Source organism: Lycium ferocissimum, chromosome 7 (genome assembly GCF_029784015.1).
Source record: "Lycium ferocissimum isolate CSIRO_LF1 chromosome 7, AGI_CSIRO_Lferr_CH_V1, whole genome shotgun sequence".
Classification (NCBI taxonomy): domain Eukaryota; kingdom Viridiplantae; phylum Streptophyta; class Magnoliopsida; order Solanales; family Solanaceae; genus Lycium; species Lycium ferocissimum.
The window spans coordinates 15,299,970-15,371,118 of record NC_081348.1 but is presented as its reverse complement, the minus strand read 5'-3'; the positions used below and the strand labels follow the sequence as shown (position 1 = coordinate 15,371,118).

Genomic DNA, 71,149 nt, shown 5'->3' with positions numbered 1-71,149 from the left:
TTTGTGGACGCCGCGTTTCATGCCACGCAGTGTATACGTATTTAGCAGAGGATATTAGTGAAGATGTTCCACTGGATTGGCGAGCTCCATTTCCTTCCGGAGTGTTGCCGATTCGAGTATATATGTTATGGTATCTTGATTTATGTTAGAGACTTTGCGTACGAGTCACATATATAACATGTCAATCTTGTGTAAGCGTCTGTAAGCCGATGTATCATTATGCATTATGTTACAAATTTCATATGATTACAGATTTTACTTGATTTGGGAAAGACGAAAAGTTTTATTTTGAAAAGCTTTCATTATGCACTCATTTCATGATTTAAGAGTCCAGTAAGATTTATGAGTATAACGAGAACCAGCGGGTTCGCTCGGCCCTAAGTAAAGGTCGGGTGCCCATCATATCCTATTAAAAGTTGGGGTGTGACACTTTATTTACAACAATGGAGGATTCTAGCAGTGCAAGCTCCAAGTCTAGTGAAAAGTCTCCTGTAAATGCAAAAAATAAGATGTTGTCAGAGGAAAAAGAGAACACATCCCCAAATGCTAAGTTACATGATATAGTATCACACAAAGTTTCAAAAAAGGAGATTCAAAAGGCATCAGAGGAATTTCCTGCACAAGGAGAGGAGAAAGATACTGAACATAACATCAATATTATTCACAAGATGACAAGGGCAACAGATTTATCACCAAAAAAGCTTGGCAAAAGTGGTAAGAAGGCTAAGAGTCAAGAGGTGATTCAATCCAAGAGGACTTCAACAAGGAAGGGGGAAGGCTCAAAACATAAATGATGATGATGAAGGCCTTAATATGGAATATTAGATCAGTAAATACTCAAAAGGCTTTTCAAAGATTAGTCATACTACAAAGATAATATAAATGTTGTATTGTGGCTTTGATGAAACCATTTCAGAATTGCAGACATATACAGAAGTACAAGAGAAGATTGGGGATGAAGGAGGCTTTTGCTAATTGTAATGGAAAGATATGGGTGTTTATAGATGCAGCAGTTCAATGGGAAATAATAATGAATACTGATCAGCAAATAACTCTGAAATTAAACCATCCGGACTTTGATACAGACATTATTACAACTTTTTTCTATGCCAAGTGTGATGCTGGTGAAAGATTGAAGTTATGGGATAATTTATATCATTTAGCAAGTTCTATAGACCAGCTCTGGTTGGTAGGTGGAGATTTTAATGTCATTCTTTCTGAAGAGGAAAAGTTAGGGGGTCTGCCAGTTACTCTGAATGAATGTGAAGATTTTGCATTCTGCATTAATTCATGTGATTTGTTTGATATGGGGTTTAAAGGGAGTCCATACACTTGGTGGAATGGAAGGACAACTGGAGATTGTATATTTAAGAGGCTTGATAGAGTGGTGGTGAATCAACAATTCCAGAATATGTTTGCAAATATAGAGGTGGAACATTTATCCAGAATTGAATCAGATCATACCCCTTTGATGGTATCTTATGGGGATGGAAATGCTGTTACCAGCAAGCCTTTCAGATTTCTTAATTTTTAGGTTAAACATGAATCTTTTAAGGAGATGGTTTCCCAGAATTAGAGCTCTGAAGTAAATGGTTCTCCATATTTGAAGTTTAAGCTTAAGCTAAAAAAGCTTAAAGGGGTGTTATCATTTTGGAGCAGAGAAACTTTTGGGGATATTTTTCAACAACTAGCAATAAGAGAGGAGGTAGTGAAGGTGAAAGAAGCTCTATTTGAAGAGGACCCAAGTATAGTGAATAGAATTGTTCTTCAGAAGGCTCAAGCTGAGATGAAACAATATCTGAATATAGAGGAACAATATTGGAAACAGAAGGCAGGATTTTCATGGTACACTGAAGGAGACAGAAATACTGCTTTTTTCCATAACTATGTCAATGGAAAAAGGAGGAACTTAATGATCAAAGGAATTTCTGATGATAGTGGGAATTGGCTAGATAATATGGAACAAATATCTAAAGAAGCTGTAAGATTTTTTCAGAATCAATTTACTCAGGAGGCTGGACATTCTGATTTTGACTTGCTAAAGCATATTCATTCTATGTTTTCCCATTACCAAAACATGGAGCTTTGTGCTTATGCTTCCAAAGAGGAAGTCAAACAAGCAGTTTTTGCACTTAGTGGGGATAGTGCTAGTGGGCCAGATGGTTTTACAGGGTTGTTTTATCAGCAGTGTTGGGAGATTATTGGTGATGATGTGTTACTATCTTTTTTTGATGGTACAGAGCTCCCAAAGTCTGTCACTCACACTAATCTGGTGCTCATTCCTAAAAAACATCATGTTCAATCATTCTCAGATTTAAGACCTATTAGTCTTTCAAATTTCATTAATAAGGTTATCTCAAGGGTAATTCATGGGAGAATGGAAAAAGTGATACCTAGTTTGATCTCTTCTAATCAATCTGGGTTTGTGAAGGGCCGAAGTATATTTGAAAATATTCTTCTTACTCAAGAGATTGTCTCAGATATTAGAATAAGGGGGAAGCCAGCTAATGTCGTTATAAAGTTGGATATGGCTAAGGCCTATGATAGAGTGTCTTGAAAATATTTGTTGCATGTTCTTAGGAGCATGGGATTTGCAGAACATTTCATTAATCTCATCTAGGGATTAATTTCCAATAACTGGTACTCAATATTGTTAAATGGGCAAGCAATTGGTTTCTTTAAGTCATCTAGAGGGGTTAAGCAGGAGATCCTTTGTCTCCAATATTGTTCTTAATTGCAGCTGAGGTTTTGTCTAGAGCTCTTAATTCATTATTTGAGGATCCAGGGTATGTTGGGTATGGTATGCCAAAATGGTCCAGGCCTCTAAACCATTTGGCATATGCTGATGATTCAATCATCTTACTTCAGCCTATTCAGAATCTCTTAAGAAAGTCACGGCAGAATTATGAGGTAACTTCTGGTCAGCTAATAAACAAAGATATGAGCTCTTATTACATGTATGCTAAAGTGGGCAATGAAATCATTCAATCAGTGGGAGAGATTACAGGTTTCTCCAGGGGCCAATTTCTTTAACTTACCTTGGATGTCCTATTTTCCATGCTAGGAAAAGAAAGGAGTACTACTCAGGTTTAATTAAGAAAGTTAAAGGTAGATTGCACTCATGGAAAGGTAAAATCCTCTCTTTTGGTGGTAAAGCAGTCCTGATTAGAAGTGTACTCCAGACCATGCCAGTACATTTATTATCAGTACTGGCACCTCCTAAATGTGTTTTAAATGAACTATATAAGATTTTTGCCAGATATTTTTGGAGTAACAAAGCTGAAGGAAGAAGTAGACATTGGATTGCATGGAAGGATGTGTGTCTTCCAATCCAAGAAGGGGGTCTAGGTTTTAAATCTCTTTTTGATGTGTCTAATGCTCTGTTTGCTAAGCTTTGGTGGAGGTTTAGAACTTCAAATTCATTGTGGGCTAATTATATGTGGAATAAATATTGTAAGAAAGAGATGCCTATCTTGGTACAGTGGAAATGAGGGACTCAAGTTTGGAAAAAGATGCTTGAAATTAGAGATGAGGTTGAACATGAAATACGGTGGCAAGTTAAAGCAGGTACCACAAATGTGTGGCATCAAAATTGGACAAAATTAGGAGTTTTATATCATGCGGTGCCAGCCAATTTCTGCATCAATGAGAATATTGTGGAGGTTGCTGAATTAATAGAGGATGGGAAATGGAAAAACCAGTTATTGCAGCAAATCTTTCCAAATGAGATAATTGAGCATATTAGAGAAGAGATTCATATTGAACAGTTACAAGGGACATGGGACAAGCCATGGTGGATGCCAAATAGTACAGGCAAGTTTACTCTTAACAGTTCTTGGGATATGCTGAGACATAGAGGTGAAGTACTTGAAGATTATAAGTTTCTGTGGCTCAAGGGAGTTCCTTTTAAGATTTCTTTTTTCATTTGGAGACTATGGAATCATATAATTCCTACTGATGATAATTTAAGAAGGATTAGGATCCCTGTTGTTTCTAGATGTTATTGTTGTGACATTCCTAATATTGAAACAATGCAACATTTGTTTTTGAGTAGCAGATTTGCACAAGGGGTCTGGAAAGTTTTCCTACAGGCAACAGGCATATAGATAAATATGGTTCAAATTCGATAAGTTATCAAACTGTGTTGGAAGTCTAAGTGTGGAGAGAAGTTAAAACCAATTGTTCAAGCAATTCCAGCTATGGTCACTTGGGAATTATGGAAGAGGAGAAATATTATTAAGCACGGGGGCAGAGTCAGTTTTAAAAGGGTGGTACATGAAGTGAACAATCATTTATTTTATCTTACAAAGATGAGATATCCTTTGTTAAATAATGTCCCTTTTCTGTGGCCTGAATTAGTTACTTTCCTTGAAAATTATAATCCTAGGATTATGACCAAGGTGGTGTATTGGAAATTACCTCCTGATAGGTGGTTTAAGTGTAACATTGATGGGGCTTCAAGAGGTAACCCTGGTGATAGTTCCTATGGTTTTTGTATTAGAGATTGGGAAGGAAATCTTATATATGCTCAGAGTGAGGAAATTGGAGTAACTACTAATGTTGTAGCAGAAGCAAGGGCTATTATGGAGGGGTTGAAGTTCTGTATTGATAAGGAGTTACATCCTTTAATTTTGGAAACTGATTCTCTACTACTTAAAAATGTGATTGAAGGGGTATGGGTGTTGCCTTGGTGTATTGTTTCACAGGTTGAGGGAGTAAGGAGAATGATGGAGGGATTTAATGTGGTGATCCAACATGTGTACAGAGAAGGCAATACCCTTGCAGATTTTATAACTAACATGGCTTTTGATTTTGCAGGTACCTTAAAGTTTCAGTTATTTTCTAAACTACCTAGTGCAGGAAGGAAAATACTCAATTTGGACAAGTTTCAAATGCCTAATCTGAGAATTAGGGAGGCAAGGAATTGAGATTTTAAGAAGTGCTATTATATAAATATGACTTTGGCATTGGCATTTCTCCAATGTGTGGTATTGGCTAGGCTCATTCTGTTGAAGAAATATCAATACCAGAGAAACATTTTAATTGCATTTCCAGATTTGGTCTACTGGGAACAATTTGTGTTGAGGACCTTTGCGCATATCATCCTAAAGACTCAAGATAGTTAGAAATCAATAATGTTTTTTTGTGCTATTTAGTCACTTTGAATTTGGAGGCATACTCCTATTGATTTGTTATCCAAGCCTCTGGTGAGAGCTTTGAGGGGCATATATTGGCATCAATCAAAAATTTCGAATGCTACTTACACAAAAAACCACGATATCTAATGATATAGAGGATTTAGAGGCTAGATGGTTAGCTAAGAAATCAGACGAGCTTGGAAAATCAACATCAACAATTACTACTCAAATATGTAGCTGGTTTGGAAAGGCATTCATTGAATTACCTTAGAAGATTATCATATATAAAGGGCAAGTTTTATAAAGCATAAAGACAGATCCATCAAGAGAAACAAGTTTTTACCTGAGCTAAGAAATGTGTGCTATTTTCCGGAGCAGTATCTCGACTGCCATCGTCATCGGAGACTGACCGGTCGGAGATAATCATGGTCGTCAGAGCTGCATCTCACAGAGGGATTTTCTTAGTTTGGGGAGTGAATGTTCTAGATCTGTTTTAGTGTGAACTTGTATTTCCTTTTTGATCTTTTATTGTTTTTGGTTTTTGTACAGCTTTATTTATTAGTAATAAAATAGCCACCGATTCAGGTGGTCAATTATTTTTTTAAAAAAAAGGGTTAATGCTTCGTATCATACATGTATAGAATTTGCACTTAATAATTATTTTAATTTTATTCATTCAAATCTGACTCATGAAAGTTGTTTGGTTTTAGGTCTGAATCTTAGTGGTCGGAATAGATATGAATAATGAAGATATGTAACAAAATTGTAATATCATTAAGTGATATTTATTTAAAAATCTCTACAAAGTTCACCAATTATATCTATTACTGCTACCGTCATCGCCTATCAACAACATAACCAATGTGATCTCACAAGTGGGGTTTGGGGAGGATAGAGTGTACGCATACCTTACCCCTATCTTGGGAGGTAGAGAGGTTGTTCCCCATAGAATTTGCACTTAATAATTATTTTTAATTTTATTCATTCAAATCGACTCTCATAAAAAAAGCAATAACAAAGCACCAATTATATCTATTACCGTCAAAATAGGAAAAAGGAACACTAATTACAACAAAACAGTATGATAAGCAAAGAACAAGAGACAAGAATAATAATAGAAATTGAATGATAAGAAACTATAGAAGAAATACTACTACTAGTAGTAAGAAAGGATAAACGAGACAAAGCTCTACTACCTACTACCCTAATTCGTGTCCTCCACAACCTCCTATCTAAGGTCATGTCCTCGATAAGCTGCAACTGCGTTGTTTCCTGTCCCATCACCTTTCATCAATACTTCTTCGGCCTACCTCTACCACTCCTAAAGCCATCCATAGACAACCCTTCACACCTCCGCACTGGGGCATCCACAAATCTCATCTTCACATGCCCGAATCATCTCAGGCTCGCTTCCTGCATCTTGTCCTCCATCGAGACCACTCCCACCTTATCCCGAATATCTTTATTCCTAATCTTATCTCTCCTAGTATGCCTACACATCCACCGCAAAGATTCCCATTTATGCAACTTTTATCTTCTGAACGTGAGACATGTACTACTAGAAAAAAGATGTTTTTCCCACAGATATTCGGTGGAAAATTTATGCTATAACATGATTTTGCCACCTCATTCCCACCGAACCAGTTCACTGGGAAAATGCATGGTGGGAAACAGGTTCTCACTGAAACGCTGGGAAACTTCATACTTTTTTTGTATGAAAACACTACTATTTAAGTTCTTCCCACCGCTATTCAGTGGAAAATTGCCACTGAACATTTTTTAGTGGGGAAATATAGATTTTTTTAGTAGTGAGAGTTGTTGACTGACCAACACTCCGCCCCATACAACATAGTTGGTCTGACTATCACTCTATAAAACTTGCTTTTAGGTTTTAATGGCCCATCATATTATCAACTATATATCGTCGCCGCCGCCTGCCAAAAGATCAACTACTACCACCTACAACCACCATCCTCAACTACAAAGGCTATTGTTGTCAATTACAATTGGTCGTTACCATTACTAGCCAACATTACAATCATCACCACGTACCAACTTCCGTACCATAACAACTACCATTCACTGCCGACGATCACCACCATCGATACCACTATATATCGTCAACTACTGCCATCATTCACCATCATCCACTACAACTGTTAGTCGTCACCACCAACATCAACCACTACTGCCTGACACTATCACCACTAGTTACTACCCAAAACACCACCATTAGCCAACACAATCCCCAATAGACACCCACAACATTATCTCCAGCCATTATCACCACCAACCATAAAAATATTTTTGTTAATATAGTACATTAGATTAATTTAGTAGTTTATTAAATTTTGTATTTATTACAGTAATTCTTAAATTAAGACATATTTAGATTTTGAAAAAATAAATAGTTTTAATATATAGTATTCATAAACATCTTAATATTCAGACGCCTAAATTTTAATGCACATCCTAATATTCAAATTTAGACATTTTAATCTTAATAAAAACAAATGAAGAAAATACTTTTTAATACGTTAGAAAAGGCTTGACGCATAGACAGACCCTCGAACTTGTTCGTGGAATTCATTTAGACCCTCTAACTGACACTTTTACCATCTGAACCCTCCAAAATGACTTTTATTGTGCCACTTGGACACAAAATTAATAAATAGGCAAACAAAATAGCAAATAATATGGAGACATGTGGATTTACTTAACAAATTAAAAAAATTACAAAAAAAGGAAAAACAACCCTAGCCCCCTCTTCTCCTCCGCTGGTACATCGATGGCACAGCTCCAGCTAAACATGAAAATTCAGCCGTGTCACAAAATTGCTAGGACATGACCAAACAACGTCGCCAAAAAACGCAGGTATCGACCAGGTCTGTGTTTGACTTTAAAAAGTACAAAATAAAAAGGTTGGTCGTCGGCAGCCATATCTAGGTTATCTTGAAAAAATAAAAAAAATAGAGGCTAGTTGTCGGCGGCCAAATCTGTGTTTAACCTAGTCGTCGGTCGCTTGCTCACCAGTAATGGCGTTTGTTGGTAGTGGTTGAGGAGAGAGGGACGATGAAGAGAAGGGGATGAGGCTGATAGTTGGTCGAGGAGGTAGGGACAATGAAGGGAAGGGGATGTGTAATACCCCAACCCCCTAACTAAAGTGCGACTAAGTTCGAAATAGGTCGACAACGATAAAACGATTCGAACATGTGAAAACAAAATCATCTTTACTTAAAAGATTGTTAATCCAGTGTTTTATATACTAACCTGGTTGGTGGTTAGGGGGATTGAAAATAAAGAGTTTCGGTGAGATTCAGCAAGTTTGAGGTGACATACGGACCGTACATGGGAGGTACGGACCATATGTCCACCGTAGGTGAGGTCTATTAGTGCAGAGTTCTGGAAAGAATTTTGGCCAGCTTTTTCGTGGGCATATCTCCCAGTATATAACGAGTTATGGAGTGAATTACCTATCTAAATTAAGGTTTATCGAATCTAGTTTTCAATGTAACAAACCGTTTGTTAATCGAAGCTCTGTACAAGAAGTTATGTACGATTTAAGAAAACGCGGCAAAGCAGAAAGCAAGAAATTTTTTCCCAAAAAACGGCTCGTAAAAATAAAAAAAAAGGCTCGTGATTCCCACTATTATTTTGAGGCGGTGCAACCTTATCTTTTATATATAAAGTAGTGGCCACTGCATTTTAGCTCTTTCATGACCCAAATAGCTCTCCCACCTACCAAAAACCCTCTCTAAGAGTTCTTATATGTTCCAAGAGTAAATCCAAAAGGCAAACCATGTAAATCTTGCGTCGGGAATCCCGTGGTGCTAGTAGAACTTAATTTCTTTTTGTGGTGATTGATTTGGAAGTTCCTTGAAGTTGAAGTAAGCTTGAGCTTGGGATTGTTCTTGTTGTTTAAGGTAAGTTTCTTTCTTTCCATCTTGTAAATGATCTCATCTAGGTCATCGCTAAGTTGTTTGAATGAGAATGTGCGAAACGGTGATTGAAAGTCGTATATGATTTGTTGTATCATGTTAGGTTGTTTTGAAGTTGTTCTTGTGATGATTATATGGCTGAAAATTGTGGGGAAGAACTTCTATATGTGTTGTAGATGTTGATGTGTGCTTTAAGGGAAGAAAAGCTTAGAGAAACATTGTTTTATTAGTCGTAAAATGAGCTTCCCGCTCGACGTGTTGTTATACTAGCTTCCCCTTAGCTTGACGTTAGTATTGTTGTAAATTATGTAGATTAAGGTGTTGTATGGACTGAGTTCGTCGTTGTTATCAATGAATCACCCAAAAGGTTTGTAATGGCTATCCTTTTCTTCTTTTGGATCAACTCGAAATTCAAACCGAAATTTAAATTTTTGAATATTTGGTTTGGATTTTTGGATTATGGATTGAACTTTAGATTTTTTTTTTTTTTAAAAAAAAAAAAATTGGATTTCGAATTGGATATCTGATTTACTAATTATCTCCGAAAATCCAAAATTTTTATACTTCATATTTAGCCCTACCAAATTATATGTGCCCAATAAATTAGTCCAAAAGTCCGACCAATTATAATTTTTTTAACCCATTATAATATTAGGTCAATATAGAATTTTCTATCAAATTAAATATAATATAACTTGCAAAACTGTAGTTTACTTCACTACATTAAGAATAAGGTAACTTCCAATAAAATAGAGAGAATAATGTAGAACTGAACTATGTGACTTAATGCCTTTTGGTTTAGTCGTAACAACTTTTTGTTGAATCCCCATATTTGATTTCACATTATGCTAAGACCTGCAACTTGGTAACTGGGGCACATTAATTTCATTCCTAATAAGGCTGCATTAAAGGTTCAAAAGTCAAAATCCAAAAATTTAAAATATCCAAACCGATTAATCTGAAACCGAACTAAAAATATCCAATCCAATCTGATTCGAGCTTATTTGGATTGGATTTGAATTATAATTTCTTCAATCCGAAAATCGAAAATCCAAACTTCATATCCTAATCCGAAGACCCGAATACCTACCCCTCGTTGTAAAGAAACCACCTCATAAAGAAGTACTCTAGGGGTATCTTAGAATCTGTGTTACGTGTTTAAAGGATAATCGGAAGTAAACCAGTTGTGAGCTTTTTTGAAGCAACAGATAGTTTTATATGTTCACCACTTGATAGTATTCCTACTTGTTCTCCTTCGAAAACAAAGAGTCTTAAGAAACGAGTTGTCGTAGGAACGCTATTCATATACTTGATAGTTGTCCAGCTTGTTCAGTTGATTGCACTCAGGACTTCAAAGTCCCTAGTTGATCGAATAACACCTTATTTGATTCCCGAAAGTAATTTAACTCCTTAGTTGTATTGGTGGCAAGTTTGTATTTTCATTTGAAAATTGAATCAATGTAAGTCCTTCGTAAGTAATGAGGCCATCGGAAAAGAACTGTCTACGCTAGCTATGTATATGTGTATATGAAGAGTAATTACTGTCTACAATACGGGGTCTATATTGGCTTGTATTGGGTAGCAGTCGCTGGCCTATGAGGCTTATTTGCTGGCCTATCGAGGCTTATTTGCTGGCCTACCAGGGCTTATTTGTTTGGCTATAGAGGCTTATTTGCGGGAAGAGTATTAGCTTTACTTTTACTTGTGTAGATATATATGTCAGGCCTAACGCGACGTATTGTATCAGAGAACTAATAACGGATTCATAAGATGCAATTCAGAGAACTAATAACGGATTCATAAAAACTAATAACGGATTCATAAGATGCAATTCATAGGTTAGTGCCAGGTTCCAACATAGTTGTTGCTATATTTTCATCAATTTTTATCAAAAGTTTCCATATTTACATTGTTATGTTATTTGCCTTACATACTCGATACATTTCTTTTGTATTGACGTACATTTGTTGGGGGGGCTGTGTTTCATGCCACAGGTTCAGTTTCAGGTTGATAGACCTTTTTAGTAGGCAGATCCGGCTTATCAGCAGCGGTTTGGCGAGCTCTACTTCTTTCTAGAGAAGTCGAGTGTAGTATCATGTGTGATATAGATGTACAAAGTTTATGGGTAGGTCGGGGCCCTTGTTACAACTAGAAAATTTCATGTCGTTGTACGGTGAATAGACTAATGCAAGTTAAGGTGTATATGATGTCCCTACAAGTAAGAAGGGATACTTAATTATTCTAATTAAGATTCCAAAGACACTTGAGGCGAGGGAAGAAAGTTCGTCGAAGGAAGTAAAGTATAAGTTGTGTTCGGAAGGGTTTTGTAACAACCGAGCTAATGTTGATTTAGCTTAAGGAGAAGCTATAAGGCTCCTTCTATGATTAATGAAGTATTATACAAGTGCCAAGGAGATTCCATAAGGATTTGAGATCAAACGAATCGACGAGAATAATTTTGGAAAAGTGGAATTATACGACCATTTATACAGTCCGTATAACCTTTACAGGAAAGATGGTAGTATACGGTCACTTATACGGACCGTATAAAGTTATACGGTTCGTATACGGACCGTATAAGTGTCCGTATAACTCAATCGGGTCACTTTTTCCAGATTTTTCTATTTCTATATATATATGACCGATGACCATTTAATTCATTCCCCACACTCTCCACAACTCTTGAAAGCTCTAGAACATTCCCCATATCATATCCATACTAATCTAAGAGGAATCAAGGATTAGCTACCAAGAATCAAGAGAATCAAGTGAAGGAAGGCTACTAGGGTCTGTGGGAGTCAAGAATCTCTTTTGTGTTGAAGTTGGGGTTTTCTGAAGTGGAGTACCTTCATCAAAGACCATTCCTACATAATCAAAGGTGAGTTTTACACTTATTTCATGTTATTACGAGTATTGAGTGGTTGAAAGACTTGGATTAGAGAAGAAAGTAGAATATGAGCCTAAAATATGAAAGTAAGGGTATTTTGAGTAGTAAGTTCATTTGAGTCATGATTCTCAGCGTGAGATGAGTATAATCTTGTTATGAATGATGCTAATGTCGTTGAGGGAGAATTATGTGAAAAATGAATATGTTGTTGTATGATAGTCTTGGTTGTGGATGATTTGAAAGAGAATTGTGAGGATTGAATAATGTTTAACTTGAAGAGTTTATTGATTATAATATTATGGGTATTTCTATTACCATTTGGGATTTGTTTATTATATGGAGAAAGTTGTCGAAACAAAGGAAATGCTGTCCAATTTTCGTTAGTCCTTAGTCGTTTTAGCCTAGACTTAAGCGTGTTTCTAATGATCTAACCTTAGTACAGATTCTTTTGAATGTAGAGTTGTGAGCTTGGAAGGAGAGCGCTTAGTCGTTAAGGAGACGTAAAGGTATGTAAGGCTAGTCCCCTTCTTTCAAAGGCATGACTCCTGCATTATGATTTCTTCTCTATATTTCTATGACCTTCTTACATCCCAAAAAAATGAAAGTTAAAGATTCTTAAGAGCTTCTTATGAGATATGTTCTATGATAATGATGATGATAATAATGCTTTCATGAGTTTGATAATCCTATTTTTATGATTTCATTGATGTTACTTCTTGTTGTTGTCTTACCTCATGATATTAGTTCTTCCAAGGTGAGGCATAGCGATGATGATTATTCCATAATGTAATCGGAGGTTCCCGACCTTACGTCACTCCGATAGAGTTATAGCTTTTACTTGAGCTCCCATGCATACTTCATATTATGTATATGTATGATTACACCGTGCCTATATGGGCGATACCGGGTCACGATACGACAGGCGTAGTGGGCAGCTATGATGATGATTACACCATGTCTATATGGCATGGGCAGAAATCACTAGTGGGCGGCTTGAGATGGTTACCCCGGACGCGGGCTAATGATGATCACACCGTACCTACATAGTCGGGCAATTTATATATATGTACGCATGATATAATGTTTCTTGTTAGCATGCATGATTCCGCCTTAAGAGGCATTCAGTTACAGGTTATCTCTTCATCTCATGTTCTCTTACTTCTTTATTATATTAATATACATGCCTTACATACTCAGTACATTATTCGTACTGACGTCCTTTTCTTTTATGGACGTTGTGTTCATGCCCACAGGTAGATAGGGAGACGGTGCAGACGCTTAGGAGCTTATTCAGCAGATTTACAGGAGCAACCTACTACTCCAGAGGTGCCGCATATTGGTATATTCTTTTGTGTACATACTGGGGCATGGCGGGGTCCTGTCCCGTCCTTATGATTTCAGTACTTCAGTTAGAGGCTTAGAGGCTCGTAGATACTTATGTGTGGGTTGTAGGTGCTATGTGACCTCTTCATCATATATTCTATTCATCATTTTTGTAGCCTTATGGGCCTATGTTTATATGTATGCTTTCGGGAGGTATGTAGTGGCTATTCATGATAAGTTTTGTGTTGAGAATGATGTATCCCAGGTTGAGTATGATAGATATCATGGTGAGTGGTGCTTAGTAGTCAGATCCGGGTACCCGTCATGGCCCACTAGTTGGGTCGTGACAGCCCTGTCCCGACCATGTTACGGTTGTCAGACTCATAAAGGCTTTGTAGACATGCAACACTTGTTTTGTTAGTTGTTATTACTTGTATAGTTGAGGCCTAGTGGCCACATACAGACACACACACACACACACACATACTTGTGTTTTCAAGTCGGAGATAAGTATTTCTGCCTTTCACTGGTTCCCCTACTTGTCAAGTATAAGCGTTGCAGGTCGGTTCTCCTGGTCAAGTAAGGCACTAGGTGATGGTCTCGCCTCCCTAGGTTTGAGGCGTGATAGGATGGGGCTGCTGGTTGGCGTCGTTGGTGGTCGTCAGAGCTTTGGTGAGCTTGCCGGAGAAGAAAGGGCAGAAGATAAACAAAGGAATTTTTTTTTTTTTAAAAGAAAAAATTGGCATCTCATGCCTTTGGAGTAGTGTAATGCACGCATTGTGCCACCTCAATAAATTGTGTCTAAGTGTCACATTAAAAGTGATTTTGAAGGGTCAATTGGAATTAGAGGACCTAAATGGATTCCACGAACAAGTTCCAGGGCCATGCGTTAAGTCCATTAGAAAACTACAACACAAATAGTTCGTTTACTACATATCAAGTTCATAAATTTAGAGTACTAGTAGTATTTATCAAAATTTGTTAACAAACTATAATTTAACATTATAGTTGACTCCTAAAACAAGAAGTAGTTTCCCCATTTCATTCTTTCGTTCAATTCACCAAACACCACCTTAACTAGAACTCCAAACTAAAACGTTACCATCACTAAAAACACACACACTTAAAAACTCTGGCCGGAAAAGATCCGATCACCACCACACCATGACGGAATTCCTGGAACTAGAAACACAAGACGCAGTACGTATGCCCTGGAACGTATTACCTGGTACCAAATCCGAAGCCGCACAATGCGTTATCCCTGTTTCCGCTATCTACACACCTTTAAAACCCTTCCCTAATACTCCTACTCTTCCTTACGCTCCACTTCGTTGTCGTAATTGCCGATCGGTTCTTAATCCTTTTTCTATTGTTGATTTCTCTTCTACTAAGATCTGGATCTGTTGTTTCTGTCTTCAGAGGAATCATTTTCCCCCTAGTTATCAGTCTATTTCCGAGACTAATATGCCTGCTGAGTTGTTCCCTCAGTATACTACTATTGAGTATGAGACTCCAATGGAGAAAGCTGCTTTGACGAACCCGGTTTTTCTTTTTATGATTGATACTTGTGTTATTGAGGAAGAGATTGGTTACTTGAGATCATCTTTGCTACAGGTTATGTGCTTTTAATACAGTGTTGTTGAAAGATCTTTTTTTTTTTTTTACTACTTTTACTTGTTTACATTGATCGGGGTACTAGTCCTGTTGCAGTGATTAAGGCTTAGTAGTATTGATACAGTTACATTAAGTCATGTTTAGAGACTCGTATGTCACTATAAATGGTGGAGAATATCTATTGTTAAAGAATCACACCCTGTAATAGGACAAAGGGCAACTAAGTCGGATGTGAGGCAGACGGAACTTTTCGAAATAGTGAATGAGGTAACTCATCCCGTTTTACGTACGTGATACCACTTGTTTATCTGCGGACTAATTGGTACTAAGATCTTGGATGCTGTCTCTAACCTTTATTACTGATGTTACTGGCTAACAAGACATATAAAGTTGATTCATTGTCTAATGGTATAATTGACAAATCTCATTTTGTTGTTAAGAGTTGTAAAGAGGTTCTTGGTTTGGATTGGGGTTACGCTCTCTCTGGTAGCTAAGGTTGTCTTAGTTTGTCTGTTCCTATCACTGGCTGCTATTACCTCCGGCCACTTCCACCGTTGGACATCAACAATGCCTTTACATGGTACTTGAAAGAGAATGTGTACTGATTTCTTTTTAAAAGCTTCTCTAACTGGTTCAATGACTCAACTTTGGTCTCATGCAAAATATTTATTCAGATATATATTGATATGTTGATCTAGGGAGAGGTTATTGCAGTTTTAGACCCAAGGAGAGGTTTCTCCATACTATATTAGTAATAAACATCCTAGACATTAGGTCATACATATAATGTCAAACTGGTACTAAGAGTGGAGAAGCCTTTTCTGATGTTGGGACATATCGTTGATTCATTGACTAATTGAATTATCTTACAGTTGATAGGATTGTTGGTGCTACCTCATGACTCATTAGGATGGTCCATAATAGGTTATTATGTTTTGCTTGGAGGAAATGTGATTTCTAGAAATAAAATAAAAACAAAATGTGGTTGCTTGATCAAGTTAGAAGCACAGTACAAGGTTATGGTCTTAGCTACTGGCAAATATTTTTTGTTGAAGCAGTTACTTGGGGAGTTAGGAGTACAGCAATCTCATCCTATGAAGTTATATTCTGATAATCTGGCAGCTTTACAAATTGTCATTGAATCCAATTTTTCAAAGAGGACTAAACACATTGAAGTTGATTATCACTTTGTTCGAGAAAGCTTGCAGTTCCGGGATGTTCTGATAACATTTGTTAGTTAAATGGTCAATTGATAGATATTTTCACTAAAACTCTTAAAAATCCTACAGTAGATTATGTCTGTAAAAAGTTTTGATAATCAAGAGGCTTTAGACATTGTCATTGAGTTCAACTTTTCATGAGAGATCTAAACACATTGAAGTTGCTTGTCAATTCGTTCGAGGAAAAAAATGCAATCCTGGGATATTGTCCAAGCATTTGTTAGTTCAAATGATCAATTGGCAAATATTTTCTCTAAACTTTCAGAAGTCCTACCGTAGATTATATCTGTAACAAGTCAGATATAATGTCATATATACTCCTGCTTGAGGGTGAGTATTAAATATGGATATTAAGACTAGCAATATACTTGCAAAAAAATACAGATATTTAATTTTACAATTATTGGATTCACGCAAGTACATTGTGGGATATTAATATCATCATTTCAAAAATGCCATCGTTGGCCATATTTTAAAGTTGATTCCCGGAAAAAGGACTTTTTGATGAACATTAGCCATGCTAAAAGACAATGAAACTTAAAAGGAAATTTGGGGATGACTTTGTGGAATATGTTGAAGATGAAGTTTATGTTAACTATAGGAATAAGCCTGAAAAAAAAAAAAAGAAAAAGAAAAAAAAAAGGTAAGTTATAACCAAGACAATCGTCAAATTTGCTCTAAAGTTTCAAATATTATGCGCATGTCCCCTTTGAAATAGGCTTAAAGAAATTGAGAAAGTTGTTTTTTAAGAATGGCAGCATGTATCTGTAAACATCAGCACCGAGATAGTGCTGAAAGCCAAAATATGGTTTACAACTGAGAAAAGGAAATTCAAAATCAGTATTCCTTGTTCTTCTAATAGGGAATCTAGTACAGATCAATCTTAGGACAAAAAATTAAAAAAAAAAAAAAAAGGAATCTATTACATCTAGAATTTCTTCAGGAGCATTGATGTGTTCTGATTTAACACCCAAAACTAAAAAGGAGAATACGATTCATCTCAATTTTCTATAAGGAGCTGCTTGTGTCTTCAAAACATCTTAAATTCCTCTCCTCCTAGACTGTCCACCAGATGCTAGCAGGAACAATTTTCCATTTATCTTTGTATCTGGTATTGTTTCCCCCTTTGGTCCAGCATAACAAAATATCAGAAGTCCTTCCTGGCATTGCCCATCTAGTACCTCTGAGATCAATCAACATATCTCATAGTTAATTGGTTGTTTACATTATTAAAAAAGATGGCGAATTGTCTCTGCATCCTGCCCACACAAGTAACAACAACAACAACATACCCAGTGTAATCCCATAAGTGGGGTATGGGGAGGTTAGTGTACGCAGACTTTACCTCTACCTTGGACCTTGGGTGGTAGCGAGGTTGTTTCCGAAAGACCCCTGGCTCAAGAAAAAAACATGACAAAAAGGGTCAGATAAGAATTGGCGAAAGTAGCACCCAAGGGTGTGGCCTAGTGGTAAGTGAAGTGGGTTGAGCAACATGAGGTCTCAGGTTCAATTCCCAACACTAGGTGATTTTTTCCCGTTTGTTCTATACTTGGTACCAGTTATTGGTAGGAGGTGGCAGGTATCTCATGGAATTAGTCGAGGTGCGCGCAAGCTTGCTCGGACTACACGGTTATAAAAAAAAAAAAAAAAAAAAATTGGTGAAAGCTTACCAGTCTCAAAAAAAAAAAAAAAAAAAAAAAAAAAAAAATAAAGAAAAGAATTGGCTAAAGTAAAGAAGCCATGGAAAAATACTATAGATAAGCATTTTGAAGAAAAGTAACAATAACTGCAACAAACTAATACGATAAATGAAGTTTAAGAGGCAGCGTATAGTAAAGATAATCGAAGGGCAGAAAACTACAAAGATAATACTATGGCTACTAATATGGAAGGACATGAGAGAACGCTCTAGTACCTACTAACCATATACCCTAATCCACGTCCTTCACAACATCCTATCTAAGGTCATGTCCTCGGTAAGTTGCAACTGCGCCATGTCCTGTCTAATCACCTCTCCCTAATACTTCTTCGGCCTACCTCTCCTGAAACCATCCATAGCCAATATCTCACACCTCCGCACTGGGGCATCCATGCCTCTCCTTCTCTCCTTCTCTGCACGTGTCCGAACCATCTCCGTCTAGCTTCCGCATCTTGTCCTCCACTGAGGCCACTCCCACCTTGTCCGGGATAACTTCATTTCTACTCCTATCTTTCCTAGCATGCCCATACATCCATCGCAACATCCTCATTTCCGCAACCTTCATCTTCTGGATGTGAAATTTCTTGACTGGCCAGCACTCTGCCCCATATAACATAGAATGTCTAATCACCACTCTGTAAAACTTGCTTTTGAGTTTTGGTGGCACCTTCTTATCACACAAGACTTCGGAGGCGAGCTTTCATTTCATCCACCCTGCCCCAATAGGGTGTGTGACATCATTGTCAATCTCCCTGTTTCCTTGGATAATGGACCCAAGACACTTAAAACTTCCTCTCTTTTGGATGGCATGTGTCTCTAGCCTCACTTCCACGTCCATCTCACGCTCTACATCACTGAACTTGCACTCCTAGTACTCCGTCTTGGTTTTGCTCAACCTAAATCCTTTGGACTCCAGAGTTTGTCTCCAAACCTCCAGCTTATCATTAATTCTGCCGCGGGTCTCTTCAATCAAAACTATGCCCACACAAGTAACATCTTGAACAAAGCTGTATTCCAAGATTATCTTGAGTCAAAACAACCTGTCCAGCAACCAACCAAGTAAAGCATGCCACCTTATATGGAACCTTCACTTTCCAAATATGTTTCCATGGCCATAATGTTAGCTGAGATTCCACCTAATTCAAATCTTGCCAAAGAAACTTGACAATACTACAACTTGGGGGGACACAAGGTGGAGAGACTTTCTGGAGCTTGAGAGTTAGGATGGACTTCCGTGACCGGGATGTGATTGAGTTTCAAAGATTGTTGCCCTACTCCATAAGCAAGTTACAGCCATAGAAGATACTGATGCTTTGTGGTGAGGTTTGGGAAAGAATGGTATGTTCTCTTTCAAGTCTTTTTATGAGAAACATTTTGTTAGGGAAGGGGAATGGTATGTTCTCTTCCAAGTCTTTTTATGAGAAACTTTTTGTCAGGGAAAGGGAAGTTTTTCCTTGAATTGTAGTGTTGATACCAAAAGTACCGAGGATGGTGTGTTTTTGCACCGGGCTAGCTACTAGAGGGTTATCTTTACGGTGGAAAATCTTGGAAAGTGGAAGGTTATCTGCGTCAGCTGGTGTTATATGTGCAAGGAGGCGAGCTAGGATATGGATCATCTTCTTCATCATTGCGGTCTTATTTTGAGGCTATGGTGGGACATGTTTAAGTGGTTTGGTACTTCTTGGGCTATGTCAAGAATTGGAAAAGAGTGATGTTTAGTTGGAAGGGCGGGAGAATGAGGAGAAGACGCATGGCGTGGAACGTGGTTCCGCTCACATTAATGTGGGTGGTGTGGAGAGAAATAGGAGAGCTTTTGAGGGGATAGAATCGAGTTTTTCTTAATTGAGGAGTAGACTCCGATCCCTTATTTTCTTTTGGTGTACCCATAGAGTTCCCAATTGTATAAAAGATTGGGTGGAGTATGTAGAGAATCATTTCTTTGTGTAGATTCTTTACCTTTTGTTTTACCCCTTGTATACGGCTAGTTTTTTGGCCATGTTTATGAATGATAATATATTTACCTGATCAAAGAAAATGTTTAAGGTTTACCATATTTATTTACTCAGTTCCTTATAACTTAATAAATAGTTCTTCTTTCGATTGAGCTCTCTTCAATTATATAAATGATATGATCTGGGGAAGATGATCAAGTAGTGAATGGCAGTGTCATTCTCCTTCCACAAACTGAAGCCTTCTGCTTTTAGGTAACATTTGTGCCTGGTCCTTAATCCTCAGGTTGGTTCCTTTACCAATTAAAGGTTGGGTTCAAATTGGAATGTGAAGTATCGCATGTAGAACAAATTTCTGCTGGATGTCCTCCCTCAACGTCATACAAGCATGTCTCGTTGAAAATAATGCTTCTATCGGTTTCCACTTTTTGTTAAAGTGACAATCCTTGTAGTAATTTTTTCACTGACATGATTACTTCTGTTGATAGCAGGTACTGGGCACATTGCCTGAGAATTGTTTAATTGGCCTAATTACATTTGGGACCTACGTGCATGTTCATGAGCTGGGGTTTGGGCAGATTCCAAAGGTTTATGTGTTCAAGGGGTCAAAGGAAGTTTCTAAGGATCAAGTGTTGGAGCAAATGGGCTTCTTTGCAAATAAGCCTAAACCAACCACAGGTGTCATTGCAGGTGTTAGAGATGGACTTTCTCAAGAGAGTATTTCTAGGTTTTTGTTGCCTGCATCTGAGTGCGAGTTTACACTCAATACGGTATGGGTTCAATCATGCCTTTTTTATATGTAATTACTGTTATATACATGCTGCAAAAAAGGGAATGCAGCTTATAGGTCTTGTCAAATATTTATTTTTCACAATATATATTGCATTTATTAGTGTAAATGGATGTGTTTGGATGCCCCCCCTCCTTTTCCCACACCAAATCCTACAGAAATGTTCCATTTAACACCTTTGAACATGGCTGAACGCATTCATCTTCGTTTCTTCATTTGGGTTTGCAAATGTACTCTTTCTGGAATATACTTCCTTCTGTGCCTTCCAAATTCAATGACAGTTTTTCTAAATGAGACATTTCATTTATTATTGTGTGCCCATGTGTAATGTTATTCCACCTGTATACTGACTGAAATGTAAATAAATAATAACTTGATGTTAATTCGACATTCCTCTGAAAAAATCAAAACCAAAACTGAAAACTAAAAGATCAAAACTTAATATCTGATGTGTATAATTAAAATGGGTGGGGTGTTTTAATTGGTTGAATTTTCCACATAGGATGCGATTTACATTCACGCGCAAGGCTAAAGAAAATGAAACTCACCATATATGTTATATAAATCGGACTGTGTTTGATAGATACACTTCAGGCCAAGTTCAGGGGTTTAATAGGAACAACACTTAGTTGAGGTGCCAAAATGGAAAAAAGGGACAAGTTTAGGGGGCTGTATATGCATTAAGCCTAAGAATAATTTACTCTAATCCAGAAAGTGACAAAAAATCAATCTTTTTCTCATGAAAGTGTGAAAGGTCTAATAGGATATTTAGTTCAAAGTGCATGGCTTTGACAAGTAATGTGATACTAATTTTGTTACTCCATTTGTATCCAACTTCATTTTTCTTCTGAAATTCTCTTTTTCAGATATTAGAGGAGCTTCAAAGAGATCCTTGGCCCGTGCCAGCAGATCAACGAGCTGCAAGGTGCACTGGTACAGCATTGAGTGTGGCTGCTCATTTGTTGGGTATATGTGTTCCAGGTTCTGGGGCCAGAATTATGGCATTCTTAGGTGGGCCCTCAACAGAAGGGCCAGGTTGTGTAAGTCGTAGCCCTTTGTTGAGTTATTAAGTATGCATTGTATTCTGAGTTTCTCATTTCTAATTCTTTTGTGGGGGTTTTGGGGGTGGAGGCTACATTTTTCTTCTTAGTGAAAGTAGAAAACGAATGAAATTATAACCAAAAAGATAAAAAGAAAGTGAAAAGACATTATTCACTTGTCAAATTGAATGGTTTACTCGGCATTCTGATCTGTAAGGTAGCACTTAGTACATGTGATTTTAATTCACTCACTTGAATTGTTGAGAAAGCAACCCTTTGTTATAGGTTCACTGTTCTTTAGGCTCTTTGATATTGTAAGATTGTTTCTAGGATATCATGTTAAAACCATAGCATTCAAAAACTAAGGATGAATAGCTTGACATTTTCCTTTGTTGTCTTTTCCGTGAGCGGATGGAGGTAAAACTAGTGTTTGTAAAAGCCAAAAGCACATAAACGACAAGGCTCCTAGGGCTTTAAAAACAAGTATCGAGAAGCAATAAGAAGATTCTTCAAATTGAAGCGCATAATTTATAGAAAATTAAAGTTACATGATATATGAATATAGCACTTCTTTTTCCAAACCATGGTGTCCAAGCTAGCTTGCGTGAACCTCAGCTGTTTTACCGGGTACCTATTATCTCCCACCTGTGCAAGTATCAGGTTAATTTGCCCACTAAGGCTTAGGTAGATGAGAAGAGATCACCCAGTGTTATCGAAAGCGAAAAGCGCAAAAAAGCTGCAAGGTCCTCGGGGCTTTAAGCGCTAAGCACAAATAAAGTGTGGGCTTTGATTAAAAAAGGCGTAAATGGAGAAAAAATATAAAGATATATGTTTAGTCCATGACTAATAATTATAAGCATGACTAACAAATATGGACAAAGCACTTGAATTTTTTATTATAAAGTGAAATATCAATTGTTAGTGTCGCCTCATCAGGAAACACTCATTTGCAAGACTTTCTCTTGAAATTGTGGTCTTATACATGTCATAACGTTGTGTGGTTATAAAAACCTCCGATTAAGGGTAAAATGAGAAGTGAAAAATTAACTGGCTTCAAATTTAGAAGTGTCTCATTCTTTTTGGAACAGACTAAAAAGGAAAATGTGTCACAGAATGGCGGGAGTATAATGATAATATTAATTCCAATTTTCAAAATAGATATGACTAAACTGTAATTTCTACAGTGTAGGAGAAATAACTGCAATCAATTGATTCTCAGTTTTCAATAACTAACAATAAAATTGTAGAAGATTTATTTTAGCAGTCAATTGATTTTTTTTGTTTCCAAATAATCAGCCTATAAATCAAAAATAAGAGAAAGGAAAATGTTCTGGAGGAGATACAATAAAGGGAAAACACAATAAAGGGAAAACGAATCATTGATAGTAAGAGAGAGTAGAAGTGAGAAGCGGAATAGAAGTCCAGGTTCCAGAAGCAGGAGCGAAAAAAGAGGACTTGCATTGTTGCACACCAGAAGGAGAAGAAATATTCATCTTGAAGAAGAAAGAAGTAAATCAAAGGAAGCAAAGAAATATAATTAGTAGAAGAAAAAGAGTCATAAATTAACTGAAAGTCATATTTTACCTTTTTCTCTTTTTATTTTTCATCAGTTAAATCGGATCCAAGGAAGCAACTGCATCTTGCTTAGATTGTTTCATTATCACCTGGATTTGAGTTTGTCAACTTGTTACTGAGAGGTTTTCAAGTAAAAAAGGAAGAGCCAACAAAAATATTAAGCATGTTTATATCTGAAAAATTCTGTATCATGTGCATATTACTCCTAACTTTGGTCATTTTCATTGTCAATTGCAACACTCGGCATCTATGCACTTGTAAGTGATTTGTCTTAATGTCGAATATTGCAGATTGTGTCGAAGATTTTGTCTGAGCCCATAAGATCTCACAAGGATCTGGACAAAGATTCTGCACCATTGTATCATAAGGCTGTGAAGTTTTATGAGGGACTTTCCAAGCAACTTGTGCATCAAGGGCATGTACTGGATATTTTTGCTTGTGCACTTGAACAGGTAACAATCAAATGTTATTCACCAGAATTTTGATATAAATATTTTTCACTAATTTAATCAGTCCCAAGGTTATGAATTAGATGATTGAAAGTCACTTGTAGATTGAAGTGCTTAAGTTTTACCTTTTGATACCGGTGGATTTCTTTTATAGAGAGATTTGGTATCTATATGACCATGCTCTTATATAAACACGTAGTGGAAAAAGGAAACATGTTCAATCATTCATACATAAATCTATAACCAATTGATAAGAGAGAGATAACAACTGTAACGACACATGTACTTTGTGAGTAAGAAGAGAGTTTGAGAGAATACAACTTGATTATTCCCTCAAGCTATTGGGTTTTAAATAACTATGTCTGCGTGCTCTGAAAAGGAAAGAAAATCGCTACATAACTACAATAGGAACAAATCAAGCTATTTACACTTAGTCTATAATATTCACAAGATTCTAAATCTCCCCTCAAGCTGGTGCATACAAATCATATGTACCAAGCTTTCTACATATATTAACTTGTTCGACCGGCGAGGGACTTGGTTAATGTGTCTGCAAGCTGATCATTTGACCGCACAAACTTTGTGACAATGTCTCCTGAGAGTACCTTTTCTCTAACCAAATGACAATAATTTCGATGTGTTTGGTCTTCTCGTGAAACACCGAATTTGATGCAATGTGTAATGCAACCTCATTATTACACTCAAGTTTCATTTGTCAATATCGCCATATCTTAATTCTTTCAGTAGTTACTTGATCCATATGAGTTAATATGTAGCCACTGTTACAGCCTGATATTCTGCTTCTTCACTCGATTGTGCAACTACATTTTGTTTTTTACTTTTCCAAGATACCAAAATTTTCCAACTAGAATGCAATATCCAGAGGTGGATCGTCTATTAGAGCTGACCCTGACAATCTGCCTCTGTATATCCAACAATTTATTTAAGTCCTTGATCTTCGTAAAGGAGTCCTTTCTCTGGAGCAGATTTTATGTATGGAAGAATGCAAATAGTTGTGTTCCAAGGACTGTTACAAGGGTAGTCCAAGAACTGACTTACAACACTAATCGGGAAGGGAATGTCAAGTTGAGTCACAGTGAGATAACTTAACTTGCTTACCAACCTTCTATTTCAGATGCTTATGTATCGATTCATTAATGTGCTGACTTTCTGAATCATAGCATATATTGGTTTTAGTGAGATCAGGCTAGCATCTGAAGTAGCGCATCCACCAACTCAATGAGATCAAGCTTTTGAAAAGGGCTCCAGGGCATGAATTGGATACTAAATTATGTGATTGTATATAATATTTTATTTTTGTGGCTTGAATATACTAAAAGTACATTTTTTGTCCTTCAAATAATCAACTGAGATTTTGTTCTTGACCATGCTTTTCTTTTTTCTATCTCTTGTTGGGATGGATAAGTCCAGTATTGTAAATTGTAACCATGTTTTTGGTGATTGGGATAGATACGAACCATATCTTCCCATCTATTTAATTGGTTTGATTTAGATAATCAGATATGATGTTCTCACCTTGTGTCCCCTTGCTATTTCCTGTATGTCTGTTCTCTTTTATTTATATGGAATCTGTTGCATGCTAGGTTGGCCTTGCTGAAATTAAAGTTGCAAGTGAGAAAACTGGTGGACTTGTTGTTCTGGCAGAAAGTTTCGGCCATAGTGTTTTCAAGGATTCTCTGAAACAAGTTTTCCGGTCAGGTGGCAATGATCTTGGACTGTCATCAAAGTAAGGTTTGATTGAACATTCTTTGGTTTGATGCCCCACCCCAGCCCCTTCCAAAGGGGAAAAGAAAGAAAAAAAAAACAAGGAAGAAATTTCCAGATGAAATCTAGTACTTAAGAACCTCTAATTTCTGATCTAGCTTTTGGGTAATGTCTCTTTGTTATATTTTGTTCTACTTCTAAATCTCTAATGAAATCAAATTGTCATGCCGTCATTGCCAAGTAATTATTAACATGTTATACATATCTCTGCACAAAATTCCACTCCAAATGCTGATGAGTGGTCTGAAACATTTTCATTTGCTAGCATTGATATGTTATCAAGTTCTTACTCTGTCTTACAACTTAGGTAGTATCTTTGCTTGTATGCAGCGGTATTTTTGAGGTAAATTGCTCAAAAGATGTAAAAGTTCAGGGAGTTATCGGCCCTTGTGCATCACTTGAAAAGGTATCTTTTACTAATGTAAGTGCTTACTCTCTCTCAGGCTTCTTTAAATACTTATTAATGGTGTCTTTTTACAGAAAGGTCCTTTGTGCTCTGAGGTTGTCGTAGGTCAGGGAAATACAACAGCTTGGAAGATGTGTGGTCTTGATAAAACTACAACATTTTGTTTAATATTTGAAGTCGCCAAGAAGGAGAGCCCAGATGCAATTGCTCAATCTGCAAATCCTCAGTTTTATTTCCAGTTTTTGACATAGTATGAACTTAGCTTATTATTTCTTGAGAAGTACTGACCAGTTTGTTGGCTATGATCAAGCATTTCCTGACATCAAAAATATTCTTCTCCAGTTATCAGCACCCTAGTGGGCAAATGAGACTTCGGGTTACTACTCTTTCTAGAAGATGGGTTGCTGGACCTGGAAGTGTACAGGCAAGGATTTTTCTTCTCTTTATACCGTTTATTTCTGTTTGTGGTGCTTTTTTTTACCTGTCTTTTATTCTTTATGCTTTTGCCTTGTAAACAGAAGTAAACATCTGATGAGTTCTGTAGTTACATCATGAAATTGAGGATACCGGGTTGGTTTGGATGGATTAGAAGGGAGATAGGAAAGATAGTTGCTCATCAGATTATGATAACCTGGGCTCCTTTTGTCCAACAAGAACATGAAGTACTCAAATCTCCTCTTTGGGAATGTAATAGGACATATTTAAGTTAAATAATTATTGGAGTTATATTGGTTTGGTCATCATTTAAAAGTAGGCATAGTTGAACTTGGCCTGCAAAGGCAATTCACCATTGTTTGGCCTCTTCCATTTACAATCCTTGTGGTACAAAGTGAGATACGTGTGCAGATTGATAGTCTTGGGAGTCATCTTGATGCTGTTTGCAGTGCACGCTAGCTTTGTGCTTTGCTTACCCACCTCAAACTCCTTGGAGTCCTCTAGGAGCGTGTGAATATCTACTGTGAGTGTGTGAGATAGTTTCTTTATCCTTAAATGAACCTAATCATTGATACTGAAATTAAAGGTAATGAGGGCCGTGGTTTCATGCTCTGTTGGTCCCCAGAGGAGCTTTAATGATCTCTGGCCGTTGAAATCAGATTCTTAGATAAGGCTCTCTCCAGTCACCTAATAGGTCATTTTATCTCCTGTTTCTGCACCTGTTTTAGGAGCAACAAATAACCCTCTTATATTACAAGTTCATCAATAAGCATCAACAGTGTAAATACTACACTCTTAACGGTTAATATCATTTAACTCCCGCCGTCCGACATTAACTTTCCTCGTTCGTATTTAGGTTTCCCCGAAATTATCCAGTTTCTAACTTTTGAAGCCTTTTCACTGCACTTATCAATACTTCCGTAATATTTTATTTAAAAGAAACGGTATGGGATCGATATATAAAAGTACTTTGGGATTGATTTTTTCTTAAAAAAAAAAAAAATTCAAATTCTTCGATAAGTCAACTTTATCTTTACATTTCCCATTTCAATTTAGCTACAATAAGAAGTCCAACTTTCATCATTCTAGTTGTATTCGAACCAAATCAGATATCTAACTTAAAATGGAGTATGTTAAATAACATGTAATATGTCTAATGTCTAATATAGATGGTATTGGGAGATCTTTTAGTCATTGTTTATTAGAGGAAGAATATTCTGTACCTTTTCTTGTTACTAAATACGTTTAGAACACGGTTATGTGAAGTTCATTAGATTTGTCCTTGTTTGAGTGTCAACTATGTAAGCTATATTGTTACTGTATCCTAGTTTATCTTACATTAATGGTGTAGAAGTATTTAGCTGGGTTGAAATTGTTGTGTTTTTAAGTAGAACTAACAAAGCGTAGATGACATTAAATTTTGAAGATTTAAGTCTTGTTACTTCATCATTTATGTGGATAGTGTGGAGATTGGAGGGAGAGAATACGAGAGCCTTTGAAAGGGAAAGTCTAGGATTCTTGGAGATGGGTGTTTGGGAGTAATGGACAATTCTAAGTAAAGAGTTATTACTGTACGTTGCTAGCTAGAGAATTCTGGTTTCCTTTATTGAATGGTTTGGATCCCTTAGACGCCAAGAAAGGTGTGTTTTTTCGCATGGTTGGCGTGCGATTCCGATGGAGGAAAATTTGAGGAAGAGGAGGATCACTCATGTTAGTTTGTGCTTCATGTGTAGACACTCGGGAGAGGATGTGGATCATCTCTTACTGCACTGGCAGGTAGCATTACGATTGTGGTGGGAGATTTTGTGATCGTTCAGAATAAGATGCCTATTTAGTTGGGCAATTAGAGGACGGAGAAGAAGACGCTGGACGTGGGATGTTACTTCATTAGGATTTATGTGGACTGTATGGATATTGGAGGGAGAAAATATGAGAGCCTTTGAAAGGAAAGAGCACGATCTTGTGCATATGATGAATAACCTCCTGCTTTTAGTGTTCTCTTGATATATCCATGTGATTTCTATTTGTGTAGAAGTCTAGAAGATCAGATATCTTTCATAGAGAATTATATCTTTCTGTTAATTCTTAAGTATCATCTTTTAGAATACCTCTTGCATAGAAGAGCCACGATAGAAGACTTCGCCCTGTCCTTAACGACTACCTTCTGTGATCCGTTTTTGTTCTCTTGCCTGCCCTGGAAGGGGGTTCAGATAAAGGTAACTTGCTTCTCTTCTGGACGGATGGGCGACTTATGTAGTGGTCAACCATCTTACCAGGATGCCTTCTTGGTTGAATAGCCCCTTTTTGACGAATACGCAGGAAGCAAAAAAAATTGCACGAAGGACATTTTCTTCTCTGCCCTCTCCTCTCCAGAGAGACTGAATTCCTTTCTTTCGGTAGCTCTTTTGGTTTTCCAAGGATAGCGGGGAATATGAAGTTTTCATGTGGCTTATTTTGAGTCGCCATCTAACCTATTATCAATAAATTTACACTTGGGTAAACATTAAACACAGATATGTTTAGTTCTAGCAGAACTAATAAGGAATAGCTTATGACAATATTGTGGAGAAGCAAGGCTCAAATAAAAGACGGTTGTTTTGAGTGGATAAGCTTTATGAAGCATGCCTTAAACTGGAAACTTGGAGGAATAAATGGGGTCTACCTGTGTAATATGTGTGAGGAAAGGACTGTAAAGATTCTAATCTTCTTTTGCATTGTGACAGCGGGATTTGTGATGCATGTCTTAAATCCTTTTGGCATACACTGGGTGATGCCAAGATCTTTAACACAAGCTCTTGATAGTTAGTTGGAGTGTACTTCATAAAAAAATAAAAAATAAAATAAAAAGGATAGTTAGTTGGAGTGTAACTCGCCAAAAAATAAATTATTAGAGCGCTACTCTGGCATTTCTCCTTTTTAAATCTTAGAAGTTGTCTTTAAAAATGTTCTTCAACATACTTTATCAGAGGAGAAGCTTGTGAAAACTGAACTGCAGTTTGACTAACTACCACGGTCCTTCAATCTAAATAAATACTGTGCCTTTTATTGCAATGCAACACCAAACTTAACCTTGTTGCTAACTGAAACAATTTAATCTCATCATAAGTGGGTATGTTACTAGGTCAGATGTTTGAGTTGATATGTCTTGAAAACATCTGGATCCTAGTTTTCATTGCTTTGCTAAATATCTTAAATTACATTTGTACTTCTTTAAGAAAAGGTACAAAGGACTGAGGGGACTAAATTCGGAGTTTGATTTAGTGTATGTTTTTCTTATCTAAAGTTATTTATCTGCTTATTGACAGTTATGCCTTAAATTGAATTCCTTATAGATTATTTCATGGCCACTTTAGAGATAAAGTAAATAGGATGTAGTTACATCTTATGCTTATCTATCTCATTGTTTCAGCGAAAAGTTTGTCTTCTGTATTTTATAGGACCTCATTGCTGGATTTGATCAAGAAGCAGCTGCTGTGGTAATGGCACGACAAGTTTCCTTCAAAATGGAAACCGAGGTATCATCCTCTCGGTCTTACTACAGATGATTTAACCTTATATCTGGTTGTATTGTTTGTTTTCTGTCCAAGAAGTTTTGCTTTCTTTTCTCTGACTTGCTATCTTGCACTGTTGTCTCTTTACCTTTTGTAAAACCACTTCCACTTTCTTCTGCAGGCTGATTTTGATCCCATCAGATGGCTGGATAAGTCATTGATACACATATGTTCTCGGTTTGGTGACTACCAAAAAGATACTCCATCTTCTTTCACTCTATCTCCTCGTTTTTCAATATTTCCCCAGTTTATGTTTCACTTGCGGCGGTCTCAGTTTGTCCAGGTATATTTTCACCTTGATTGTAAACATCAAGCAAGTTACTTTCTTACATTTCTGCTTCTACCATCATGCTCAATTTGTAAGCATCAACTCTGGCTCAGGTCTTTGGCAACAGTCCAGATGAGACGGCATATTTTAGGATGATTCTGAACCGGGAAAATGTTGCTAACTCAGTTGTGATGATTCAGCCCTCTTTGATATCTTATTCTTTTCATTCTGGTCCGGAACCAGTCCTCCTTGATGTGGTGGCAATTGCTGCTGATAGAATCCTTCTTTTAGATTCTTATTTTACCATTGTCGTGTTTCATGGATCAACTATTGCTCAATGGAGAAAAGCTGGATATCACGAACAGCCTGAACATCAGGTAGCCTTCCTTTCAGTCTGAACTAAACACTAAAGATTTAAGAACTTTTATCGATTGCTGGTTCAAGGATATTATGTCAAGTAATTTAATCTAAAGACCAGCTTTCGTTTTGTAGCTGGTTTGAGCATGATATACAGGATTACCAACCCCCCCTCCCCCCCAAACACACACACCCCCGTGTGTGAGGGAGAGAGAGAGTGAATAAACAGTGTCTCAAATTCAAACTGATTCATGGATCTAGATTTTTCAAGGGAACGATTTCTGTTCTTTGCCATCAAATGCAGACACTTCACTTCAAAGTCACCATGACTGGATAGTCACAACACTGGTTCCGCGTGTTAGATCTAGTCTTATTTTCACCATGAGACGCATGATAATAGTCATGCTAAGGACTTGAATACTGGAAAACCGATAAACCAGCTTTTACTTTTTATTTCTTTTGTTTAATACACAAGTCAAAGTGTAGTATCAGCAATGATGTGGAAAAGGTATTGTCAGCATCCTTGTGTTTTGACACGTATACTTTGCTGCTTTGTAGCCTGCTTTAAACAATTAATCTTAATTCTGAGTCCCTTTTGATTCTGGTCTGTAATTTTTGGTGCGTAAAACTCCTGTTGATTTGGATTTGAGTGTGCTTGTCATTTCTGTGGCCTTAAATTTGCTCTCTTGGCAGGCATTTGCGCAACTATTAAAATCTCCTAGAGAAGATGCAGAGGCCATAATTCGTGAAAGATTTCCAGTACCTCGTTTGGTCATTTGCGATCAATATGGCTCTCAGGTTATTAGCTATGCTTTTTATCTAGTCCTCCGCAATGTATATAGTCTTTGTTTTTGTGATACATGTGCTTGTATTACAGTTGATGCTGGCCTGTGATTTTTCAGTTTCGTATTTCTTTTTTACATATTTGAAATTTTTCTTAAACAGTAAGGGGTTCGTGATATAACATTTTTGTCCACAATTCATGTTCTGAAGATAAGGCTTGGATTGGGTGTTTGAGTTGATATCTTGAACTAAAATGCCATGTTTAAGACGTTATCTTTCTTCTAACTAAACTTGGTTTCTTCCTTTGAGACCTGACCCAAAAGCTAATCATGTTTCACTTATATGAAAGAAGAATCTGTCTGTGTTGCCTATTTAAGCAGCTTTAGAAGAAAAACTGTGGAAACAAACACCTTTTGGAAGTATCATGAATTACTTTTTGATGTTTGTAGTCTTCATGAATAATTTTTTTAGAAGAAGGCAGAGTTTCATCCGGAGCTTCCAGTTTCCCTGAATCTTTACCTGCTTGGTATATCTTCTCTTCCAGTTACCATTGCATTCTCCACCTTTCTTTGTCGAAAGACCAGGTGACCATAGTGGAAACTAGATCCGGACATCAAAATTTTTGCCATAAAGTTGCTTACGCCTGGAAAAGTTTCATTTCCTTTTTCAAAATTCACTGTTAACATGAATATCACTGGCTGTCTTGTAGGCAAAAAAAATTTATAATATGAGGAATCTTTTCTAGTGCTGATAATTCGAGCAATATTGTACAGGCCCGTTTTATGCTAGCAAAGTTAAATCCCTCTGCCACATACAACTCTGATGCACCTCCTATTCCTGGTGGAGATATCATATTCACGGATGACGTTAGTTTTGAGGTTTTCTTGGATCACCTGCAGCGGTTGGCTGTTCATTAGAGTCCTTGACATCATCTTCAGAGATCTAGCAGTTATAAGCGGAGAATTTTGTAAACTTTTTCATTGATTGTACAGCAAGACATTTAATTTAGAAGTCATTTTTACGCGACTTAGTTATTTGCAAAATCTTGTAATGCATCTGTATTATGAACTCGGTGAGGTGTGGTTAGACATCAAAGAAAGAAAAGCCATGTGCCACTACGGTGAGAACAGACCATCTCTACTGCAAGTGGATTTAATTTATAAGAGGCTGAGTTATATTATTAATTCAAAATTAACTTCTTGTACTCGACAGTTAGTCGCATAAAATATGTCACTTAATGCGTTATCGTTGCTTGAAGTGCATAATGTGCTGCCATACATCTCTTTAGAGGCCTCTCTTTACTACAATAATGCTTACTGGCTCTTGCTTTTCTTTTTCATCATAATTGTTGTTTAAAGTTTCTTTTATACTCCCAATGTTTCTGTCTTCATTGCGATGCTGTAACTGTAAAGATCTCTCACTAATTTTCATTTCAATCTTCTAACCAAGGATGTGGAAAATCGAAAGTTCATCATGTCGGTACTACCAAATTGTTTTCTCTTGATCTTCTCTCGGTCTCAGGGGACAAACTGAGGTTAAGATATCTGACTAATAATGAGGTGTTTCCTTTGGTGCCTTTGAATGTAGATAGCCAAGTAAAGGGCCTAAAGGCCACCTGTGGATTGTCATTTGTCAATTTTCACTATTTCTATATTGAGAGTATTCCAAGAATTTTGGCATATTCTATTACATATACACACACCAGCCACATACATCATTACAAACTTTTTGATAATACTAAGAGAAAAGACATCATCTCTTTACTACAATAATGCTTAAACACTGTCTCTTGCTTTATTTTATTTTCTATTTTAAATTAACTTTTTCCTTTTCTTTCTTATTCATAATTCCCACTATTTTTCTTCTTCTTTGTTTCTTTGTATATAGATTTAATTTATGGGTTTGATTTGACACAAATAAAGAGATTAAATTTGTTGATTAACAAACCCAGCCTCCCAATGTTCAAATGCTGTTGACATTTGCATAAAATTGACATTTGCTTTGTTCTTTGTGTTGGTTTCTCTCTAGTGTTGTTCTTTTGTTATTAAGCTGTTACTTTAATTTCTTATTACATATTCAAGATCTCTCAATTCTTGTCTTCCGGCAAAATATTATTGTTATCAATTTTCAATTGTTATTTGTGTTAACTTCAATTGTTATTGTTACCAAGGTTAATTTGTAAACCGAGATTAAGCATGTGAGTTGGAACATTATCGAAAGTTCATCATGTCGGTACTACCAATTTATTGTTTTCTCTTGATCTTCTCTCTCGGTCTTTAGTTATGCACGGGGGACAAAAACTTAATACATTGAGGTGATTTTCGAGTGTTCGAAGATAGTATTTTGGAAAGGAAAGCATCTGACTAATAATGAGGTGTTTCCTTTGGTGCCTTTGAATTGTTGTTAGATAGCCAAGTTGGAACATTATACGTAAAGGATTAAAATGCCTAAAGAAATGCAAGTGCCACCTGTGGATTGTCATTTGTCAATTTTCACTATTTCTATATTGAGTATTAGTATTCCATTTTCGGAATTATTTTGGAAAGGAAAAGCATATTAACAAAAGAAAATATTACATATACACACACTTAATTATTTATTAGTTTCATTGGTGGAGGAGAAATGAATCTACTCACTCCCCCTATACTTCCTAAAGAACAAATGACACATGAAGACATTGCACGATATCCTAATGAAATTGTGTGTATATGAAGGCCAACCTAATCAATTTCTTGTTTGACACCTTGCGGTGAATCATTACAAACTTTTTGATAATACTAAAATACGTAAACAATGAGAATGAGGAGAAGTAAAGAAAGAGAAAAAAAATTAAAAGAAAAAATAAAAAATGAAAGAAAAATACAAGCTGAAATTAATGAATATTAATTACCAGCTTTTCTCTAATACTAAAATACGTAAACAATGAGTAATTAAAATTCGAAAGAAAAATACAAGCTGAAATTAATGAATATTAAGCCAAGTCGAATGACTTGATTGTCGATTACTATTATAGTTTGTAGTTGTACATAATCAACTGAATTAGTATGCCTTTTAATGATGCGGTTCTTCTAACATATCTAATATTGAGGTTAACAGTTTCCTTATTATTTGATACTTCAATAACACATAGTTTATATGTGAATATGAATAGTGATGCTGCGTTCCCAGCAGGAAGTCCTGGGAGGAGCTGTATAGAACACAATTTTTTTTTTTCTTACCCCTGATATACAACACTGATTGCAAGCAATCATAGCAAAAATCGGGAATGCTTAATCTGTGAGATTAAACATTCCTGAGAGATCCAACTATACAATTTTCGCTAACAAAAAAGTTGGCCTTGTCATATATAATCCTGATACTAGGAAGCTGCATCCTATCCAAAAAATAAAGGCCTTTAGCACCTCTCGGCATCTGGTCAATTCTTTAGTAAATGATTTGCTTATTGATGTTAGTGGCCAGTTTTGCTAAGAAATCCGCAACCTGATTGGCCTCTCTATGGTAGTGAGAAAAGTTAACATCAATATTATCAATCCTGGAATTAGTGTCCTCCACTATAGTCTTCAGATTAAGATTGTTGGATTTTTTCTACCATATCAATAACTACTAAAGAGTCCATCTCAATAGTCCAACAGTTATCACCACTGTGTTTGATCATTTTTGAAATAAAAAAAGCAGCTAATGCCTCGGCAATGTTGTGATCTGTGCACTTAACTGGGGCAGCAAATGCAAACAAGAAATCCCCTGCATTGTTCCTGACAATACCACCAATACCAGCTCTTCAATTATGTGGCATGAAGCTCCCATCAGTATTAATCATACAACTTCCTTCCTGAGGTTTGGACCATATCACAGTTCTGGAAATGATTTGAGGCCTTAGCCTCTCTACCTAGTCACAAAGAACCTTCCAGTTATCTTCAAAATTGCATTTAGGAAAAGTCTTCTTCAATACCGCCATGATGTTCCAGTTGATTTGTTGCTCCATTCTTCTAGGATAGAACTTCTTTTGCTTTACATATTTGCATGCACATCTAGTGTTCCAAAGCTCCCAACAAATTAACACCGGAACAACTTGAAAAATCAATTTTTGGCATGATTGTTCCACCAATCATTATGAAAACCTCCCATTGCTTTGCTTTGGTATTTTATTCCCATTGGTTGTCCAAAAAATCTCCATAGAATCTGAGCAGGCTCACTGTCTACAAAGAGATGTTGGATGGTCTCAGTGATAGGTGTGGAACAACATAGACATTGCAGTGTGTCCCATTCCCAAACCTGCAAACAAGATCATTAAAAGGAAGTTTAGCTTTTAACAACCTCCAAGATAGAATGGATATTTTAAATGGAACATTATGATGCCAGATATTAAATAGTAAGGATCCTTTTGTTTGCGATCTCTGATGATGCCCCAGGCAGTTTTGTTGGAGAAAATTCCATCATTGGATGGTCTCCAATAAAGAAAATCCTTTCTGCTTGGACTCCCAATTTTGATGTTGATGATCTGCTGAAGAAGCCAATCAGGAACAATAGTTTGTAGCCATGAATGTTCCATTATCTGTTGTAAAAGAATCTGTTGATTCCAGTGTTGATTGAATGAGCATGTTCTGGACAGATCCTTGCCGTAGCACCATTTCCTGTCCAATTATCATACCAGAAGCTAGTCTTTGGGAAAAGAATCAAAAAAAGTCTTTGGAAATGACTTTTCTACACAATCTCCTTTTTCTTACTGCCATTTTTTTTTTCACGATTTCAATTCTCTAAAATATTACTAATGGATTGCTATAGTTTCTTTTAAAAATAAATCTTCCATATGGCCTAGATGATACAACTTTTGAGAGTTTTTCCTGATTAAATGACGACAAACATGTATTCGGCATCATATAAATATAATTTAATATCTTTTTGTTACTCTAAACTTTAAAAAAAAATAAAGAAAAATAAATTTACCACAAAGCTGTGTCTTGCCGTAAATACCATGCCTTGCTTCTCTTTCTTTGAATATCAGACATATATGCGGTAAACATAGTGCTTTAAATTTCACTTGTAAGATGTCATGGAGATCATCTAACCTCAGGCTTACATCAAAGATGCATATGCTACTAATGCATAAGATAAAAAGGCTACATCACAATAAAGAACCCCAAACACAGACTCTTCCAATTTTGCAATGCATATATCATTAGCATTTTATTGAAGAGAAAAAGAAATATTACTCTATCAATTTGAAAGCAATAAAGCTTTCTGTTGGCAAAGAGCCCACATGAACTAAGTTAAGGATTTTCTGCAGAAGCAACCACGTTCTCTGGTTTCTGTCAATTTTACCTGGCTACAGATAACTAGATATCTTTCTATAAATAAAAAGTAAAACAACGGTATATTTTCACTTTTTATAAATAAAACTCTTATGTTCAAAAATTGCTTTACATTGTCAGATGAGAATGAAAACTAGTAAGCTCTATGGACTTGACAAAGTACTAAAACTATTTTGTACATATTTATTTACTGATTTTATTCCTCTCTTGGAATCCATCTGCTCCACCATAAGCTTTTCCTTTTTTATTCCTCTCTTGGAATCCATCTGCTCCACCATAAGCTTTTCCTTTGTCTGCTAAGCTCATCCATACTCTCATTCAGGGTTCTCAGAATTTTCCGTTGAACCCGAAGAGCTGATGCAAGAGCATTCCTCTGTGCACTTGACTTCTTCTTCTTAGGCTCTATTTCCTGTAAATATCAGATGGAAAAACAAAGCGTATGAGGAAATGATCCTGTAGTAGTTTGAAAAAGTTAGATTTTCAACAGATAAAGTTGGTCTAGTAATACATATATGGGATGAGAATACACACCCTAAGCTCCTGAAGTTGCGCTTCAGTGAAGCCGCCACCTTGTTCTGTTCCTGATTTTGCCATTAGTTGAACAACCCAGTTTGCAGCTTCACTATAGTCTTGTTGTGTAGCCCGGAATAATTGCAGCTTTAGGTTCTGAATGACGGACAAGGCTAGTAGACCTTCTCTGTCAAAGTAAGGATGAGCTAAAGCTGTCTTTGCACTAATTCTTTGGCGTGCTTTGAAACGAACCATAGATGTTAATAGCTCCCACCCTATTCCACCATCCAAATCTAACAACTCGAAGCCTTTCCTAAGTTCAGGGCCAGCACGAGGCTCTACAGTCTGTCTCCACGAAACTAAATCATACTCACATCTCTTCAGCTGTCGGTTGAATTGAATGAGACTGTTGTCACTGCGTAATCCTGGGAATGCCTATGATGGAACAAACAATAGAAAGTGAAGAAACAAATATTAGGATTTAACCTATTTCGGACCGTAACACATATTAGCATTGATTTCAAGTGGTGACTTTAGGAACTACAAATCGTTTGATCATTCAAGAGCGCGCATCTTCCCCATCAAAATCAGATCATAGTTTATCTTCTTCCTAGGCACGCGTTGCTTACTTTTGAACGAGTGAGTAGTTAATATCCTAGTTCCGGCTCTCATCTTTCACCTCATTTTAGAAACACTTGATTCCGTGTTCTACATCACGAGATACATCAGTTTTTTGATATCAAACTTCCAACCACTGTTTTCGCTTAAAGTTCAAGATTCTAGTTGACTAGTTCTTTCTTAACTTAAAGAATCACATCATGTACTCAAAAGGAAATGATATTCTCTAGATTATTTAAGAAAAACTAAAAGGAGCTGAAATTCACTTCCTTGTAGTTGTAGCCTGAACTCAAATGTCTAGAGTCTCCAGGAAGAGCTAAATTTTGTCTAAGAAATATTAATAGTAAAAAGCTTTTGATTTGAAACTAACCATTTGCAGGAATATGAGACCGACACTGTAGATGTCAAATCTGTCTGGGAGATTCAGCTGTTAGCATAACAAAGAGTTAATTTTATGGACAAAAAAGAGGTAATGGGCCAAAAGTGAGTGACTGGTCATCAAACGTACCTGCCATAGTACTGGGGAAAGGGCAGTTGCAACTGGAGCAGATGGAGCAGAAGGGGTTTGTGTGCTCATAATATATTGCTCTGGTGCAGCATATCTTGACCACCAAAGACAGACAATTAGAAAAGCAAGTAAACCAAAAAGAATAACCGAAAAGAATGATAAGAAGACATCAGTATGAGCTGAGAATTATAAGCTATTATTGTATGCCACATGTTTAACTGATGGAAAGTTTTACCTCTTTTATCAAGGGGATAATTAGTTTCAAGAAACAAAATGTAGAGTAGGTCAGAGAATGAAAACATATAGATCTAGCAGTATTACTGTAAGTAAAATAGAATGTTTTGAACAAGAAATTTCGGATATTACCTTGGATCTAAAAGAAACTCCTTAGGAATATAATTGATCCCTACTCTCAAATCCGCTGCAGCTCCAAGATCAATTATTTTGAACGTTCGGGAACCTGCTTGAGAGAGAGAGACAAGAATGGATTAGTTACACAATCAAACTCAACCATAAATGTTAACAAGACAGTTTACCTTGAGAGAAAATTATGTTTTGAGGCTTAATATCTCTATGCACTATCCCTGTGGAGTGAAGACCATCCAAAGCAAATAGGAGTTGTCCCATAATTGTCTGAATGATTTTATTTTCTCTATCCAAACCCTTGGGTAAGTCCTGAACCTCTCCAAGGATCAATGCTTCCACCTGATGATTCATTTAATAAGTCATCCAATGAAAGAGAGAGTGAGAGAAGAAATCAGATAGTAACTTTTGCTTACAACAACAACTCCACCCCAACCAGAAACTAGTCAGTGTCGGGTTTCCTTTATCTCATTTCAGTCTTTTTATTCCCAATACTCGATAATTTGTCTCAGAACTTTTCTAAGATAATATTCACTGATCTCTAGACCATCATATAATCTCGACAGTCATGATAAACACAATCTAATGTAAGTGCACACATAATAACTAAGCAGTAGTTTCAACTAGTTGATGTTGTCTATGTCAATTATTTGCTTCCATTGGGTTCTGTTATTTAACTGTATCTGTATACAAGGATAGATTATCAAAATTTCCTCCCACAATGTAGAGTAAGTAAATTATTTAAAATAGGGTCATTTGGCTCCTAATATAGCTCAAATGCCTCAAAGTCTTTGGGAAAAAAATTTACAGCTTAATTGTGTCAAAGATTGCTTTGAACATTTAAGTAGATAAACAATAATGTTCCGTTGAGAGGAATGATCAGAATTTAGTAATTCACCATTCCAAGCAACTCAATAAGAGGCACATGAGAAATTACGATCCTTCAAATTATAATAACTCACATATGCGATTGTTCAACTTTGAAACCTTTGGGGTCACAGGTGTAATAATTTTGGATATGCTTCATTGAATATATATAAACACAGTCCGATCAGATAATTAGGCTTAAATGACAGCATTTATTATATATCTTAACTTGAGGAGGTAGTTTTATCAATGCAATGTTCATGGATAACTTTCTGTAGTATCTTTTCTCAATTAGGACAGGAGGGCATTTTCTTCATATTGTTTATCTCTTTTCAATTAGCGGAGAGTTGCATTATCTAAGTGTTTTATATAACATCCTTTTATCCTTTCACTCTATCATTATCTATGATATACTTTCACTATGGAAATAAGAAAGCATTCTTCGCAGCTCTATATTTGCTAATTTCCCTTAACATGTAAATGCCTAAAATGAAGGATATTTCTCTTATATCTGAACTGAGATTCAATAGAAAACATTGTTATCACACAAGGATTTTAGGAGACTAATTTAGACCAATGGAGCTCACCCTCAAACAACAAATGATCCTTTGACAACTATATATTCTTCAGATTCTATCTTCCCTTTTCTCTCAGAGGGAAAGACCCTGAGAAACTAAGATCCTTTCACAATCTGTACAATCGCTTCAATCGCAATGGTATAAGCACAAAGCTGTAATTTCGTTCGTAATGAAATCGGGAAATACTTTCTTAACTATCTATCCAGGTCAATGCTGTCTCTGCTTAAATTGTAAATTAGTGAATATTTACCGCGAGGGCGAATGAGAAAATCTTTTTTTATGCAAGTAACTAATGGAGCTTCATGATGTGTAGAACTAGACAAATGTGCATTAAACCTACATATAAAAGCTTGTAGCTAACAAGAGAGAAAATACCTACATTGTAGGGAAAATCTCTACTCTGCATCAAATCAGCAAGTGTAGCTTCCCCTTCGAAACGCCAAAGGAGCCAATACTCTGCTTCTTTCTTTGAAGAAGTACTCTTCTTTAAACATAAATAACTTAGAAGAGTTAGTTTGTAGTTATATCCAAAAATAAAATAAAATGCATGTGATCATAATGGATATCAATCAAAAGAAACACTACCTCTAGAAAGCCATAGAGAAAATCAGCACAACTATTAGCACAAGCTCTACGCACACGTTCATTCATCCATATTTCCACAGCTCCATATTCAGTTGCTCTTTTTAAGACTAAATCACCACTCCCCTTATTGTTTTTAGCCAAAGAAACTCTATAAACAGAACCAAATGATCCCTCACCTAATTTCTTTCCCAAAACAATATCATCCTTCTTATAAGTAGATCTCCAGAATCTTTCAAGAAAGGCAAGAACAAACATATCAAAGAAACCAGGAGCAACACCAGGTGTAGCCCAGAGATAAGAGAGTGTACCCAAAGCCAAAATAACACCAGGAATAGTAACTGTGATCTCATTTGACTTAGGTAGTGTGCTTCTATATATTATATCACCACACTCCATTACTGTACATGGTAGTCCTACTCCAACTCCAAGAAATACGTCATGTGCAAAGCTAAAGCTAATTATCCTTGAATTTTTCCATTCTTTCTTCAATGGTATCGACAAACATAAAGGCTTGGGCTTGAGTTTGCTCCCGAGAAATGAAGAGTGGAGTACTGCTACTCCACCTATGCCTACTGCAGCCATGGCTTTACTTTAGTCCGATCACAAACTTCCTTTTTAGCTTTGGTTTCTCAGGTTTGTTTTAGCAAGATATTCTTTAGCTGTATGCTTTCTTGTTTGTGGAGCCAAGTGCTTGATTAGATTGGCGAAAATCCTCGGCCACAAATGACACATAGTTTCACTTATTGGCTCTCTCTATCTATATCACATATTTACTCCTTTTTTTCTAAATATTACACGTGTAACATTTCCTCCAGATTTATGTGATCTTTTTTTCGTCCGTTCAGAAAAGAATGGTAGTTATACATTTTATCAATAATCTAAACTTTAAAATATTCAAGAGATAGATTTATAGTCATACATATACATATGTGTATGACTTATTTTAGATCATAAATTTTAAATTTTTTTTTAATTTCTCAAATATTTTATTTAGTTAAATATCATCACATAAATTGAAACAGAAAGAGTATTATTTAAGTAACAAAGGAAAGATTTTTATGGTCCTGAGTTACATTACAACTATCTGGTGAGTCAATTTTCACTATTTTTTTATGGAGAACGTTCCGATAAATTTTGGCGCTATTAAAAATAAGTCTATCTATTTTTTTAAATGAACCAGATCCGATCCATCAGAAAAAAATTACTATGTGGCTTTAGAAAAGTATGTCTACTGAAAAAAAATGAATAGTATGTCTACTGAAAAAAAAATGGATAGACTTTTTTTTAAAGTAACGTGACATTTTTTTAATTAAAAAATAATTTAAATGATTTTTTAAAAAAAAATTCAATCAATAAAAGAGATATTTAAGCATCATTTTATAACTATCAAGATATATATATATCCACTTTTATAATGGCGTGATATCCGCCTCTAAATAAGAAATCAAGAAAGATATTTAGCACCTTACCCTAAAAAAGATATGGGGATTTGGGAATGGGAAGTGCTTGAATTAATGTGTTGCAAATGAAGATGTGGGGTTTCTTGATTAGTTTGGTGTAAAGGGTGTAAGCTATAAGAGATTTAAAGATTGGCAAGTGGTGATGAAGTTGTGGGCTATGCTGGTGTTGAAATGGAGATTGTGGTGGATTAGTTGAGCTTGGATTTGGGAGATTTGGGTTGGTGAAATGGAGGTTTTATTAAGGCGATGGACCATTTTTGTGGTTAACCGTCGAGGTGTGAAAATGAATTTGTAGTCATCGGCTAGTTTGAGCATTTATCTTTTTTGTATTAGAATGAAACTTGGTCTGATGGAGTGAAATGAATTTTCTATTGTATTGTGTTGTTAGTTTAAGGAGCCGTTTGGACATGATTTCATCTCATGAAATTTGTATTTAAATCATGATGAAATCACGTTTGATTACGCGATTTGGATTTCTAAGTTGAAGCTTTTTTATAAACATAAAAATTCACAAGTTGTGAAAACCATCAAAATTTTCTCAAATCTTATAAAATCTTACTAAATGAGTAAATCATAGTTCATAATAAAATTAATATGCTACTAGAAGACCTTTCTAAAAAATACAACATCAATTGATCAAACTTTAGTTCAATAAAAAGGAAAATTGAACATGAATAGTAATGTAACTACTTTTTAATATAATCATCTCATATACATTTAACAATATATCTAAAAATTCTAAAAGGTAAATACACGGTTGAAGAACATCTACATATATACATAATATAATAATTTTAACTACCAACTTACGTCTTTTTTTACAAACAATATATCATAATAAACATGATTGATAAATATATTTACCAACTTATTTTTTTTTTTACATAATATAAACGTATGGGTCAAATTTTACATTTATATTTTTTGAAATCATGATTTCAAATCTCAAATCATGTCTTTTTGGATGATTTGGGATTTCATCTCGTGAGATGAAATCATAGATGAAATCGTATGTCCAAACGCTGATTCATCTCATGTCCAAACGCCTACTAAGTACAATGTTTGTTTTGATTATTACTTAAATTTTATTGTATGTAATGACGAAAAGTCCCATTTTATGTAACGATCGATTTGGTGTGATGGTGTCGTTACCTTTTAAAAAAAAAAAATTGTCATTTACTTATTATCTAACTAGTTTTCGGACACGTGTATACTTAGCATCTTATTACTTAACTTGTAGCGCAAAAAAAAAAATACCTAAATTTCATACATATTCTAAAGTGTTTGCATTTAAAATAAAATTTATTGCATACCTAAAATTAATTATTAATTATTTTATCTCATTTAATGTTTTTTGACTTTTTATTTTTCAATCCTGAGAGGAGCACATGACTCGAAGTAACAGTACTCATTTTTTGCTTGTAAACACTATATGAAGAAAAATGGAAAGGAAGATTTAATTATCCCTACTGTGAAAACTTCCTAAGCTTTTCGATTGTAATTTTCTTAAGCATTTTAGCAATAATTTCTATTATTTTTATATTATATTATTTTAAGTCCAATTATTAATCAACTGGTAAAAATTAATTTCAATGCTCTAAATTTGCATATACGCAGTTATGATAAATTTCATAAAACTAAAAATCCACTAAACCTTACTAAAAATTACAACGGATGAAATTTTTGAAAACAGCTATCCTCAACAACAACAACAACATGCCCGGTAGAATCCCACAATGTGGGGTATGAGGGGAGGTAGACAAGAGATTAACTCCCACCTTTGAAAGGTGAGGCAATACAGCTTTCGAAAGACACTTACCAAGAGAGAAAACAAGACAAAAAGTCGACAGGGGACAAGCATATCAAAAACAATATGAAAACGAGGAATAACAAAAGAGAGAAAACGATAGAACAAAATTGGAAAGAAAGGAGCATTAACTACCATAGATAAATAAGATAATCAAAAGACAAGGCCCAACAAAATATAAGGTAAAATCAAATGGCAATAAACGAATGAGCAAAACTACAACTACTAGGATGAAAAGATAAGCAACCTAGCCTTCTCTCTCTAATTTCCGAGTCCTCCACAACCTCCTATCTAAGGTCATGTCCTCGGTAAGCTGAAACTGTGTCATGTCCTGTCTAATCACCTCTCCCCAATACTTCTTCGGCCTCCCTTTACCTCTCTTGAAACCGTCCATAGCCAATTACCTCTCACACCTTCACACTGGAGCATCTGTGTCTCTCCTCTTCACATGCCCAAACCATCTCAGCCTCGCTTCGCGCATCTTGTTCTCCATCGATGCCACTCCCACCTTGTCCCGGATATCTTCATTCCAAATTCTATCCCTCCTAGATAAATAACACCACTTTTTCGACAGTAAATCGTTATATATTGCATTGCATATAGTGTTGATCTTTTCATCTAAGGAAAAAATTGTAATCATCATAATATACTATAAAGAATGACTCAATTAGTGTCAATCCTAAAGTCAGCCTTCTAGTCCCTCTCCCTCTCCTCATACTCTCGAATCTCCGATAGTGATATACCATAGCTGGAGATAGTGGTCTTTATCATATGTGAATTTGAAATTAGTGGGAATTGAAGTTAGAGATTATCTGATGATTGAATATCGTCCGATTATCTGATGATTGAATATTGTCTTAACCTGTGCTGCGAAAATGAACATCAAAATTTAATTAGATACTTGTAATTTTTTTACATATTTTGATCTGAAAGCAAAACGAAAAAAAAAAAAATCAAAGTTTAATTCTAATGCAACAGTATTATCGTATGTAAACTTTTGCTATATGAACAAAACAAAACGTCACCAATTTTTGAGATCTTTCGCGTTTTGAATGGGTGGATTGATTAGCATACCATTGACAAAAATAGTTGATACTAAAAAATTCCCTAGTTCGAGCACAAATAAAAAGATTAATATATTTCTAGTCCATAAAATATGATATATACATACTATTATTGGTATAACAGCTTTGTTCCCATGAGTTTGGCTTTCAATTTTGTTTACTAAGCCATGACTTCTCGAACAATTCTTCTTGAGTATTTATTCCTTTCTGTTTAAGTAATTACTTATCATGCCTCTCCATCGGTATCCTACAAATTTTTCTTTGTTAGAAAAGAAAGAAAAGCAAAAAAAAATAAAAAATACAAAGCTTAAAAGACTACGAAAATGAAAAATTGAAGAAAAAAAACTTACTTAAATCAAGGGTTTTGAATGGGTGGATTGATTAAAACATACAATTTAGACAAAAAAAACCATAGTTGATACTAAAAAAATAATAACCACCGGTTTGGTTAGTTCGAGCACAAGACCCATGAGACTTATCAAGAAAACAAAAAAGTTGAAAAAGACATGTCTTTTTTTATTCATATTTTATTTATAGTCCATAAAAACTATGTGATATTAGTATACATTTTATCTTAATACACATGGAAATAAAGTAGAGCATAGGTGCTTTTAGTTGTTGTTACAAACATACATATTAATTAAACAGACTATTTAAAATGAAAATATATGAAATAAAAAAACTTTGAGTTTTGGCTTTCAGATTCTCCCATTTTATTAAAAAACACGTGTAATGATCCCAAGCCAGGTATAGCACTTCTCGAACAGAAAGAAGTATTAGGGCATTACCATTCTTGAGTTTTTATTCCTTTCTGTTTATGTTAGAAGTTTCGGACCCATTCGCACAAAAAAAGAAAAGTATAAATTCGGAAAAAGAAGAAGAAACAAAATCAAATACATATCATTAGCCTCTCCATCGGTATCCTTACAAATTTTTCTTTGTTAGAAATAAGTAGACCAAAAATCAAAAATGATTAAAAGGTATAAAATATTTATAATTATTTATGAAAAACTAAAAAAAAAAAAAAAAATTTATGTATATAATTTATCAAAGCTTAAAAGAACCATAACCAAACCAAATGAAAATTGAAGAAAAAAAATGTCTTTTTATTCGGTTTGGTTTTGGTTTTAACCAAAACCGTGGAAACCATTTCAAGTATTTAAATAGTTCTGTCTTGGTGTTTTTTGGACTTCCCATAATCCCATCCAAGTATCTAGTAATTAAATTATCTATTTAATTACTTAATGCAGCTCTTCAAATTCTACAGATTTTTGTATTAATGAATTAGTTGGCTAAATTAGTGGTTAATGAAGAAATAAGTTATAGGCTGGTTATTTGGAAGATGAAATGTGAAACGATTGATATTCTAAATATTAATTAAAAATATATAAAAACAAATTAATTATTAACTAAATTTACTCCGGCTAGAAATACAAAGAATTGATACACTATCCAGAGAATGTCAAATTATACGTTTAACCTTATATTTTGAGATACTCAAAAGACATTAATGTGGCTACATTATTCAATATTAATAATATGGCATTATAGGTTTTTATTTAAATGTGTATTTACATTTGTATACAAAAATATTATAAGAGTATTAATTGATAGAGGGGTAAAAAAAATTGTTCAACATTTCATGGGCATTAATCCAACTTTGAACTTTGTCGCTTCCCACTTTTAGAATATATATATATATATATATATATATATATATATATATATATATATATATATATATATATATAGAGAGAGAGAGAGAGAGAGAGAGAGAGAGAGAGAGAGAGAGATTATTTAATTAGATGAATTATCAAATGACTGATTTTAACGCAAAACAGATTTGTTGTGTTCCTATACGTCAAAACGCATGTCATATTTGGATACTTGATCCCTAATAATATAAATATAACCAAAATGAACAAAGAATTCTATAAGAGTATAATTAATGACTTTTATAGCAATGAAAAGGCTATCACGTAATGGTGATTAAAGTTGATTTATTGCTGCTGTAGTTAACCATCATGTAATTTAAGTATTACTATTTAATTAAATGTTTTATTTACTATATTTTGATTTAATGTAAGAGCAAAATGGTAATTTAACTTGAAGGTAAGTGTTTCTCACTTTTAGTATATTATGATAATCATATTTTATCCTTCACCACACCTTTTCATGATAGCTTTACACTGTATCCTACTTATTTTATATGCTTATCCTTCAAATTGCTAATGTCTAATATTATATAACAACAGAAAACGATACAATTCATCCAAAAGTGCAATTCATCAAAACAATACAATACAATATAATACAATACATTATGAAACAATATATAACAACCGTCCAAACAAGGTGTAATAGAAAAAGTGTCAAATATGGTGTATTAGTTTTAGAAGTACCCTTCCAATACAATGAAAGCATACACCTCTTTAGTGCCTTTTTATTTATCTTACATAATTCTACAGGAGATAGAATTTCTTAAGCACATAAAATGTATGATTCGGCTAGATTGCCACTTTATTTTACAAATGAAATACGAAATTATTAACAAGCTTGTTCGCAAAAGTACTCTTAAGTACATTAAATTCTTTACCACTCAAATGGAAATTGTTTCCAAACTAAACACCACCTGTGGAGAGGATGGGGTTGTAATATCATTTCGTCAGAACAGAAGTCTTATACCAGCTCATGAATTTAGCTATGAACTCTGCAGTGAAAAATAGAAAGGAAAATAAGGAAAATAAAAAGATTCAATCTTTTAGAAACATTGATGCTCAATATTTTTCCTGTGTAAATCATACGTTATATAAACATAAGTTTGAGATACCGTTGCACTGCCATACATATGGCCTAGAGGTGAAGCTAAGTGTCAAGAAAGTATAAGCATACGTGAAAATATATTAGCCTTAAAATTTTATGTCTGTCCTGTTACATGCTTTCAATTTGACAACTCTATATTAAAGTATTCTGAGGATTGGTTTTCAATAGCATTTTGTTAAGTTTTAGTTGTTCTATTCTCCTGACCCTAGATTAAGGTGAAAAGTGGCAGGAGAGTTCTACAAGGATATATTCTATGGAATAAAAACATCCTCCACTCTCATTAAAGATATCTTCTATGATATCTTCTGTGGATGCTCTTTTTAACATTAAAACTTAAGAGGATTAATTATCAAGTGCCAAATTTTATCTGTTTATTGTCCTTGGTATTGTAGGGAGGTGATATAGAAGAGTGTCAGAAGACTATGGGCTTGCACCAGATTTTATCTTAAACTTGTCATGTTTACCACTGTTATGGATGAGCTAACAAATAATATACAAGCTAAGGTTTCATGATGCATGTTATTTACAAATGATAATTTCGACAATTAGTGGAACTAGAGGATGACTCAACCAAAGATTGGAGTAAGGGAGCACTCTAGAGAGTAAGACATGTAGGATAAGTAGATGGAGGGAAAGATATTAACTGCAAGGTCAGCTCCCACAGAAGAATGATGGTGAAACAAGATTCAATGGGATTGTGGTGCCTAAGTTCAGTCTTCCAAGATAATGACAAAATAGATAAATAATTCACACATAAAATTATAATATGGTGGCTAAATAGAGGATTATTATTGGGAAAAAAGTAAAGGATTATCATAGGAGCGACAAAAGCTTTAAGGAAAGATTTGGTACGGGATCTAGAATTTGTCTTTTTCTTTCTTCAAAGGAAGATGAAGAATAAATTTCCATCAAATGCTTGTCTTACCTTCAATCTTCATAAATTTGTGAACAATCTTTTTCACTGCATCATTGTCACTCTTACCCTGTTCGAGATCATTGTAATTTATCTGGGTGAAGGAAAAAAGTCGACTTAATTATTTGTCTCTGTGATAATGTATTGGCGAACGTATACTGAGTATTTAATAGTGAAATGTGTGAAATTCCTTACACTGTACTTCATTTTCAGAGTGTCCATTTCTTTGTGGAATTGGTCATCCAAATTACTCTTTAGTTCTTCAACCACTGTCTGCATATCACAGAATGAAGTAAAACGAAGTTAGTGAAAAGCTTCAATTATTTCAAGCAATAGGTATAAGGACTAAGAAGCTCTTACATTAAAGATGAACTCAGCAGATACATTGTGCTCTATCAAGTTCTGCAATTTCCCACGAATAACGTATAGCCTGAGAGAGAAAAGAACTCTTGATGTTACTATTATGAGTGCTTGGAACTCTTAATTGGGGTGTCGAAGAGCCTCAATGTGAAGTGAACAATGCCCTCATAGTCATAGAAATGTCTTCCTAATATACTCTTTCCGTTTCATTTTATATGACAATATTTGATTGGACACAATCTAGGAAAAATAGAATATGATTTTTGGCATTTGCCAAAACTACCCTTAAAACTTGTGGTTTCAAACATATTAAAATATTTATACGGCTGTAAAAGCATGTCGTTAAGGATAACATGAGAAGCTTAAAGTTAAACAATTTTTAAATATTCTAAGGTATTATCCTTTTTGAAATAGACTAAAAACGAAAGAGTGCCAGATAAAAGGGAGAGGGAGTAACTTCTTGATAATGTGAAATTATACTTACTGCTCTGGGCTTTGTTCTTCAATTATGTTTTTAGCAATCTTTGCAATGTCGTCTTCCCACCCTGTCTTTATTCTTGATTCTCAGTCAAGGAAGTGCTGATAACAACACATTCTCCTATAGTTAGCGAGTGGACAATACAAAAGAAGAATCTGTTTGCAAATAGTTAATCTAGATAGAGGAATGTGTAATTCATTCTCTAAAAAAACGTTACTTGAAGTGCCAGGTAGCTTCAAAAGAGCGAATTGCTTGGCGTAGGTTACTTTTAGAGTTACTAGCAATCCTCGCTGCCATTTGGTGTGGTAGTTCTATTCCTTCCCGTTTTGCTATGAATTCTAAGACGTCTACAATCTGTCAACAAGAGAAGCTTTTTCAAGTTAGTTACGGGAAGATAGAGTTGTGCATATTATATTTGAGTTCAAGTAACTTGCTATAATAGGTTAGATTATACTGATTGTGTAAATTCTTTTTTATGTTCTCAATGTATGTAACTTAAATCCAGTTAAGTATTGGAACTGTGTACCCACCTCATCATCTGAAGGTTTTTGGAGATGGACAACTTTGCAAATAGACTTAATTGGCTGGAGTTTTGTGATATCACTGCAGCAAAAGACAACCCTATAACAACCTTCATATCTCTCTATCATCCATTTGATATATAGCAAGGCATCTGTTGATAGCTTGTCTGCCTCACAAAGAATGATGGCTGTATACATTACAGAAAAAGTGATACATCACCTTTATCAAGACTTCAATTGTCCAATTTTCGGTGCTAGAAATTGCAAAAGCATTAATACCGTTACAGTCATCAGGATGGCACGGTGCAGATTTGCTTGATGATTTGTGCTTTCTCTCATTGATTAGTTCTACTATGACATGCTTCTCATAGCCTTTAGTTTCAGAGAGATTGATCTCAACATGTTTCGTTGATTCCTTCACATTTACTTGGATGCTGGGAACTCCCTCTCCCTGAAATGCATTTTGAGAAGGTCCTTTCACCATTCAAGCAGGAGATGTGCTTCAATTTATATGCACTACAGTGTGAATAATTTTTCCACTACCAGTGTAAGTTATCCTGTTGTAGCACGTTCTATCTTATTTTCCAGGTTAACTTGTAGTATCTTCAACCTAATAGCGTACAAATTCTTTTACATTGTGAGTGTCATTAAAATTAACTCTTTCATAAATACATGAAGTGGTAATTGTAGCTTTTACAGTCATATCCTAGACCAAAAGATAGTCTTTCTTTGGATATTTTAGTTGAAACTTGAAATTATTTCTGAAGCACTAGTTTTAATATTGAGATACTTCTATGGGATAAAAATGATGCTTGCTATCTGATGCCCTGCGCGTATTTGACGCGTTAGGATCATGAACTAGTAGAATATTGCGTGACATTCATAGCTTTTATGTCTTTGGAAGATATGAGAACTTCTCATTTGTCTCAATTTGCTTGTACTCTTCGTTTAGTGGGGATCAATTTAAACAACTGTTGGAATGGGAATAAATTAATTCTTTATTAATTAAAATTTAGATAATATAGAAACTATACAAAATGTACTACTACTTTGAATTAAAATGGATTTACTACTACTAATTTTAAAAAATTTAATTGTAATGGTGAAAAGACATATTACAAGTTAAATCTCACTTAGTTAGATTATCGGATAAACGCAAAGTATAACCAACACTTTGGCCTTTTAGTAATTAAGTAATATTGGAATTGCTTATAGTAGTGATTTATTGTGATCTATCGACAGCAGAGATTCTTTTAGTAATAAAAGATTTTTATGTTTTCCCACCATAAAAGATTTCATTCATATTGTGTTATAATTGCAAAACCTCTTTCATGTATTGAAATCCCACCAATCACGAAGCATTTTGTGGGCTTTGAACCTCAGTTTCAGAGTTTTGTATGCATTAACTTATGGAAAAAATACAATTGAAAGAAAGATGGCAGTGTATTGATACCTTTAAGTGGAATACCTTGCACTTTTCTCTTGCCTGTAAAAGCAAAGAAACCATCATGAATCATGGAAACTTAAGTTTTTTAAAAGTTGATCTAGAACATGATACCAGTGATATTTGAATTTAACTTACATACATTGACAGTGTGAACTTTTCTACTCTATCAGTGTACTTTTAACTTGTTGTAGCGGGTACCCTGCCTTATTTTCAGGCTATTGATCCCACTCTTATGCACAGTATTTGTAGTTATATTTGAGGTGACTTAATACTGTAAAAGTTCGTTTATGTCATAGCAGTGTATCGAAGTTAAAGTCGTGATAATTATGGTTACTCACACCAAGGTTTTTATTTCTGAAGTGGCAAAGCAATATAGTGTCTGGATTAAACTTTTAATATTTTGTAGCTTTAAAGAGAATCAGTAAGTATACACTATATATACCTGTACTTATACACTATATATACCTGTACTTTATCATGTCCAAAAACTTCACGAAGCAGAGCAAATATCATGGTTCTTTTCCCTACTCCTGGTTGTCCTGCAAATATATAATGATGAGTACTGAGATCTGTTTTTGCCTGCAAAATTTAGAATAAAAAAAAGTGTCATGTCTTGGTATATTTGCTAAGAATAAGGAAAATTTAGAAAAAGACTGTTCAAGGATTATTATCATACCAGAGCCTTCAATTCTAGTGCTGTATTTCGATTGCATAGGAAATCTTTAAGAGCATTAGGCCTATACTTGTCAGCCCATTTAAACCTTTTGTCATTCTGTTCTTCTGGAACTGTAATATCCTTCTCCTCTATGGTATCTTTTTCATCATCTACAGTTTGAGTTGGTGAAGCTGGCAATGGTACTGGTTCAATTTCTTCCTCTTGCGATGATGTTTGTAATATTAATGGAGTTGGTGGTGGAGATGGTAATGACAATTTTCGTGGTGATGTTAATGGAGGTGCAGGGGCTGGTAGTTGTACTAAATTTGGTTGCATTTCTGATGCTCTCTCCCTCAAAGGCTTCCCCTGATCTAATTGTGAAATTCTAAGTTTGCTTTTTCTTGCACATCTTCTAACTCCTTTGGAACGTAAACCAAGTTCTTCTCCGATTGTTGTTCTGATTACTCTTTTATCTCTTGTCTCTGATGAAGGATCTTGGATGTTCTTGTTCCTAGAAGAAACATTCAAGGAGGAGGATGTTCTTTCCTCTTTGCTTTTGCGTGCAAAGTAAGATGCACTCCATTCTTGTACCTATTGAGACATAATATAATTAAGTAATTAAAAATGTGCTCTCTTAGTTCTTAGATGAAATGGTTACAGACTTCAACAGTACCTTGGTAGCTAAATTGGATTTAGAACTGGAACTTGTAGAAAAAGCTGATATATCTTTTCCAGGACTACTAAACTCTGCTAATAACTTCTGTCGATTAATCTCTTTGGACGAATCAGTAAGTCCTCTGTAATATGGACTTCTAGCAGAGTATCTCTTTTCTTCTTGAATTGCATTTCTTTTGTTGAATTCCTGGAGATTATCAGCTGTCAAACTCGAGTTCTTCGAGGATGAGCCTCCCTTTCTTGCTATAATAAACTCATTGACTGTTTTAGGCCATGATGATGGTTTCAATGAGTCAGCTGATTTGGATGATCTGACTGAAGGGGCTACTATGAGTGAGTTTGTAGGAGAATTTTGAGTTTCTGAGATGTTGCAGGGAACAGATTTTGAACGCAGGATCGATGGACTCGGCATTGAAGAGCTGAGATTGAAAGTTGCTGTTTTTTTCATTTGTTAAAAAGAGGATTAAGGAGGAGATAAGAAAGAAGTTAATGCAATTAAGATACAGTATTAATGTGACTGGAAAAAAGATCTTTCCACGATAGGTCCATGGGCGGTCATCCCGAGATGTTACGTTGTTAACAATGATTCTTTTTTCTTTATTAATCATCAGTCTACTATTTTGCATGGCTGTACTATTACTGTAGACAGTATAACTGGCAATGGTCCATGCAAAAACAACTGACTACTTGAGGTTAATCTATATATAGTATAGTCTTTAGCTGTGGTGTTTGGTTCCATCTGTAGGATGTTTGTGCTGTATATACCAATCGCCCAGATCTGGAGAGTTCTTGAATGAGTTCAATTTATATGTACTGACAAAAAAAAAAAAAATTTTACCTAAAAGATAATTATATGTACTCATCCATAATAGGTGAGATTACCAACATGAAAAATAGTAGGTCACCCTCTACTTGTTAAAATGCGATGGTAGCGAAAAAATATTTTACACTGTTAATATATACACTTTTAAGTTAAATATTCTTGGATAACTAGACACTAAACATTGTATTGAAGTTACTATTCTTGTTTTTCAGTTAACTAATTTTACTTATTACTAGAATTGTCTTTAATTCAGTTCTTTTTTGTATGTGCTATGCCTACAGCTCATATACTCATTATTTAGGTCTTCATTGAGAGCTTTACTATATAAGTTACCAATGTTAGCTTGCTTATCAATTCCATCAAAACACTAGGTTTATTCTAAGTGTTATTATCTCCTAAGAAACAGTTACATTAATTTACTTTGCAATTTATTACTTGCTTCACAGTGGGTAAGGGTTCAATCTTGAGAGGATTTAAATAATATAATCTGATGGTCTAATTTATTTTCTAACGAAAAGTGTAGCTTAACCTATCATAGTAAATAGTTTTCGTTCTTATTAGATTATCAATTAATGCTTATGATAAAAGTTTATTTGTAATTTTCTTATAAGTAACCTGATCATATCGTGTAACGCTCCGACCACTTGGGCACCTCTTTATGTAAGATCTCATGAGGTCTTCGTCTTAGCAACTGTTCTATCAATGGATTTATGATAGTAGAGTTGTAGACGCCTTATCCTACAAAACAAATTTCAGTTTTTCACATAGAAGGAGAAAAAAAGTTTTTCAACCTCTGCACGCTGGATTAAATTGATAATATGTCTTTTTCATTAAGAGACAATGTTTAAAAAAAAAAAAAATTACAAACAACCATGTCAACATAGTTCTCAATGGAGTAGCTATCAGAAAGTTGATCAATTATAACATATCACGACTCCAAATAATATTTGCTGTGAATCGTTATCTGATTCAGAAAATAGCAGCCTACTTTGTAGAACTTAATTGGGTCAAAAATGTTACAAATAGGTCTTAAATATTGTATATCTCGAAGGATACGTGTGGTGAGACTTTGGGATGTTCACAAGAATTAAAAAAAAAATGCTAATAACAAGGCTTGAACTCTCAATATATTCTTTTTTCCTGTAGTTTATGTATTGAAAATACTCTTTGTTTAATAATTTATGTCATTTTCCAAATCTGTGCATGTCTTTTTCAAAGAATGTGAAAATAGTTGCTGCAGAGAATCACTGGCGAGTTCCCTTTCAGATGAGATCATCCGTGATATATTATTTCCCAGCTTGACAATTATCTTTCAAGACGAAACTTCTTTTTTAAAAGAAAAAGAAAAGAGAAACAATTAGCAAAATCAGATGATTATCTCCTCTGTTTCATTTTATATGAAGGTATGACCTGATACATTATTTAAGAGAAAGGAAATTTTTAAAATTTGTGAAATTGAATATACCATTACATTTTTGTGACTTAAAATCATGTCATTAAGGATATAATAAAAAAATTAAAATTAAATTAGCTGTTCATGTATAATGGTTTCATTATTTTTGAAACATAGTGTCGCATGAATTAAAATGGAACAAAAGGAGTAAATTATAAGAGTCGAGTACAAGTTAAGAGGAGAAACCATATCATTTAAAAATGTCCAAGTGATACAAAGTTATCGGCAAGACCTGTTGGTGCAAGCATCAAGGCTAAGTAGATTTTTTTCATGTTGCCCATATTCTTCACGATGATCATACCATATGTGTATCAACTTATATTACATTTGACCAAAAAATTAAGTAAATATTATTATTTCTATATACAAGAACTTTGTATAAAATGCTTTACATCCGACCAAACGGAGATTAGTCCGTTTTCGTGGAAGATTTATCTCTTTTTTTTTTTGTCAATTTTACTTTATTTTATATATTTAAAGTTACACAAACCGAACAACCGGGGAAGTGGAGAATCATGTCATTGGCATAATAAAAGTGAAGAAAAGAGGAGGAAAATAGTATACAAGTTTCTTTTAATTTATTGTCTATATATTTTTAATTAACATACTCAAAGGTTTTTGCTGAAGTCAAAACGAATGTATTTTTTTCAAAGTCAAACTAAGAAATTTGATGCTTTTGAATTGGTTTCCCTCTGGGATACACAAAAAGTGTTACAAATGGAAAAACTTGGAAAATAGTGAAAAGAATCATGGAAATGGATAAAGGCTGTTTTGCATTGTTTTTTTATTTTTTTTATTTTTGTCGCTAGGGTTGTGCCTTGATCTGCATTTATGAGAAAAAAAGTTGTTTTATTTGGAAATTGAACATATGATGAGAAAAAAACAACAAATTAGAATTGATCAGAGTTAGGCCAATTGAATTATATTCATTGTTTAGTTCATCTTGACTCAAGTCATCTTAATCTAAGTAATTTTTAGGTAGGCTAATAATTCACTTATTTACTAATTCGTGTCATTTTAGTCCATCTTGACTCAAGACATTTTATAATTTTTGGTAGGCTAATAATCCACATATTTATTGTAATTCGTGCCACTTTGACCAGCCTATTTTGCTTAACCTGTTCATTTAAAAACCTCTACCTCCCGTAAAAGTTGGTCCAATAATTATCAATACCGATTTAGATCGTTGACATGTGTTTAATGAATTATAAAGGCCAAGTTGTTTTTAGTTTAGTATCTATATGAATTTTAAAGGCCAAGATTATGTTTAGTTTAGTGTCTATATTAATGGTAAAATGTTTTTAAAAGATTCTGATGGAAGTGTTTGTTAATTGAACCCACCGATTCTATTGCTGGTATTCGTTCAATTTTAGGATCGTGAAACTTGTAAGAAATAATTAATGTGATACATTCATTTCAGAATATATCCTGATGCAAAATTTCAGTTATATAGACCCCGACTAATAGCTTTTCACCATATGAATTAAGATTAAAGAAGGAAAAAATCAAATAAAAAACTTGTGCAAAATGCAGTTAGATATCTTTTCAGTGCAAATAATCATAAATATTAACCATGTAGTAATTAATACTAGATCTTTCAGATCAAATGTAAATAATCATCATAATTCTCACATATTACGTAGGTCGAATTTGTTTTCAACAAACCAGGAAATAACGTTATGCACCTTTCACTGTTTTACAAAGTAGAAATTAACGGAAGCCTATATTATATTTCTAGACCAAATAGACCAACTTAATTAAAGGTTGCATGTTCCTTGTCCAAAACTTCAATAACCTTGTCAGCTATTGCACTTGCATACACTGTTGAACCTTCACAAATCTGCATATACATTGTCAAAAATTAGTGGCGGATTTAGGATGGGCTGAGAAAATATTTTATTTAAAATGTGTACATATTACATTCATCATAATTCACAGACTCTAGATAATGTATGCGTGTCTTCTGTTCAAAATATCCAAAATTATGTCTCCAGAAGCTCCAAACTTCTTGAAAGAAATATCTCAAAACACCAAATTTGTCTAAATCTGGTCTAGTTCAAAAATCTGACACTCTTTTTGAAAAAGGTGAAGGGTTAAAAACTATGTGAAATACTAGTAACAATTTTGTTCTATGTTAAAAACGTGTCTCGTTCCTATCCTAACGTTATCAAAGCGGCTCGAGTTTGCCCTTTGAAGTAAACAAATAGCAACTAAAGGGCAAATTTAAATCATTCACAAAGTTCTAACGGCGAAGTTCATTACAGAATTGACACAAAGTTTTTCCTTAAAACGACCATCCAAGGACATTTTGTTTGTGGACAACTTTCCAAAAAAAAATCTCTCCAAAAACTATGCAAAATGCAAACACAAGCTGAGTTATGCCATCCATATTAAAAATATGTTTACTGAAATTAAATTCTTTAGTTCCTTGCATGCAAGGCCAATTATTTGCCATCATGAAGCCAAATTATTGATGTATATAGTGTATAGAAAGGGGGTAAATGAAGCACCTTGGAGTTGAAGAGGTAACTATAGTGATCGCCAATCAATCCTCCAGCAACATGATGGACATCCAGCTTAAGCTCATCAAAAGCTTTTGATACAAAGAGAAGACAATTCATTCTCTTGTGCTGATCATGCTGGACAAGTTTAACAGTCACTTCATCTTCCACAACTCTCACATCAACTTCACTATTCTTTGATTTTCTTTGATGCCATGAACTCTTTCCATTGCAAGATTTGTTCGCATAATTCTCAGCTTCTATGACAGCACCATCATCTTTTACTATTCTTTGCTTTTTGAACCTCTCTTTCTTCCAATCTACTTGATTCTTGAGTTCATTTAATCTCATTTTCAGCTCATTGATGTAGCCAATTGCATCCGCAATAATTGTTGCTCTATCATTCTGCTATTCACAAAATTATTATGTCAATACCCTATCAGACACTTTTTCTTGAACTCCCAAAATCATGTAGACTTACACATAATGAAACTTTTTCACTTTTTTCCGGAAAACGTTTTCACTTTATTTGGAAATCAAGGTTTGGCCATGGAAATTCCTAATACAACTTGAAGTTGTATTTGGAATTTGAAAGACACCAAAAAACTTGTTTTCACTTTCAAACAACCAAATATTCTTTGCAAAAACTATAACGAAACACAACTCCATCTTCAACTCCAACTCCAAAATACCAAATAGAGTGAAAAATATTTGGTTTTCATGGCCAAACGCCTACTTATAGGTTATGTTCTCCCTAATCGAACAAGTTCATTTTCTTTTTATTCTACAGGAATGTGAAAATAACATAGACAAGATTAAAAGCATGCAAAATTTTAAACTACACACACAAAAAAAACATGAAATTTACCAACAGAAAAATAGTACTAGCAAACAAGACTAACAATGAACTAGGATCTGTTGCTAAAAGGCTTATTTGTAACAATATAATTACCTACAGATTTGAGTTTGTAAGTCAATAAATAAACAATTTAGAGGTTATGCCAAATCCCCATCATCACAGGAGGTGAAAGCCTGAATTGACGGTTAAATTTTTTTCTAAAAAGTAAATATCTTTTCATGAAAATCAAAACCAAAGTGTGAATATACATACATACCTTTGAGGGATTTGGGATCAAAGTCCTCAAAGCTTGAAACTTGTCACTGAAATGAACTCTCCTTTGTTTCTCAGAAGCATGATGCTTTATATCTTTACCTTCCCTCTTTTTAATAGCTTCAGAGTTGATATCTCCACTTAAAAAACTCCCATCATGGTATAAAGTACCACCTGTTACCTCTTCTTCAACAACTCCATGACCATGGCTAAACAACGAACCCGTCCCCGAGCTTCCCAATCCATGTGGGGAAAGATGAAACAACTCTTTAAACAAACTAGGTTGTTGTTGTTGTGGGGTACAAGGATTCATAGGCATATTCATCAATTGTGGGTCATAAAAAAGATTAGTTGAAGTTGAGGCTAAAAGGCCTAGTGATGGAGTACTCAAGAAATTTGTTGAAGTTTTCTGCAGGTCTGTGTTTGAAATGAAATTTGATGGATTAGAAATCAATGAGGAAATGGGGTAACTAAGTTGTTGTTGATTGTAAGGATTAAACCCCATTTCTCCCCAACTTGGCTGACCAAATTCTTGCATATTCAAGTTATTTTCAGTACTTTGGTCATTATTGCAATTTAAAGTAGAATGAAATTTTCCAATTTCAAGATTCATCTGTTGCTGTAGTCCCATGGAAAAGTTAGTACCATAAGATGTTGCATGATGATTTTGAAGCAACCCCTCTTTATCTAATCCTTCATCTTGATGAGAAGTAGGATCAAAAGACAAACTTTCTGCATACATTCTGGTTCTTGAAAACAGTTAAAGTAGCTGTTAAATGAAAATAAAACTTGATAAGAAGAAAAATCAAGAATGGAGCAGTTTAGTTGTGAAAGAAAAGTTCAAAAAGAAGAAAGAAATACGTCTACAGAAGAGCAAATCAGAAAAGTAGTGAGAGCCAGTTTTATAAGGTAGAAAAAAAAGGACACTTATAGTAGTAATGGCTTTTTTTCTGTTTGGGACAACTGGGGTAAGTTTGTTACTGAGATTCCAAATATTAGAGTGGGGTCCACTGATGATATCTGTACTCAGTAGTTTCTGTTTCTGCAGCTCGATTTGCAACTAACAGTGAAAATTCTAAAGGAAAAAAAATCACCCCTTTATTTTCTGTGTTTCTTGATCTTTTGGTCAGTACAGTTGGTCCTTTTCCCCTTAAATGGTCCAGGCAACATTGATAATAGCATTAAAAAAAAAAACGGAAAAGGCTCAAATATACCATCGAATTATTGAAAATGGCTCATTTATGCCACTCATTTCGTCAAGTTTGGCTTACATTTGTCTTATCAAACTATAGGAAATGACTCATTTATGCCATCGAACTATAGGAAATGACTCATTTATGCCACTTATCAATAATTTGACTCATTTATGCCATTACTCATTACTCATCCATGCCATTTTTCATTAACGTCGGTTTTATAATATAAGATATGACACGTGGCCTCCAATTAGAGGTTTACGTCGTTTAATTAAACCAACCCAATTTTAAATATCAAATTAAGAAAAAATCCGACCCATACACCCTGCCTACCCACAACCATAATATAGTTGGAGGCCACGTGTCATATATGGTATTGTAAAACCATCTTTAATGAAATATGACATGGATGAGTCATTTTGGTAACCAGACGATGGCATGAATGAGTCAAACTATTGATGAGTAGTATAAATGAGTCATTTCCTATAGTTCGATGGCATAAATGAGCCAAACTATTGACGAGTGACATAAATGAGCCATTTCGAATAGTTCAATGGCATATTTGAGCCTTTTCCGAAATTTTTTTTTATAGGAAGCAGACAAACATTTTATTCTGATTATTCAGCATTAAGAATTTTGTTCATTATCATTTTTTTAAAGCCTATTGTAAGAAGGAAATCCCTCTGTTTCTATTTTATACTGTAAAGGAGTGAGCATGTTCATGTTCATTCCATAAGTTCTTTGGCTTGTTTGGGGTATAGTATAAGTCCTTCTTTCAGTCTTCAGAGAAGTGGGTTAATTTGTCTATAACCACAACTTATCATATGTTCCAAATTGTATGTACATTCTTTTTTTGCAAAAAAGAAAAATTCTATTACGTTGGAGGATCAGGGATAGAGGAATGAGGAGGGCGACAATTATAATAATGAAACACACTTATCGTGTGAGATTGATATTACTAGACTGTAATTCTTATAATCCCAAATATGTACATCAGTGTAATTTTTTTTTTTTTTCCATAGTCGGTTTATCTGCTTTGTAATAGCTTAATTTGGGACTCCTCTATAATTATATTTGTACGCCAAAATTTTACGGATAATAAGTTTGTTAAATTAAAAAGTCCGTGTCAAGAAATTAGCTAAATTATTATTGACAAAAAAAAAAAAAAAAAAAAAAAAAAAAAAGCTCTTGAACATTGAGCGAATTTAAATGTTTTACTTTCCTTTTTGGTCTGTCCCAAAAAGAGTGTCTCTTTTTATATTTAGTAAGTTGACAATTCAAACATCATACACGGCAAGTTTAAAATCACAAGATTCAAATTACATTTTAGTACATTACAAATATCTTTAATTTAGAACCACAAGATAAAGTCTCTTTTTATTCCTTAAACTTCATGTCTAGTCAAATTAAAACACTTAAATTGGGACAGAGGGAGTATCAAATAGAATTTAGTAGATTTCTATATAAGTTATTAGGGTCGGTTTTAAGTTATATACACTAACAATATAATTAATTTTTTGCACCATCAGTGTATTTGATTTGTTTTAATAGAATACATGCAATTATCTTTTAAATGGAAAAATTGTGCAAAAATTTCTTTCCAATATTATCGGCACATATAACTTAAACTAGTAAATTTTTTTGGGTAAACTGTTATTTGTTGTCTTTTTCTATTGCTTCTTTTCTTTTTAATAATATATATATGTTGAGCTTGGACCAATTCAAACATGGTTGAAGCCTTGTATTCTAGTGCCAACTGGGAAACCCTAATGATAACTTGTAAACTAGCAAGAAATTGACATGTAGACAAAACCAGTAAAATAGGAAGTGCATATGGGGTTTTCCAAAACAGTGAAGTGAACTGCATAATATAGATACACATCTTCTGCAGTGGAAGTTTTATGGGGAAGCTGCAGCCTGCAAGCATCCTTTCTTGTACCCTTGTCTGTCTCAAACTAGCAAAGGTCTTGATCAACACTTTGACTCACTATTTTTTTTTTCTCAAACTCATCTTCCATTATTACTATGATAAATATTGTTACATCCCGTATTCTCGTGCGTTAAGTTACATCATAGGTTAGTCACATAAGCTCAAAGGACAGGATTATGTTTGAAGTTATAAGTGTTTATGTTATGTTCAACAAGTGATAAGTAAGTGCCGCGAAGGTTGGAGGTTAAACGAATCGGAAAAAAAAAAAAAAAAAAAATAAGTTTCGCTGAGTTTGGGATGTTGAATAACTCATACAGACTGTATGGAGTTTTGGACATATCCAAGTATGCAAATAAAGAGATCGGTGTATAAAAGTTTTAGGTCTCGAAATAATTTCCGCGGATGAACGAATCGCTTCTTCTGTAAGTCGGTGAATGACTTCGAGCAACTATATAAAGGGGTTTAACCCCTCATTTTCAGCCAAGAAAACAGCCCAAAAATATTTCCCAACAATTCTAGAAAGTTCTCCAACCTTCCCTCCATTAAATTCCAACGCAAGTTAAGTAAAAATCTCCGGATTCAGGTTCCGCCGCATATAGTTACGATTATAATATTGTGTTGCGGTGAATTTGTGGCTTGGGAGTAAGGCAAGTATTGGAGATATCGCGGTATTAGCGGAAGTAAGGTATGAATCTTTCTCTTTTGATATCATTTAAGGCTTATTTACGGAGATAAATTTATGGAATAATTATGTAGCAAATTCGTTTGTGGAGGAATTGGAGAAAATATCATGTGGAGTATTTGATGGAATATTTTGGTAGTAATGAGGTTGTTTGTTGTTTCTATTGTTGTTATTGGTTGTTGATTGTTGGTATTGAGAATTCGGGCTAGGCATATAAATAGGGGAAGTCGTCCCGAATTTCTAAGCACCTTAAAAGGAATTTATTTAGAGACTTAAGATAAGAGTGTGACAATGAACCTAATGATAATATGAATGGTTGCCTATGTAGATTATGAGATGACGAACGATCCTAAATAAATCGCGCGACAAGAAACAAGTTGGAAAGTCGGAGAGTAAGCTCCAAAGGTATGTTAAGGCTCGTTCCTTTCTTTCAAAGGCATGATTCCTATGGTACGATTTCATAAATGTTTCCATAACTTTTTTTTTATGTTTTTAAAAGTTAGAAGTTTATTGTCACACCCCTACTTGATGGGGCATGATGGGCACCCGACCCTTACTCAGGGCCGAGCGAACCCGCTGATCCTCGTGGTACTCATAATCTTACTGGACTCTTAAATCATGAAATGAATGCATAATGGAAGCTTTTCAAAGAACAACATGCTTTTCGTCTTTCTCAAATCAAGTAAAATCTGTAATCATATGAAATCTGTAACATAATGCATAATGATACATCGGCTTACAGAGCCGCTTACGAGACTGACATGCTATATACGTGACACTGTCTGCAAAGTCTCTAACATAACCCAAGATACCATAACATAGATACTCTGACTCGGCGAAGACTCCGGAAGGAAATGGAGCTCGCCAATCCGAAATTGAACATCTCTTACTCATCCGTATACACCGCATGGTACGAAACGCGGCCCCCGAAGAAAGGGGGTCGACGGAATATGTACCGAGCATGTAAAGCATGAAACACAAGAACAAGATCGTACCGAAATAAGGAGTATAGAAAATTAGTACAAGAACTTAAAACCACAAGGCTTGCCTTTGAAAACATAAATCATGCATGTCAATATCATATCCAATTCATTATGGAACTTAGAAACATAAGTGAATAATCATCTTGTACATATGCATATATAACGTGTCCCGCCCTCTAGTGAGGGACTCGGTAAGTAAAATCATCATATACATATACATATACATATAACGTGTCCCGGCCCTAGTGAGGGACTCGGTGAAATAATCATATATATACCGTACCCGGCCCTCTAGTGAGGGACTCGGTGAATGGAATCATCATATGCCATCCTGGCCACCATCCCCATATCATCATATCATCATGTCATCATATATATATACCGTACCCGGCCCTCTAGTGAGGGACTCGGTGAATAATGCAGTGGAGTTGCACGAATACGTGTCCTGGCCCGGGACTCAGTGAAAGAAGTAATAACGCCGCACGAGCGAGTAGTGAGAAACCATGTGCATATAAATCATCTTTTAAGACTCTATAGATACGTAGACAAATCAACGCTCGAGTATCAAACGATAGTCATGTTAAATCCGTTCTAAATGCCATTAGGAGTACGTTAAAAAGAGTCTTAGAGATCGTAGACATGTATCAAACCAATCCGAGCCCGCCCATGAAAGTTACGGGCATTACTCGTTATGGAATCTTCTACGAACGTATCGAAGCGATCCGAGCCCGTCTATGAAAGTTAGGGACCTTATTCGACATAGAATCCTTTAGGATCAAAACTTTTTATGCGACTTTTACTCTCCAATATCACAAAAGACACAAGGACCATAGCTCGACTATATTAGGAAGCTAACATCAAGAAGTGAATAAGAATCGTAGACATGCTCGGATCTTAAGAATGGAGTTACCCCAAGGCTCGTATCATATCATATCTTACTTACATCTAAGACATGGCAAAAGAAAGAAAGGGTAAGCTTTACATACCGTTCCACCTCTTATTAGCTACGCTTATTCGTCCAAGCTCGTAAGCCTACACTTAAAAGGATTCACACTAACGTTAGACTCTTTATTGCACACTTGTACCAAATTTCAAATCAAACTATTCTATATTCTGCCGAAAATCGGGCAGCATCTCCCCTGTTTATATGCCTAGCCCAAAATTACAATTCAGCAGCCAATCAACAACAACAATAATACCAACATCAACAACACTATTATTCATACCAACATATTCCATAAACGTCCCACACGACGTTTTTCAACATACAACAACGATATGCACTTTCTTCCATCCCAATCAGGGAGTATAATCTCATCAATACGCCAATCATGTTAGATACCATTTTTATATGCGTAAATCAGTCCATCCACACGGCCACAACACGTCCAAAACATCCCATAAACACAACAACTACAATACAACATTCTATGACCTTTTCTCCATGACTAGTTTCATTTTTAAGGCTTGCTAGACCTTCAAATAAACTCAACATAAAAGATGGGATAAATAACATACCTTATGCTTGGAAAAAACTCAGCCACATCAACCTTTTCCAATACCAAGCTTAAGTAGAAGCAAGAACAATCGCCTTTCACGGACTAGTTTGGCGTAATCTTGTCAAATTCTTGATTTATCGGACTATAATATTTGGGAGATGTTTTGAGAGGCTTCTAGGACTCTTTGGAGTGTTAATATGCTGAAAAAATGGGCTGATGGGGTATTTATAGCCCCCCTAGGTCGGTTCCACCGACTTATTCATGTGGGGCCCGCGGAACCATTTGTCAGCTTGGGATCGTGCTCTTAAAATGGCCATAACTCTTGATTCCGACATTGTGTGAGGGCCCACGACCTATGTTTGGAAAGATATTTCAATTATCTACAACTTTTATTCTTGGTATTTTTCCAAATTCCAAACTTATAATGCCGTTTTGGCCCCTCCAAGTCAGATCACCCGAAAACGTTTCCTTAAATCGTCCTTTTGGAGGGCTTATGTCCATATTTGGCTTATGGGTCCTTCTTAGGACTTGCTCAACTTTCCATGTACTACTTGTATCACTTTTAATATATCCTTTACAAAATCCCGACATGTGGGCCCTACCTTACTCATGGTTTCGAGGGCTATCATCGAGTGATCATGTTAACCGATTTACTCCATACACTCTCCAAATGTCATATATATGTTCTTATGCTCAGATAGCATAATCTTCATCCATAATCCTTGTGTAACTCTGCTCTCCCCTGAGCTCATACTAAGTCGTCCACAGTCTTGATAACGCGAAATTTTCCAAGGTGTAACATCTATGACTCCAAGGCATGATTCCTTTCCCAATAATCCATAAATGTTTTCCAAAACGCCGTATTTTCCAAACCAGAGAATTATAATTCTGTGAGCTCTTATGATAACAGCGATGAACATGTTTTTACGATGATAATGATGATGTCAAAGATGAGAATATTTTCTATGATGAGCATGATGATGATGATCTTAATTCTAGAAATTCCAAAGCTTATGATTTTAATGCTATTATGAGATTATTGAGCTTATTTCATGATTGTCTTGATTTTATTCATTGTTGTTGATCTCACCTTATAATAATTATTCCTTCAAGGTGGGATAAACGATAATGATTGATCCATAATATAATCGGAGGCTACCGACCTTACGTCACTCTGATATAGTTGTGGCTTTGATTGGGCTCTCATGCATGCTTTATATATATGTATATATTTTCTCACACCGAGCCGCGCTATAGTCGGCCGGGTACCGCAGCTATTGTGCAACCACTGATCAGTTGGTATTACACACCGAGTCCCGAAAGGGCCGAGTACGTTACACACCGAGTCCCGAAAGGGCCGGGTACGTTACACACCGAGTCTCGAAAGGGCCGGGTACGTTACACACCGAGTCCCGAAAGGGCGCGAGCTGGACAATTGAATGATTAGGTCGTAGAAAATAGATGCAATAGTGCATCGATTATGATAGCATTAAAGGAAGAAGATCATTGAAGGAGGGATTCAAGATACTCCAGGTGTAAGTATACGAATTACCAATAGCCAGACTTAGTATACGGACTCTTATTAAAAGAAAAAGAAAAGAAAGAATCGAGTAAAGCGTAGGGTGAAAGGAAATTTCGGTGTTATACCAACTGGAAAATAAAATATTGCAATGATCGACCCAGTCGCTATAGAAGGGAACGCAAGGGATAGCGATGCTACGAGTTCAAAAAAAATGGGTACTAAAAGGGGGAAAAAAAGTATTAGCGGTGGAATTGGGTCCTAATGGCATTACGGTTTTACGAGAGAAGAAGAAGAAAAGCGACAGGTGATAAATGTTATAGAATTGTCTATGGTAAGATATGATAACCAAGAAGCGAGATAAGGAAGAGAGTAAGAGTACGACAAGATAAGTCAAGAGAGATAATAAGAAGTACATAGTAAACATACGAGATATATAGAACAAGGTGATGATATCGCGAGACAAAGAAGGTTTTGAATAAGAATGGAAGAGTTGATAGTGATTATGATGTGAGTTTCGGCTTATTTTAACATTCGAGGACGAATGTTCAAAAGGGGGGAAGGATGTTACATCCCGTATTCTCGTGCGTTAAGTTACATCATAGGTTAGTCACATAAGCTCAAAGGACAGGATTATGTTTGAAGTTATAAGTGTTTATGTTATGTTCAACAAGTGATAAATAAGTGCCGCGAAGGTTGGAGGTTAAACGAATCGGAAAAAAAAAAAAAAGTTTCGCTGAGTTTGGGATGTTGAATAACTCATACAAACTGTATGGAGTTTTGGACATATCTAAGTATGCAAATAAAGAGATCGGTGTATAAAAGTTTTAGGTCTCGAAATAATTTCCGCGGATGAACGATGGCTACGGTAAGTCGGTGAAAGTACTTGCTACAGTGACTTCGGAGCAATTATATAAAGGGGTTTAAACCCTCATTTTCATCCAAGAAAACAGCCCAAAAAATATTTCCCAACAATTCTAGAAAGTTCTCCAACCTTCCCTCCATTAAATTCCAACGCGAGTTAAGTAAAAATCTCCGGATTCGGGTTCCGCCGGCATATAGTTACGATTATAATATTGTGTTGCGATGAATTTGTGGCTTGGGAGTAAGGCAAGTATTAGAGATATCGCTGTATTAGCGGAAGTAAGGTATGAATCTTTCTCTTTTGGTATCATTTAAGGCTTATTTACGAAGATAAATTTATGGAATAATTATGTAGCAAATTCGTTTGTGGAGGAGTTGGAGAAAATATCATGTGGAGTATTTGATGGAATATTTTGGTAGTAATGAGGTTGTTTGTTGTTTCTGTTGTTGTTGTTGATTGTTGGTATTGAGAATTCGGGCTAGGCATATAAAGAGGGGAGATCTTTGTCCGAATTTACGGACACTTAAAAGAAATTTATTTAGAGACTTAAGATAAGAGTGTAACAATGAGCCTAATGATAATATGAATGGTTGCCTATGTAGATTATGAGATGACGAACGATCCTAAATAAATCGCGCGACGGGAAGCAAGTTGGAAAGTCGGAGAGTAAGCTCCAAAGGTATGTTAAGGGTAGTCCTTTCTTCTAAAGGCATGATTCCTTTCTTATGAATCCAATAGGTGTTTTCCAAATGTCCCATGATCCCTTTATGTGAATCCATAAATGTTTTCCAAGAATATTCTTATTCTCAAAAGCTAGAAATTCATGATTCAAAGGCATGACTTCTTTCTTGATAATCCATAAATATTTTCCAAAATTTCCGAGTCAAAGATTTATGATTCTATAAGCTTTGATGACAACAACAATGGACATGTTTTTACAATATGAATGACGATGTTAAAGATGAGAATGTTTCTATGATGATTATGATGATGATTTTAAATTCTAGAAATTTCCAAAGCTTATGATTTTAATGCTATTATGAGATTATTGAGCTTATTTCATGATTGTCTCGATTTTATTCATTGTTGTTGATCTCACCTTATAATAATTGTTCCTTCAAGGTGGGGTAAACGATAATGATTGATCCATAATATAATCGGAGGCTACCGACCTTACGTCACTCCGATATAGTTGTGGCTTTGATTGGGCTCTCATGCATGCTTTATATATATGTATGTATTTTCTCACACCGAGCCGCGCTATAGTCGGCCGGGTACGACACCTATTGTGCAACCACTGATCAGTTGGTATTACACACCGAGTCCCGAAAGGGCCGGGTACGTTACACACCGAGTCCCGAAAGGGCCGGGTACGTTACACACCGAGTCCCGAAAAGGCCGGGTACGTTATGATGATGATATTATATATATGTATGTAAGAAAAAGTTTTTTTTTTTTTTAAAAAAAAAAAAAGCTGAGCATGCATGACATCCGCCTTATGAGGCATCCAGATGTACAGTTATCTCTCTTATTCCATGTTACCTTCCATATCTTTATTATGTTGTTATTCATGCCTTACATACTCGGTACATTATTCGTCGACGTCCCTTCTTATGACGCTGCGTTTCATGCCACGCAGGTGTATACAGATGAGTAGAGGATATTAGTAGAAGATGTTCCATTTGGATTGGCGAGCTCCATTTCCTTCCGGAGTGTTGCCGAGTCAGAGTATTTATGTTATGGTATCTTGATTTATGTTAGAGACTTTGCGTACGGAGTCACGTATATAACATGTCGATCTTGTAAGCGGCTCTGTAAGCCGATGTATCATTATGCATTATGTTACAAATTTCATATGATTACAGATTTTACTTGATTTGAGAAAGACGAAAAGCATATTTTTTGAAAAGCTTTCATTATGCACTCATTTCATGATTTAAGAGTCCAGTAAGATTATGAGTATCACGATAATCGTAGGGTTCGCGCTCGCCACCCAAGTAAGGGTCGGTCCCATCATCTTTTTATCAAAAGTTGGTGTGACAAATATATTGTTATTAGTATTTGATTCATTATTTATTTATTACATCGCGAATGAATAGAGTTTAACTTCGAAGTACTTTGTGAAAAAGGAATTACTATTAGGCCACCTAAACAATAACTAAATGTAATTGTCCATAAAAGATTGAATTGGCTAGCAAGCGTGTAGAATAAGTGAGGTTAAATTTAAGGTACACTAAAATATAGTAAAAAAAAAGCAATTATATTGTGAGCGTATATAAGTTAAATACGAGTGATAATTACATGTGCAAAGATATCATAATTTCTTGGCGGATATGATATTGTATGTATAGGAGTTTATATTTTGTGTTACAGTTTACACTAACTATAGAAATCCTCCTAGATAAACCGAGAAAATTAATATGTTGCCGAAGCATATATTCCTAATTATTAGAAAGAAGTGTCAAACTTGAGTAAATTAGGCAGTAGTCAGTTCATTCCCATGGATTCAACAAAGTTATTACTCCTAAATAACACTATCACTAAATTAAACACTATCATCCACTGGCCCAGAAATCTGCTTAGACCCTCTAGAAATCTGCAATAGACACACCAAAGAAATATGAGGCCAAAGTCAGAAATCAAGGGTGACAAAAATCAAGATATGTAGAAAATAAGAATGAAAGCAAATTAGTAAGAGATAAAGCAATGTATACCATTTCTTGGTACAAGTGGTCCAGCAGTTGAGGAAAATAAGTCCTTTTTGCAAAAGTGGACAAAAAGAAGCCTTCTTTACACTTTTTAACTACTTAGCAAAATTCATATTCAAAAACAAAAAATCAGAGTGCATGTACTTCTAACTGCTTGTCTGCATGTACTTCAGCAAAAATGCCCAAATTTAGAAACTCAAAGGTCTTAAATCTTCACTCGACTCATTCTTTGAATTGTCATTCTTCATTATTCCATGGGCCCCACTAATGTAAATTATTGAAACATCATAATTTCAATTTTGATGATCCTCAAATGTAGTTCATCTATACCAATATAATAATAGAAACTTTATATTTATGAATATGGTGAACAATTTTTGAATCTTTCTCAATGAAGATGATTCCAATGATGTGGTAGATAGGACAGAGAGATCAAAAACAGAAAAAAGAAGTGTGACAAGATTTTAAAAAATCAGCCACTAGTGGTGGTGGTCTAATCCCCTTATGTTCATTGTATTTTGTTTTCCTCTTTCATATAAATCAGCCACTGATGGTGGTGTTTCTAGTCAAGATTTTTTTTTTTTTTAATTAACTTCAGATCAGACAGGGAGAAAAAGTTTACCATAAATGAAAGAGCTGAACTATTAATAGCTGTTTGTTGGTGCAATTGCTGCATACTGTATGTCCACAACCTCAATGAGCTTCTTGGCTATTGCACTTGCATACACAGTAGATCCTTCAGAAATCTGCATATTTGTTTAGACAATACATTGAATACAATATCAGAAATGTAAACAACATGAGATATCAAGTCAAACAACATATGTAAATTAAAACAACCTTGGAGTTAAACAAGAAGCTGTAGTAATCACCAATAAGTCCACCAGCAACATGGTGAAGATCCAATTGAAGATCATCAAGAACCTTAGATGCAAAGAGAAGGCAATTAATTCTTTTCTGCTGAACAAGTTTGACAGTAACTTCATCATCGACGATCCGGACATCAACTTCAGTATTCTTAGACCTCCTCTGAAGCCATGAACTCCTTAACGAATTTCCATTGTAAGATTGGTCCACTTCATCCATTATTTGCTTTGCATCAGTACCATCCATGGAATTACCACCACCTTC

The 71,149-nt window shown here is 35.1% G+C and overlaps 6 protein-coding genes and 2 long non-coding RNA genes across 11 annotated transcripts in view; 3 read left to right on the top strand and 5 right to left on the bottom strand.

Annotated features, from left to right (window-relative positions):
- Positions 1-443: 443 nt before the first annotated feature.
- LOC132061950 (uncharacterized) lies at positions 444-3,491 on the top strand. The gene is made up of 5 exons (XM_059454624.1): positions 444-737; positions 917-1,474; positions 1,610-2,438; positions 2,741-2,957; positions 3,065-3,491. The coding sequence occupies exons 1-5, from the start codon at positions 444-446 to the stop codon at positions 3,489-3,491; spliced, it is 2,325 nt and encodes a 774-aa protein (XP_059310607.1).
- Positions 3,492-10,880: 7,389 nt separating this feature from the next.
- Positions 10,881-13,523, top strand: LOC132063509 (uncharacterized). Its single transcript, XR_009416388.1, has 2 exons — positions 10,881-10,914; positions 13,217-13,523. It is a non-coding gene; the product is annotated as an uncharacterized LOC132063509 (long non-coding RNA).
- Positions 13,524-14,322: 799 nt separating this feature from the next.
- LOC132063508 (protein transport protein SEC23 C) lies at positions 14,323-32,413 on the top strand. Its single transcript, XM_059456071.1, has 13 exons — positions 14,323-14,900; positions 20,260-20,538; positions 21,425-21,598; positions 23,464-23,625; positions 25,227-25,369; positions 25,738-25,813; positions 25,888-26,063; positions 26,156-26,237; positions 29,686-29,763; positions 29,921-30,082; positions 30,181-30,444; positions 31,118-31,222; positions 31,981-32,413. The coding sequence occupies exons 1-13, from the start codon at positions 14,451-14,453 to the stop codon at positions 32,122-32,124; spliced, it is 2,295 nt and encodes a 764-aa protein (XP_059312054.1). The 5' UTR covers positions 14,323-14,450; the 3' UTR covers positions 32,125-32,413.
- A 4,146-nt stretch (positions 32,414-36,559) lies between these two features.
- On the bottom strand, positions 36,560-41,279 carry LOC132063507 (serine/threonine-protein kinase STN7, chloroplastic). 4 transcript variants are annotated; one of them, XM_059456068.1, is made up of 9 exons: positions 40,546-41,278; positions 40,340-40,444; positions 38,689-38,857; positions 38,519-38,612; positions 38,153-38,246; positions 38,015-38,071; positions 37,048-37,461; positions 36,808-36,925; positions 36,560-36,759 (listed from the first exon to the last, which is right to left on the bottom strand). In XM_059456068.1, exons 1-9 carry the CDS (start codon positions 41,125-41,127, stop codon positions 36,713-36,715), a joined length of 1,680 nt encoding a protein of 559 aa, XP_059312051.1. In that variant the 5' UTR covers positions 41,128-41,278; the 3' UTR covers positions 36,560-36,712. The 4 variants fall into 4 exon arrangements, with proteins under 4 accessions (XP_059312051.1, XP_059312052.1, XP_059312050.1 ...); XM_059456069.1 differs by having other exon boundaries at positions 36,560-36,925; positions 40,340-40,441; XM_059456067.1 differs by having other exon boundaries at positions 36,560-36,925; positions 40,546-41,277.
- A 5,966-nt stretch (positions 41,280-47,245) lies between these two features.
- On the bottom strand, positions 47,246-49,574 carry LOC132062555 (uncharacterized). Its single transcript, XR_009416205.1, has 5 exons — positions 49,457-49,574; positions 48,973-49,042; positions 48,808-48,885; positions 48,625-48,706; positions 47,246-47,586 (listed from the first exon to the last, which is right to left on the bottom strand). It is a non-coding gene; the product is annotated as an uncharacterized LOC132062555 (long non-coding RNA).
- An 89-nt stretch (positions 49,575-49,663) lies between these two features.
- On the bottom strand, positions 49,664-53,271 carry LOC132061949 (uncharacterized). The gene is made up of 7 exons (XM_059454623.1): positions 52,747-53,271; positions 52,095-52,664; positions 51,884-51,997; positions 51,425-51,457; positions 50,251-50,422; positions 49,981-50,159; positions 49,664-49,804 (listed from the first exon to the last, which is right to left on the bottom strand). Exons 1-7 carry the CDS (start codon positions 53,194-53,196, stop codon positions 49,664-49,666), a joined length of 1,659 nt encoding a protein of 552 aa, XP_059310606.1. The 5' UTR covers positions 53,197-53,271.
- Positions 53,272-56,610: 3,339 nt separating this feature from the next.
- On the bottom strand, positions 56,611-59,509 carry LOC132062554 (transcription factor bHLH91-like). Its single transcript, XM_059455104.1, has 3 exons — positions 58,641-59,509; positions 57,535-57,930; positions 56,611-56,864 (listed from the first exon to the last, which is right to left on the bottom strand). The coding sequence occupies exons 1-3, from the start codon at positions 59,376-59,378 to the stop codon at positions 56,778-56,780; spliced, it is 1,221 nt and encodes a 406-aa protein (XP_059311087.1). The 5' UTR covers positions 59,379-59,509; the 3' UTR covers positions 56,611-56,777.
- Positions 59,510-69,622: 10,113 nt separating this feature from the next.
- LOC132062553 (transcription factor bHLH91-like) overlaps positions 69,623-71,149 on the bottom strand; it is a 3,427-nt gene continuing 1,900 nt past the window's right edge. The window contains exons 3-5 of the mRNA XM_059455103.1: positions 70,859-71,149; positions 70,641-70,764; positions 69,623-69,906 (exon numbers count right to left, since the gene is read on the bottom strand). The exon at positions 70,859-71,149 is cut by the window's right edge and continues 129 nt beyond it. Of these exons, the coding sequence (XP_059311086.1) occupies positions 70,663-70,764; positions 70,859-71,149 (393 nt within the window). The 3' untranslated portion in view covers positions 69,623-69,906; positions 70,641-70,662. The remainder of the gene's footprint in view (positions 69,907-70,640; positions 70,765-70,858) is intronic.

Coding starts and splice junctions, on each gene's coding strand:
- LOC132061950 (XM_059454624.1), top strand. CDS start 444: ATGGAGGATTCTAGCAGTGCAAGCTCCAAGTCTAGTGAAAAGTCTCCT. Junction 1,475..1,609: donor CAGATCATACCCCTTTGATG/GTATCTTATGGG, acceptor CCATATTTGAAG/TTTAAGCTTAAGCTAAAAAA. Junction 2,439..2,740: donor TGGGTTTGTGAAGGGCCGAA/GTATATTTGAAA, acceptor TCTTAATTGCAG/CTGAGGTTTTGTCTAGAGCT.
- LOC132063508 (XM_059456071.1), top strand. CDS start 14,451: ATGACGGAATTCCTGGAACTAGAAACACAAGACGCAGTACGTATGCCC. Junction 30,083..30,180: donor GGCGGTCTCAGTTTGTCCAG/GTATATTTTCAC, acceptor ACTCTGGCTCAG/GTCTTTGGCAACAGTCCAGA. Junction 30,445..31,117: donor ACGAACAGCCTGAACATCAG/GTAGCCTTCCTT, acceptor CTCTCTTGGCAG/GCATTTGCGCAACTATTAAA.
- LOC132063507 (XM_059456068.1), bottom strand. CDS start 41,127: ATGGCTGCAGTAGGCATAGGTGGAGTAGCAGTACTCCACTCTTCATTT. Junction 38,613..38,688: donor AAACATAATTTTCTCTCAAG/GTAAACTGTCTT, acceptor TCTCTCAAGCAG/GTTCCCGAACGTTCAAAATA. Junction 37,462..38,014: donor GTCTCATATTCCTGCAAATG/GTTAGTTTCAAA, acceptor GTTCCATCATAG/GCATTCCCAGGATTACGCAG.
- LOC132061949 (XM_059454623.1), bottom strand. CDS start 53,196: ATGAAAAAAACAGCAACTTTCAATCTCAGCTCTTCAATGCCGAGTCCA. Junction 50,160..50,250: donor CCATCCTGATGACTGTAACG/GTATTAATGCTT, acceptor TAATGTATACAG/CCATCATTCTTTGTGAGGCA. Junction 49,805..49,980: donor AAAAACCTTCAGATGATGAG/GTGGGTACACAG, acceptor TCTTGTTGACAG/ATTGTAGACGTCTTAGAATT.
- LOC132062554 (XM_059455104.1), bottom strand. CDS start 59,378: ATGTATGCAGAAAGTTTGTCTTTTGATCCTACTTCTCATCAAGATGAA. Junction 57,931..58,640: donor TGATCCCAAATCCCTCAAAG/GTATGTATGTAT, acceptor TGTGAATAGCAG/AATGATAGAGCAACAATTAT. Junction 56,865..57,534: donor GTTACCTCTTCAACTCCAAG/GTGCTTCATTTA, acceptor ATGTATATGCAG/ATTTGTGAAGGTTCAACAGT.